The sequence below is a fragment of the Dipodomys spectabilis genome, unplaced genomic scaffold (assembly GCF_019054845.1).
Source record: "Dipodomys spectabilis isolate Male_0828 unplaced genomic scaffold, ASM1905484v1 ptg000308l, whole genome shotgun sequence".
NCBI classification, from domain to species: Eukaryota; Metazoa; Chordata; class Mammalia; order Rodentia; family Heteromyidae; genus Dipodomys; species Dipodomys spectabilis.
In genome coordinates, this window is record NW_024870985.1 from 65,037 (window position 1) to 137,125 (window position 72,089).

The 72,089-nt window shown below is 41.7% G+C and overlaps 1 protein-coding gene across 1 annotated transcript; it reads right to left on the minus strand.

Moving 5' to 3' along the window:
* Positions 1–14,664: 14,664 nt before the first annotated feature.
* Positions 14,665–40,458, minus strand: LOC122127712 (protein FAM114A2-like). Its single transcript, XM_042702132.1, has 6 exons — positions 40,380–40,458; positions 33,087–33,178; positions 25,377–25,511; positions 24,711–24,861; positions 22,893–23,018; positions 14,665–14,798 (listed from the first exon to the last, which is right to left on the minus strand). Exons 1-6 carry the CDS (start codon positions 40,456–40,458, stop codon positions 14,665–14,667), a joined length of 717 nt encoding a protein of 238 aa, XP_042558066.1.
* Between the last annotated feature and the right edge of the window lie 31,631 nt (positions 40,459–72,089).

The window sequence follows — 72,089 nt, forward strand, 5'->3', positions numbered from 1 at the left end:
TCCCTGAGCTTTTGTGCTCTACCACTTGAGCCACAGTTCTACTTCCAGAATTTCATGCTTATGAAGGCCCAGGTTTGATTCCTCAGTACCACATAAACAGAAAAAGCTGGAAGTGGTGCTTTGGTTCAAGTGGTAGGGTGCTAACCTTGAGCAAAAAATGCTCAGGGACATTGCCCAGGCCCAGAGTTCAAGCCCCAGGACTGGAAAGAAAAAAAGGAGGTAAAAATCTCACAGACTTTCCTGCCCAGGCTGGATTTGTACCATAAAACTCCTAAGTAGCTAGGATTTCAGGTATGAGTCATAGGTGCCCAGTTTAGGCATCCTACTTCAATAAAGCTTCCTCAGCCATTACTTGTGCAGAGCTCCTATCCCTTGTTGTTCAAGAACTTATTAAAGGCTTTGCCACATTCTTTACATTTGTTGTCATTACATTTCTATTATTATTACTTCCCCCCATCACTGCCTCACTCTCTGCCCTCTTCTTTTTTTCTTTCTCTCTCTTTCTCTCTCTCTCTCTCCTTCCTGGTGGGTTTTGAACTCAGGGTCAGGATGGGGTCTCATTGGTTTAGTTCTTTGTTTTCTCAAATCTGATGGCCTATCATTTGAACAACAACTTCAATTCTCTCTTTTTGATAGTTAACTGGAGATAAGAGTCTCATGGATTTTCCTATCTAGGCTGGCTTTGAACCACACTCCTAAGATCTCAGCTTCCTGTGTCACTAGGATCAGAGGTATGAGCCATTAGTACCCAGCTTCAAATAATATCATTTTTAGTTTTTTTTTCCTGAAGTCATTCATAGCTAAGAAACAATGATGCTAATTTTCATTAAGGAATTAAGCCTCTTCAAAGCCCCTTAAATTCCAATTGTTTTTGAGTTTTCATGTTTTCTCCAAAACCTATGGACTAGGCAAAGTATATATGTGTAAATACACATTACCCCATCTGCCTAGTCCAGCTTGGCTACTGCCAACTTGCTTATTCTCCCTAACATTTGGGAACACTGCTTTCTGTGGAGCTCAGATGTGCAAACCAAAGGATTCAAGCATACTCGGTAAGGATAAATCAGCCTTCATGAGGCCTCCTGTCCATGGAAGACCCATGCTGCAGGGAAGAGTTTGTTCCCAAGAAGAAGGGATGCAGATTGGAAAGAATGACCTGGTGTGCTGTAATTTGCACTGTGAATTTTATTGCTCTTTTGAAAACCACAACCACACAGATAATTGTTCATGAGGCCACTGCATTCACAGCCCATCTCCACTGATATTTTTTGCCAGTTGTGGGGCTTGAACTCAGCCTGGGAACTGCCCCTAAGCTTTTTTGCTCAAAGGTAGAATTCTGCAACTTAAACCCATCACTACTTCTGCCTTTTTCTGTTTATGTCACACTTCATGCATGCTAGGCAAGCACTCTACCACTAAGCCACATTCCCAGCCTTCACTGATCTTTTTATGCATTCCATTTTTCACATGTTGAGTAGAAACCTTGTATATCACCAGGAGCAGAGAGGGACTTATAGCCTGTAACAGACCAATGCAATCAAAATAGTTACCTAGAGGGTGAAATGTGTTTCAAACTTAAATTTTAAAAAGCCTAATTTAATTAGAGTTGGGAAAAGGATTTCCTAAAAAGATGACCTCTAAAACAACAGGCCTTGCTTCAGGGCTTATTAATGTTCAATGTCCTATGGTGTAGGGTGGGGCCATGGTTTTAAGTCACAGATTCTGCCCCAAAGGATTTCATAGATCCATAGAATAAAAGACATTCTCAGAGAATGATGAGAGACTGAATCATTAAGTGCCAGTGGTTTAGTACTAAGTGTTATAAATAAAATAAAGAAGGAATTACTCAGAAAAATGAATCTATGCACAGAAAATGGGCAAAGCAGTCTTAACTGGGTAATGAGATGAGACCTTGGGGGTGTGCCCTGCTTGGGATGTGAGATGATTGGGAGAGACAAAGGTATGCAGTCATGACTAGAACATGTATTGAAACATGTATTCTAAAATCTAACAAACCTGGTCCAACAGTGATGCCTAAGCCACCTTAGAGTGGCTTCATCAGTACATCCAAACCATGCCCAGCCACAACCATCCACTTTAGCATTGGTTCATCAACTTATGCATTTGTGGTTCCTTTGCTATGGACCAGGGATGGAGCGTGCAGACCCAGGGCAAAGTCAGCAGATCCTAGATGGCTGCTTCTGAACATACCCTGTGGTTTGTTGATAACTGGCTTACACTTACATCCAAGACAAGCTCCTTGGCTGTAAGCCGTGGAAAGATGACTGAGGCAGGAAAGTCAGAAGGAAAACAGTAAGTCTGATCATGGAAGTCAGGAATCTTCCATGTAGGCACAGTACCTAGGCCCTGGGTTCAAGCCTCATGACTGGCGCACCTAAAAAAAATAATACAATAGTTGTAGCTAGTTTCAGTGACTGTAGTATTTGACCACACCTAGTGATTAATGTGGAGACTAAGAACAAAGTTTGGGCAGTGTGCTTGCCTCTTTTTCCTCCTTTGGTGATATTCCACACTTTCCAGGCTTTAAATGATCCCGTCCCCCTGGTGATCACCAAATGCAATTTTTAACTCAAAATGCTCTTTCCCAGGCTTGGGGACTTAAAGGCCTGTCTACTAGACAGCTCCAGTTAGCCAGGCTATCTCTCAATGGTGAAGCAAAATTATTTGCCTAAAACAGAATTTGAGATTCCTTTCCCTGCTTGCTAGAACATTTCTCTTCCTACCATCTTCTCATTGTAATAGTTCTACCATCTATCTTATTATTTGCTTCAGCCAAAAGCCTACATCATCTTTGGAGCAAGTTGTAATGTCTCATTTTACAAAACCATTTCCACAAGCTGGGCACTAGTGGCTCACATGTGTAACCTTAGATACTTGGAAGGCTGAGATCTTAAGGTCACAGTTCAAAGCCAACCCCTACAGCATAGTCAGTGAAACTCTTATCTCCACTTAACCACCAAAATGGCCAAGAGTCCAGCTGTCACTCACATGTTCAGCATTATTAGAGTGAAAAAGCTAAGTGAGATTGCTAGGCTTTGAATTCAAGCCCCAGTACCAGCAAAAAGAAAAACAAAAAACACAACAAACACTACTTCATCTACTACTTTTCCTCCATTGTTGACATTCTAATCTACACTGACCTGTACTAAACGATGGCCACACAGGGCTCCTGGCTTTCACTCATCATTTATTCTCCACATTGCCACCATGGTGAACCTTGAAAAGCACATATCACATAGTGATACCTCCTGCTATTATCCACAGTGGAAAGTTCATTGATTGCCCTTGCTTATATGACCCTATGTGACCAGACTCTTCTCTGGGTCATATGCATCTGCCACCATCCCTCTTCACTCATTTCATTCCAGTGACATGCAACCTTGATGTTCCTCAAAAACACCAAGTCTCCCACCTCACAACCTTTGCTCCAAGTGTTCCTCTCTGCCCAAAATCATCTTTCCCCAACTCTTTCCTTCATGACTCCTTTACGGAACTCACACCTTAATTCATTATTCACCATTTCCAGGAAGCCTCTTTTGATCATCTTAAGGTAGCTGCACCCAAGGTTGTGGTTGAGGCAGAACTTAAATATCTCCATTTCTCCATTTTCTTTTGTTTCATAGTATTTGCCACTGTTTGGATTTGGGGGGGGGGGTCATGGGGCACGAAATATGGGCCTGAGCACTCTCCCTCAGCTCTTCAGCTCAAGGCTAGCACTCTACCACTTGAGCCACAGTGCCACTTCCCACTTTTTCTCCTGATGTGATGCTGAGGAATCGAACCCAGGGTCTCAAGCACTCTACCACTGAGCCACCTTCCATGCCTGTTTGGATTTTTTAACTGTTTCTTTGTCATTTAGTATCCTCATCTAGAACATCAGTTCTATGAAAATGAAGTTTTTATACATTTTATTTCCAGGCCATTCCTAGACATTGAAACAGAGCCTGGCTCCAAGTTTTCCTTCATTAAATAGTTGATGCAGGGCTGGGAAGGTGGCTCAGTGGTAGAGCACTTGCCTTGCATGAGTGAGGCCCTGGGTTCGATTCCTCAGCACCACATAAGCAAAAAGCAAAAAGCCGGAAGTGGCGCTGTGGCACAAGTGGTAGAGTGCTAGCCTTGAGCTGAAGAGCTGTGGGATAGTGCCCAGGCACAGAGTTCAGGCACAAGGACTGGACCATAAAATCAATCAATCAATAAATAAATAAATAGTTGATGCATCATTGCCAAAGATGGTGGATACCGATGGCATGAACTTTATGAAATCGTTGAGCATGCTGGCCTCAATTTACCTCTTTGTGTGAAGATGAAGTTAATATACTATCTCTTTCAGAATGTAATGGGAGTCATTATAATCAATGGAGAGGCTCAAGTCTTTACCAATCATTGTGACACAAATATTAGAATCTATGGGCAGGGAGCCATTTGAAAGTGGTAATCACAAACTAATGGAGAAAGAAATTTGTTTTATTTACGAACCTCCTGAGATCTGAGAAAGTGAGCAGAAATAAAATACTCCCATTTGCAATCTAAACATTCATAAACACAGTTCACACTAAATAAAAGCACACTAACATTTTAACTGACATCAATAGACATTTTGTTAAGTGTTTTGTTTTTTGAGCTCATTTATATATCTATGGTAAGAAGACTCTCTTCCATTTGAATATTTTAGTGGATATGCTTTTCAAATGAATGTCAGTGCTACCTTCTGTGATATCACCCTGGACAGAAGCCTTTTGTTGATAACATGGGGGTATCATTATAAGCTTACACTATTGTATCTGAGTAGGAAATAGCAATGCGCTGTGAAATTATAAAGGCAAACATTCATGTGTATCATACTGCTTTTTATCCTCCTCTCTCCTCTGTTATGAATCCCTGTGTAGGACACCCGACTGGTGCCACATTGGCTCCTAAGGATTTGACAGGACCAGAAAAAATAAGGGAATGGGTGGGGAAGCAGGGGGAAGATATTGAAGGGATGACACAGATCAAGATGCATTGTAGACATGAATTGCTTGGTTTTTGGTTTTGATTTTTTTGTTTTGTTTTGTTTTGGTCATGGGCCTTGAACTCTAGGCCTGGGTGCTGTCCCTCAGCTCTTCAGCTCAAGGCTAGCGCCCTCCCACTTAAGCCAAAGCACCACTCCTGGCTTTTTTCTGCTTATGTGGTGCTGAGGAATTGAACCCAGGGCCTCATGTGAGTGAGGCAAGCAGTCTTCCACTGAGCCACCTTCCCAGCCCCGAATTGCTTGTTCTGAATTCCAAAACATTCACTACATAATCTAAAGATTAAGAAAACTGAGGGCAGGGGTGGTGAGAATGGTGAAATGGGAGACGTGGTTCAAAAGACACTGCACCCAGGAGCTGCTCTGCTGCATGCCCGCATCTCTGTACAACTACCTAACTAAAACACACATAGACACAGACACAGACACACAGACACACAGACACACACACACACTCTCTCTCTCTCTAATAGTGAAAACGAGAATGAAAAACTTAAACCTGGGAAAAAGGGGTACAGTCACTTCGGGCTCCTGATCAGAGTAGAGGTTGATTTTAAGGGGTGCCCCTAAATTTCTGAACTGGGTGATTGCCCACCTTGAAAGAATGAACTTGTGTCTCTTGGGGTTTGGGTTTTTAATGCAGGACATGCAGTACACAGAATGGATCCCCCAGTTAACTAGGAACCACCTTCTGTTCCGCTGCCCTGTTCACCTGCTGCCAGCACCAATAAGCTGGGGAAGAGGAGGACCAGCTAGCCTGGAGGGGCCCAGGGCACTGACCTGGAAGCTAAGACTGTGTTTATGAGCTGGAGCCAGTGGCTCACCCCTGTAATTGCAGCTACTCAGGAGGCTGAGATCTGAGGATCTCAGTTCAAAACTAGCCGGGGCAGGAAAGTCCATGACATTAATCTTAAGCTAACCACCAGAAAACTGGAGTGGTGCTGTGGCTTACAGTGGTAGAACATGAGACTTGAGCAGAAGAGCTCCAGGACAGTGCCTAGGCCTTGACTTCAAGCCCCAGGACTGACAAGAAAAAAAATCATCTTTTATGTTTGTGGAACTCAAGTTTAAGGTCCCAGTTGATTGAGTGTGTCTGGTTTTACAGGGCTCCAGCAGGTAGAAGAATTACTATATTGTTCTTTTTTTGACAGTCCTAGGGTTTGAACCCAGGGCCTGGGCACTGTCTCTGAGCTTGTCTCTGCTCAAGGTTAGCATTCTACTACTTGAGACACAGTGCCACATCCTGCTTTTGCTGTTTACTGAGGAACCAAACCCAGGTCTTCATGTATGCCAGGCAAACACTCTACCACTAAGCCACATTGTGATCCCTGAAGAATAATTAGTATAATAATAAGTATATTTATAATATTTTTATACTTATATCATTATATTTCATTTACTATTATAGCATGTATATTTTATCTATTATATATAACATTTATATTTATTTGTATATTTACTAGATATTATATAATATATAATGTATGTATGTTATAGAATATAATATGTAACATTATATATATGTAATATTAATACATTTTATAAAAATGTTTTATATCATTGCGCTTATAGCAATATAGTAATTATATTTATAATTCTAATATTTTGTAATAATAATTATTATGCTGGAAGAAAAACTGGGGTGTCTCCAGAGGACAAGAGGGCTCTGAGAATTGAGAGGGGACCCACTGGGCTCCTGTGCTTCCTTCCCATGAGTGACCATCACTGCTTGTGTTGGTGTTTGTGTGTGTGTATATGTGCTTATGTTTGTGTCAGTGTCAGTACTGGGGCTTGAACTCAAGGCCCTGCCTATTGTGGCTGAGCTTTTGCTCAAGGCTGGTGCTCTACTATTTGAGCCATAGCCCCACTTCTATCTGTTTCCAGTGGGTATTTAGAGATAAGATCTCATGGACTTTCCTGCCAGGGCTAGTTTCAAACTACCATCCTCAGACCACACCCACCAGAGTCAGTAGGATTACAGGTGTGAGCCACCATTGCCTGGCCTGTGTGTTTTGTGCTGGTACTTGGGCTTGAACTTAGAGCCAGGGCTTTGAGTTTGTTGAGCTTGTTTTCTCAAAACCAGCACTTTGCTCCTTGAGCCATATCTCCACTTCAAGTTAAGTGTCTCAGACATTCTTGTCCAGAATAGCTTTGAACCAGGATCCTCAGACCTCAACCTCATGAGTATCTAGGAATAGAGGTATGAGCCACTGGCACCCACTTTGTATATTTCTTAAATTAAATCCTGTACTCTCTCACTCCCAACCTTCAAGAGCTTCTGTTTCAGAATAAATCCAAAGTCTCTACCATAGTCTATGGGACCTTATCTTGGCTAGTGGTTCTCAAATACATCTAGAGGGCTTCTTTGAAGCAGGCAACACTGGGCCCTAGCCCCTGACTAAACAGGTCTGGGCTGGACCTGCTAAAGTTCCTGGATGAGATCACTGCTTTTGGGCGGAGACCACACTTGTAACTCATTGCTCTGCACAAGCTGCCCACTGCCTGTCCTACAGCAAGCATATCCTCTACTCCACACACTGATTGTGATGTAGCCACACTGGTTTACTGCCTCTAAGACAGGCCAGACACCCTCAACTTTGAGCTCATGACCCTACCTGATTCTGGGGCCTGGATGAGTTGCCTTGATCTCCTAAGTCACTTTACCACATGACGCTTTTCTGAAATCATACCTCACTGTAAATTGCCAACACTCCTCCCTAGCACATCTCTCAATCTATTTTTCCATCATATAGTCAAACATATTTATACATTCTCCACCCTCCCCCACCCCCACACACTAAAGCATAGAACTTCAAAACAAAGTTTTTCGTTTCTACTTGCTACAGTGTCTAGAACCTAATAAACTCAATAGATAAATAAGAGGGAGCTGGGTACTAGTGTCACACCTGGAATGTTAGCTATTCAGGAAATTGAGATCTAGAATCACCTTTTCCATTTATTTCCCATTTTGATTAAAATTTAACCATTAAAGGAACTTTTAAAAAGAATCAAAACTTCCTTATTTTCTGCAGGTTTCCTTCACTCCCTTTCACCTAGTCTACCTCAACCTGTGTCCCCATGGGAGCTTTGGCATCCCAGAAAATCTGCAGTGCCCCAGACCCTAGTTAATTTCAGACAGAATCCGGCATTACCTTTAGTCATGTGGTGGGCAGAGCAGAAGGCATCTACCATGTGTGCTACCCAACACCTCTCATCCACACCTGTGCCACTTCCATACTCCCAGACACACGAGCACCACTGTGTCACCATCGCTTACACTGGCCTAGGCATGGGCTTCCATGGTCATCAGGACAAATGTCCTGAGAGCTATTTTACCTGCATCAGGTGACATTTCCTGATCTGGGAAATCACTGGCACTGGAGCAAACCAGGACCACGGCACTGCAGGATGCATCTCTCTGCAGCAAAACTTGGGGCCCTTCCTTCCCAGACACAATGGAGATCCTGGACAAGTCCCCTAGATGATTCCATGAATGTGTCTCACAGCCCTCATCTGTCAGAAATGAACAAAGAGGACAGAATTGTTCAAGTTATTTTCTTTCTTCATAGAAGGGTGCACTATTATCCTGTCCCCCAGAGCAAGGCAACACACCAAATGGGGGGATCCACTTGGTTTTCATCCCAACCCAGGAATGATATTGTCCCTTTTCCTGTTGCTCAGGAGTCAGGATCACATCTTTGTAAACAATCAGTTACCAGGGCAATAGGTCACAGAAGGAAGACAGAAGGCATTCTAACCATCAGTGGACCATCCCTAGCCAGGAGGCAGTGTACTTTGGGAGGCCATTGCTCAAAAACAAACATCCTCTTTACCTGCTAATGAAACTGCAACTCCACTGCACCCCATCTTTCTCATTACAACAAAAACTTAGAAGAAAAAGAAAAGAGTGTTTTGGACTTCTTGCCAGGACTGGCTTGAAACCACAATCCTCAGATTTCAACCTCCTGAGTAGTGCCAAGCTTTTCCATGAGACAATTCTCTCAAATTAACCACCAAGAAAGAAGCAAAAAGAAATAGACAAAATTCCAGACCTTGAGCTGAGACTCAACTGGAAGATCATGGACAGCACACATGCCCTGATTTCAAGCCCATGACCTGCACATCATCATCATCATCATCATCATCATCATCATCATCATCATCATCATCATCATCATCGACATCATCATTATAATGTGAATAAAAAAAGTATAAAACCCTATTAAGAATATTAAAATTGAGTGAGTCAGGCATTTTTTGGTGGCTGACATGTAATCCCAGTTAGATGCATGAAATCTCAGGATGGTGGTTAAAAGCCCACCTGGGCAGGAAATTATGAAGAGCACAAAGAGCAAATTCCAAATCTTAAAATGAGCAGAGAATTGGTGGCTTACACCTGGAGCTCAAGCTACACAAAAGACAGAACTTGAAGATCTCGGTTCCAAGGCAAACCAGGCAGAAAAGTCCATTAGGGATTTGTGAGTGTGTATCAGTCCTGGGTCTTGAAGCCAGAGCTTGAAATAGAAATATTTTTCTTAAAGGTAGCACTCTACCACTTCTTCTCTTTGGGGGATTAAATGGAGATATGTCTTACGGACTTACCTGCCTGGGCTTTCAACCTCAATCCTCAGATTTCAGGTGCTGATATAGTACCCTCAGCTTCTTATCTTCTATGAGAATTTTATCTTCCATTAACTGCCAAAAAGTAAAAGAAGCGAGAAGTTGATCTGTGTGGCTCAAGCCACAGAGACTGCTTCCTTTGAGGGAAAACAAACAACAAAAATCCTCATACACAGTGGCCCTGCCCTGCTTTCAAACCCAGGAAGTGATCAGGCCCTATGTTCAAGCCCTAGGACCACCACCACCAACAACAAAAGAATGACACAGGGACTAGGCCCAGAATTCAAGCCCTAGGAACAGCATCAAAAATAAAAGAAAAATAAATTCAGAGACTGCGGCTAGGCTCCAGAGTTCAAGCTCTAGAACCAGCACCAGGACACACACACACACACACACACACACACACACACACACACACACACACACACGAGAAATGAACAAAATAATGAGAAGATGGCAAAAAAAGAGAAAAGTCAATGAAATATTTTTAAGTAGTAGTTCATGCCTATAATCCTAGCTACTGTAGAAGCTGAAATCTTAGGATTGTGGTTCATAGTCAGCCTGGGCATGACACTTGTTTTTATGTGTGCCAGTACTGGGGCCTGAACTTGTGCTGTTTTGCACAAGACTAAAACTATACTACTTCCAAACACTTGGTGATTAATTGGAGATGAGAGTCTCAACAACTTTCCTGCCCAGGCTGACTCTGAACCACTATCCTCTGATTTTAGAGCCTGGGTAATGTCCCTGTCTTCCCATGAGAATCTATTTTTTTGGTTGGCCATGGGGCTTGAACTCGGCCTACACACTGTCCCTCAGCTCTTCAACTCAAGTCTAGTGCTCTACCTCTTGAGCCACAGTGCCACTTCTGGTTTTTTGGTGGTTTATTGGAGATAATTGTCTCACGGACTTTCCTTCCCAGGCTGGCTTTGAACTGCAATCCTCAGATCTCAGCCTCCTGAGTAGCTAGGATTACAGGCGTAAGCCCCTGGCACCCAGCTTTCTTTTTATTTTTTCTTTTTTGTGGGTCATGGCGCCCACTCTAGCTCTGGATGCTGTCCCTTAGCTCTTCAGCTCAAGGTAAGCACTTTACCACTGAGCCACCTTCCCAGCTCCCCCATGAGACACTTATCAGCTATGAATCACCAAATTTGTTTTACAAAGCCAGATGTTGAGATGCATCTCAAGATTCAGAGCCTGTCAGCCTTGCTCAGGACAGGGGAGAGACTCCTGCACAGTGACCTTGCCCTGATTTCAGGTCTAGGAACAGTCACCACTCCCTGTGTTCCAGCCCTAGGACCAGAACCAAAAAATAAATAACTCCCCCATTTTCACTGTATTTGATGTTGGTATAATTTGTGAAGGGGAAGGGGAAAAACAAATTGTTTAAATAGGGATACAGGTGGACCTATTGCAACAATGAGATGTACAAGACATTATGTCAAAAAATGAACTTTACAGCTTTTGCCTGAGGGGGGCAGGGGGATAGGAACGGGGGGGGGGGGGGGGGGAGGGGGGAGAACATTATATAAACAAAGCCATCAATGAAGCTGCGGCTCAAGCTGTCACAGTCTGCTAGTCTTGAGAAAAACAATACAAAAAATGCTTCATTCATAGTGGCCCTGCCCTGACTTCAAGCAGGAGAGTGGCCATGTCATGAGTTTAAGCCCTAGCACCAAAAATGAATGAATGAATAAATAAATAAATAAATAGAGCCAGAACTTTATCTGTGGCTCAAGCCATGGAGACTGCTAGTCTTGAGAAAGAAAGGGAAAAACCTCAGACACAGTGGCTCTGCCCTGATTTTATGACTAGCAAAAGTTAAGGCCCTATATTCAAGCCCTAGGACTAGCAATAAAGAAAAAACAAAACAAAACAAAAACAACAACAACAAAAACTTGGCAAAAACTCTGCAAAAAAGCCCAAGTCCTAAGTTCAAGCCAGAGGATCAGCACCTAAAATAAATGCAGAAAGAAAGACAAATACCTAAAGAGCCACAATTTAAACTGTGTCTTGAGGTGGGAAGCCTACTAGCCTTGAGAAAAAATTAGGAACAATGACCAGCCCTTGAGTTCAAGTACTATAACAAGCTCCAAAACAACCAATAAAACGCAAAACAAAAACCTCAGAAAGAATGGCCAGGCCTAAATAATAAGCTAGATGACATGAACTTACAAAAAAGAGAAAAGGAATAAAAAATTAAGTGAAAAGGAGGGAAAAATATTAGAGGCAATTCAAGATTTTAAAACATATGGTTCATACCTATAATCCTACCTGCTCAGAGGGCTGAAATCTGAGCATTTGTGTTTTGAATCCAGCTTGGGCAGGAAAGTCCATGAGAATTCTTTTCATTTGTGCTATTCCTGGGCTTGAACTTGGGGAGTTTTGCTCAAAGGTAGAGCTCTACTGCTTCCTACCTATTGCTGGTTAATTGGTGAAAAACATCTCATGGATTTTCATGCCTAGGATGGCTTTGAACCTTGGCTCTCAACTTTCAAGACTCTGTATCGTCATCTTGGCTTCTTGTAGTACTCTTTTCCTTTCTGTACTTTTTGTCAGTTGTGGGGTTTGAACTCAGGACCTGTGTGCTGTCCCTGAGCCTCTTGTACTCAAGGCTTGTGCTCTACCACTTGTGCTATAGCACCACTTCTGGGTTTTGAGTGGTTAATTGGACATAAGAGTCTCACAAGGGAACTGGGAAAGTGTCTCAGTGGTAAAGCGCTTGCCTTGCATGCTTGAGGCCCTGGGTTCAATTCCTCAGCACCACATAAGTAGGAAAAAAAAGCTGGAAGTGATGCTGTGGCTCAAGTGGTAGAGTGCTAGCCTTGAGCTGAAGAGCTGAAGGACAGCAACAGGCCCAGAGTTCAGGCCCAAGACCGGACCCCCCGCCCCCCCAAAAAAAGAAGCTCAGGGACAGTGACCAGGCAGAAGAGTTCAAGCCCCAAGACCGGCAAAAAGAAACAAAGAAAAAAGAAAGTGAGTAATTAAGCTGTGGCTCAAGGTATGAAACCTGTTAGCCTGGAGAAAAAAGGTAAAAAACGTAAAGAAAATTTTAAAAAGAAATTATTCCCAGTACCACACCCTCCAGTGAACTTTTCCCTACATCCTTAGTGTGCAGACAACCAGGCCAATGCCCCTGCTATATCCTATGTCTCAATGGCAAAAATTTCAATTATTTGAAAGCTGCCTTCCAAGAATTGCCACATGGGACCACATGGGGAATTATTGACCACATGCAATTATTGACCTCAAAAATATTTATTAACATGATTTCTTTTATTCTTGTGATTTTTCTATGTCCTTCTCATCATTACTTCCCTAGCACCTAGCAAATTACCTGGAATAGAAATAGAGAGACATGTCTGCTTACTGAACATCTACATGTATATTTAGAATACTAAGCTAGTTTCAATGGGGTCATCAACACTGATGATTTTTTACTATGAGCCTCATACTTTGTAAAAAACAAAACAAAACACATTTTACCCTCAAGAACTCTACATTTGCCAGTTGGCAGTCACTGATACTGTCATCCTAGTTACTAAAGGGAAGGAGGTGCTTGTGTTGTTCAAAAATATTGTTGTTATAAAGATAAGGAAAAGCTGATAAATTATTATAGACTAAAAGAGATCAAGTATGCACAACTACATATAATTCATGATCATGTATTGGTTTTTAGAGAAAAAAAATTGATAGGGACAGAATTGAGCCAATTGGCAAAACTGGAATATAGACAAAAGATTAAGCAAAAGTATGGCATTGTGATTAATTTACTGAAGCTGATAACTATACTGTGGCTATGTAATAACGGGACATTTTTGTCCTGAGATCAAGATTAAAATATGTAGGAATAGAGAACTATGAAATACACAATTTAATCTCAAATGTATGTCCACAAAGAGAACATACATGCAAGCATAACTGATTAAGCAAATGAAGGAAAATATTAACCAACTGAATTTGCATAAAAATCACAGAAATAGTTTATATTCTTTTTGTGACTTTTCCTAAATTTGACCATTTTTAAACAATACTAGATTGAATAGTGAAGAGATGCACTTGAACTGCAGAAGATGAGTTCCTGGGGATTGTTCTGAGAGGGCTTCATGGAGAATGCATGCATTGGGGGATAAGAATAAAAGATCAAGTGTTACCATATGAAAATTAGGGAAATCCAAACATTCAGACTACAACAATAAAGTACCAAGAGTAAGAAAATTCACAGATACAGAAAATAACTCAGGGCTACTGTGGGTTGAGGGATGAATGGTTTAATGGCCCAAAATTTTTGTTGAGGGTGATGGATATGTTTGGGATAAGATAAAGGTGATGGTTCTACAATACTGGAAATGTACTGAATGTCACTGAATTGTGGTTATAATAATAAATGTTATTACTATTTCCCCATAAAGAATAAAAAAATCATCCCAGTTTAGAGGCTACTGTTTGCAGGAAACTCCCTGACATTATATACTCACAGGAAACTGTACTCTTTATTTCCTACATTCAGTAGATTTTAAACATGTATTTCTTTATGTGTTTTTTTCTTTTTTTGAGGTAGAACTTTGCTAGCACAGGCCGGCCAGGAATTTGCAATTCTGCTACTTTGTTCCTTGAGGAATGTCTTTCTTCTACCCAAGACATTCCATAATAAAATTTATTTTCTAATAACAAAAACAAAAAGATCAAGTGTTACGTTCCTTACCCTAGGACTTAGGAGCTGACTTATATCAGCTCCCTCTGTCCAGAAAGCATTGTGTGCCTGGTGCTTACTGGTTTATAGAATGTCTCCTGAGCCTGGGAAAGATAGGCATAAAAGGAAAAAGCATCCCTTGTCCTGTGCATGAGCAGGCAACCGAATATATGTTGTATTAAATATTTCTCTGGATATAGAACCTCCCTACCCCTCTCTGACCTTGGATATGCATATAGCTCCCAAGTCACCAACAAAGAGCAAGGCTTTGCCCAAGGCTCTTACTTCCCTATGGTAAATGGTTACTATCTCAGTTTTTAATTCACTGAAGTGTCACAAATAAATGAATCAAAATCACCAAGAAGTAATAACCTACCCTGGCAAGTTTGTCTGGTTTGCAGGAGATGTACAACTGGGAAAACAGCTCTGTTATCCCTTCAGAAAAATTCTCATCTCCTGAAAAAAACAAAGTCTCACATGAAAAATATTCCAGCAAAACTGCTGAGGTTCACAAGAAAGGTAAGAAGGAAGAGGAGTGAAGGCAGCAGAAGTATTCATAACAATTTAATGAGCATGGAATATGAGTGCTTATACAATTTTTTTCCTTTCCTTCTGAAGGTTTTCTGATGCATTGTCATCATTATCCAGTCTTTCACTTAATGTCCAATTAAGACAAACATTTCTGACACTTTTCTTCCACCACTGGTTAAGCTGAAGCTACAGGTGCTAGGGATAATAATAATCACTCGGCATTCTGAGCTTTCTTGGCAGACTTGGTGGCCTTGCCAGCTCCAGCAGACTTCTTGTCCACAGCTTTGATGCCACACACAGCAACTATCTCCTATTACAAACAGCAAGATGATCCAGAGGAGCATAATCAGAGAAGCTCTCCACATACACAGGCTTGCTGGAACCATATGAAGCATGACAGCATCACTACACTTCAGGAATTTAGGACTAGCTTCCAGCTTCTTACCAGCTCTGTGTTCAAGCTTCTCTTTCCACTCAGTAAACTTGCAAGCAATTTAAGCTGAGTGACAATCCAGGACAGAGGCATAGGAAGCACTAGTTTGGCCTGGATGGTTCAGGAAGGTCACCCAAGCTGTGAAGCTAAATGCTTCCTTGGGTGGATCATTCTTGTTGTCACCACCAACATTGCCATGGCAAACATCTTTGGCTGACATGCTTATAGAATTTTTTTGTGCACAGTATGTCAACGGATGTTCTTAATGGGCTTATAAGAGAATTGGGTATTATCACACTTGGGCGATAAAGATAATGAAGGCTGGAAGAGGTCAAGAATTTCTACAAGATCTCCTAGCAAAGATCAGAAGTTAAACCTTGGCCTCCACTCTCAATGTTCTTTGCACCACATTACCGAAGAATGAATGGAGAGTATGAAGCAGATATTATATAAAGAAAATGGAATTCACGGCTGGGAATGTGGCTTAGTAGTAGATTTTTTACCTTGCATGCATGAAGCCCTGAGTTTGATTCCTCAGTACCACACAAACAGAAAGAGCTGGAGGTGGCACTGTGGCACAAGTGGTAGAGCATTAGACTTCAGCACAAAGAGGCTCAGGGACAGAGTCCAGGCCCTGAGTTCAAGCCCCAGGACCAGAAAAAAAGAAAAAGAATAAAAGAAAATGGAATTCAAGTTGGGACAGTAAGACTCCAGGAGAATCCAGGTTATCCAAGAAAATGGGAAGAGTTTCAGGCAGAGAAAATGAGTGCCAAGATTAGGGGGATGAAAGCATAGCAGGAAGTTTAGAATAAGCAAAGGAAAAAAAACAACAAAGTAGGATCCAGCTAAGACTGAGCCTTTATACCCTCTTAATATTTCAAAGTTTCTACCAAAGAGATGAGGAACTACTGATGATTTTTAAAACAGAGACAGGTAAGATCAAATTTAAATCAAAGGAAGATCACTTTAGTGGCTGAGTAGAGAACTGATCAGCACTAATCTAGGAATAAACAAGAAAGTAAAATTGAGTCAATAATCTATGATCCAAGTAAGAGACGGTGATGTGTAAATCAGGGGGAGAAAGGATTCTTAAATGTTGGAAGGGTGCTAAGGAAAATGTTGAAATTATCATGAAGATGGGAACACAGAATACCTTAGTAGAGAAACATGCAAACATAAGGATAAGTCAAGAGCAAACTATAATCAAGACAGACAAACAAATTGTCAGGAAATATTCCTTCTCTCTTCACACACCTAAATCCTATCCATTCACCCCCTTTGAGACCAGCCTAACGTTTTAGACTTTAGAATCTGTATATTTATTAATCACCAGTCTATAGCTTCAAAGGGCAAATTATTACTTCTTTATACCTGCCATTGTCCCCAAAAGTCCCTGGTTGGTGGGAGGGGGGAATGTATCATGGCTCATTTGTCCCTCTCAGTTGGCATTTGAGAGAATTAAAAAGACTTAGCAATCCAAGTCTAACATGGATTGTGAAGGTGATCTCATTAATACCATCCTTACCTATGTACCTCATTTAAGCAGCATTTAATTATATCCTACTATGAAAAAAAAATCTAAAACCTGGCTTGTAGGTTGTCATTCCAACTAAATCCTACTGGGTGCAAGAAATTAATCTGAAAACATAATGAGATACCTATATCACAAAGTATTGACAAAATGATCCAATGGCATGCAGAATTTTTTATTTATATTTATCTCATTCTGTTCTAAACATATTTAATATATACTTAGAATATAATTAATATTTGAATATGTACATTTAATTTACAAATGTTCAAATATACAATGTGTTATGTTTGAGTTTATTTAAATAAACTTTTTTTTGGTAAGAGTTATGAACAAAAAGGAAATGGGTCACTGTTGTGGCTCATGTCTGTAATCCTAGCTATTTGGGAGGTGAGAATGGAGAATTGTAATTTGAGGTCAGCCTTAGCAGCACACTTTGTGAGATCCCCTTCTCAGCCATAGCCTGGTACAGTAGTATCTGCTCATCCTCCTACATTAATGTGAGAGGCCAAAATTAAGAGGATCTCAGTTCCAGCCCAACCTGGGCAGAAAATTTTAGGAGATTCCATCTCAACAGAGAAGCTGAACACAGTGGCAAGTGCCTGTGATCCTAACAATGACAGGAAGACTGAAATGGGTAACTGTAGTTCAGGCATGCATCCAGGAAAGATCAGACTCTCCCTGAAAACAGTCAAGGGAAAAAAGGGCCCAAGGCATGGCTCAGTGGTAGCGTGCCTGCCTACCGACTTTGAGTGAGCTGAGCTCAAACCCCAGTACCACCATAAACAAAGGTAAACAATGGTGGAAGATCACAGCCAAATGCTTTCCACAGAATGAAATATATATTGGGCAGGAGTGTGGCTCAGTATTAGGCTAGAGGTGGAACTCTGTGGTAGAGGACTTGGCTGAGGCTCTGTGTTTGGGGACTGGCACTGCGGTAAGGAGAAGTTGCATTGAAAGTATGTAGGATGGTGCTGGTGGTTCATGGCTATAATCACAACTACTCAGGAGGATGAGACTTGGAGAATGGACCTTTTAAGCCAGCCAGGCAGAAAATTCTGTTTAGATCTATCTCCACTTAGCAAGAAAAAGACAGACTGGTATCTTGGTTCAGACTGGTAAGACATCAGCTCAGTTCAAACTGTGGTCCTGGCACCAAAAACAACAATAAATAAATAAAATAATAAAGTGTGGGCTTTGGAGGAACTTTGCAAGAAGGAAGGACTCTCCCAAAATAGGAAGACATATTCTTAGGCAAAGGGATGGTAAGGACCAAGGATGCTGATGGAAAAAGTTGACCAACACTGCCACAACACCAGGTTCCTAAATTTATCCCCCATTAGCTACTTCCATTTTTTCCGTACTTCATTGAGATATCATTAAATGCCAACATCACTGCTGAATTTTCAACAAATATCACTGAGGAGGGCTGGCACAGAGTGTGAGAGGAGCTGGGAAGGAGTCTGTTTTCGGAGTCATTTCTGGTGAACATAATAGACAAAAATCCAACTGTTTAGAAAATCCCTCCAAGTCCTCTGAATGGTATTTAAAGATCAAGAGTCCCATTCGTGGGCCAAACGAGATGCTGATTACATGAATGAATGCTGTTAATTGCACAAATAAGTTTATAAATAACACAATTGTCATATTGAGGCCTAGTTAGAAAACAATGCAACTATCTAAACACGTCACAATGGCTTTATGTGTTTCCTAAGTTAAGCCATCTAAAAAGAAGATTTTTTATCTATTATATCTTTGGAATCATGAAAATAATTAGCATCTCTTAGTTAAGACTATTATACAGTATTTATTTTTCTGGTTGTGGAGCCTGAACTCTGGGCCTGGACACTGTCCTCGGCTCTTCAGCTCAATGCTAGCATTCTACCACTTGAGCCACAGTGCCACTTCGACTTTTTCTGCTTATGTGATGCTGAGGAACTGAACGCAGGGCCTCATGCATTCAAGGCAAGCACTTTACCACTGAATCACCTTCCCAGCCCCTGAATAAAGTATTTCATTTAGTACTTATTTTAACAACCTGTGAGGAATTAGATTGGGTTACCTTATAGATGAGAAAACAGCTCAGTATCAAGGAACTTTTCAAGGTCACATGGCTTTAGTAAATGACAGATCTTCATTTTAACACAGTGGAAAACTCCAAAGCCCATCATAGTTAGCTGCCATCTCAATATTTCAGAACAACATTAAGAACTTACATTCAAAAAACTTTTTTCTTTTGTGCAAGTCATGGGGCATGAACTCAGGGCCTGGGTGTTTTCCCTGAGCTGTTTCAGCTCAAATCTAACACTCTATCACTTGAACTACAGCTCCACTTTGGGCTTTGGGTATTTAACTGGGGATCAGAGTCTCACAGACTTTGCTGGTGAGCTGGCTTTAAACCCAGATCTTGGATCTCAGCTTCCTAAGTGGCTAGGTTTACAGGTGTGAGCCATTAGAAAATATTTTCTAATCAGGAAGCAAGCTTTTACATAGACTAAGTAGTCATTTATTAGTAAAGTGTTATACAACTGTCTAGTTTGAACTCTTAGAACACACTGCTGAAAACAACAAACAAAAAAGAAAATGTCCCAGTCTGCATAAAATCTGTACTCAAGGAGTAAAGAAAGTCCCTCCCTGAGAAATGTTCAGTCTTTCTGTAGAAAACTTGAAGACTAGTTATTTTACAATAGATTAGAAATAGAAAAAAACCAAATGAGGTTAAGAGGATATTAGTGACAAGCACACTCACAGTTCAAAGAAGTAAAAGAGAAAGCCATCTTTAAATGCCCTGACATTTGGAAAATTTTAATTTGGCAGCCCTCATACTAGTCTCAGGACCTCTTAATACTTTTAAATTTTTGAGAGCCCCCAGAGAGCTAATTAAAAATGTAAGTAGACAGGCTTGGAAGGTGGCTCAGTGGTAGAGTGCTTGCTTTGCATGCATGAGGTCCTGGGTTGGATTCCTCAGCACCACATAAGTAGAAAAAGCCAGAAGTGGCACTGTGGCTTAAGTGGTAGAGTGCTAGCCTTGAGCTTGAGAGCTGAGGGACAGTGCCCAGGCCCAGAGTTTAGGCCCCACAACTGATAAAAACAATGTAAGTAGAGGTAGGAACTGGTGGCTCTCACCAGTAATCCTAGCTACAGATTTGGGAGACTGAGAGCCATAGATTGCTATTAAAAGCTAGCTGGCTTCCAATGTATAACCCCTGTTTTCACTGTATTGTATGTTGGTATAATTTGTGGAGGGGAAAGGAAAAACAAAGTGTTTAAATAGGGATACAGGTGGACCCACTGCAACAATGAGATGTACAAGACTTTATGAAAAAAGAAGTTTACAACTTTAGCGGGGGAGAGGGGTATTATGGGGGAGTAGGGGAGATGGGAAGTGGGGGGAAGGGGAAACAAAGGAGGAAGCAACAATGCTTGATAAGAAATGTACTCATTACCTTACTCATGTAATTGTAACCCTTCTGTACAGTATTTTCACAATAAAAAAAAACACAAATTAGAGGGGGAAAAAAGCTAGCTGGAGCAGGAAAGTCAGTGAGACTCTTATTTCCAATAAACTATTCAGAAAAAAAAACAAAACAAACAAAAAACAAAGTACACCTGTGACTCAAGTGGTAGAGTGCAGCTCAGGATCAATGCCTAGGTGCTGAATTCAAGCCCAGGACTGGCACAAAAATAAATTAAATAAAAAATAAGGGATACACACACACACATACACACACTAAAGAAACAGACAGATACAGACAGATATGTTACAAAGTAGAACACATCCAATGAGCAAAGCATCAGGTATTGAGTTCAAGTCCTAGTTTCACATCCCAAACAAAAGAAAAATTAGAACTGAAGTGCTTATGGTAGTTTTGCAAACTTAAGAAAAAAAAAAACAGTACTTGTTAATATACATTTATTGAAAATAACTGTAATTTCCACAAAAGGCAAAATTTCAGCAGAATAATACCATTGTTTTACATTTTTAATGAATCTCTTTATCCTTTAGCCTAATGAAAGACACATGTATTTTCTTATCTGCTTTTACATTCTGTCTGCTGGGGTATGTTGTTTTAAGTATATGAAGGAAATCTACCTCACAAAGTCACTTAGTTAGAAAAGGAAGAAGTTTTAGTAGCCTTCTCAGATTATCAGTAAAGGTAATGCTTACATATTCCTTAATACTATACTAAAACTCAACTAGTGTCATCTCTTAAAATTTAGTTGTAATGATATACATAGCAATGAGCCTGAAGCTATACCATAAGATTTTCTGATTGGATGTATTAAATTAAAATCCATTAGTCTTTTTTTTCTTTTGCCTGTGCATGATTTGCTAACATCACACATTAAATAATGGGAAAATACTCACTCTGAGTCACACAAATCTTCCAAATGCTGACCAACTGTCTTGAAATGAATGAATATAGCTGTTATTTTCAACACAGATTTCATCAGCATAGTCTGTAAACAGCACTGGGAAGCTACAAAGCTCAACAGATCAATAAATACATTCTACAAAATTGAAACTTAGTTTGAATGTATATCATGACTCATACATAGTTGCTTTTCTTGTTGTAAAGGCTCATTTCATTCACTTTTAAGAAATGTTCACCAAATAGAATTCTAGTCTCTGGGCTGGGAAGGTGGCTCAGTGGTAGAGTGCTTGCCTTGCATGCATGAAGCCCTGGGTTCGATTCCTCAGAACCACATAAGCAAAAAGAAAAAAGCCGGAAGTGGCTCTGTGACTCAATTGGTAGAGCGCTAACTTTGAGCTGAGGAGATGAGGGACAGCGCCCAGGTCCAGAGTTCAGGCCCCACGACCAGACCCCCCCCCAAAAAAAAAGAATTCTAATCTCTGTGACCACTTGTATACTTCATAGTGAAAATGGCATTCCATGGCAAAGCATGTAGTTCAATTAAACACTACAAATGGGCTAGGCACTGGTGTCTCATGCCTGTAATCCTAGCTACTCAGGAAACTAAGACCTAAAGATCATGGTTCAAAGCCAGCTCAGGCAGGAAAGTCTGTGAGACTCTTTCTCCAATAAACTACTAAAAAGAAGACAGAAGTGGTGCTGTGGTTCAAGTGGTAGTGCACTACCCATGAGCAAAAAAAGTTTAGGGTACTACCCAAGCCCTAAGTTCAAATCCTAGGACCAGCTTAAAAGAAAAATTCAAAAGTGAATTCATTCATTCCACTTTTTAAAAATATCCAATTAGCAAAGAATATGTTACAAATATATTTAATTAAATGTTAAAATAAAACAAACCTAATGATTCATTTGTCCAGAAATTATATTTTATATTAACTGCCACATTACCTAATTACTGTAAAAAATGAGCAGCTTCAACATTCATATTTCGTAAGAGATACAGCAGGCTTTAAATTGTGGAGACGGGAGGGGGGAAGAGTGTCACTCACATTTTAGGTACTCAATTCAAGATGGGATTAAGGGTCCCACAAGTCACAAGGTACAGCTGAAGTATCCAGAGATATAAGGAAATGTCAGTCAAACTGAAGACAAACTCTGAAAAGAGCAGTCTTTAACTGTAAACACTGGCAGGGGTATATGAACAATATCAGTATGAGGGATGCTAAAAGGAGTCTGACAGGAAAAAAAAAAGAAGACATAAGCAAGAGGCTGACATGTCTGAACACCTAGACAGGGGGAAAGTTGCAAAAAGGATTCTACATGAAAATTCTCACTGCAAAAATGAGAGAGATGCAGGGTACCAGTGGCTATCCTTGTCACACTGCTACTTAGGTGGCTGAGATCTGGGGATCATAGTTGGAAGCCAGCCTAGGAAGATAACTCCAAGAGAGTCCTATCTCTAATCACAAAAAAAGCTGGAAGTAGAGGTGTGGCTCAAGTCCTTGAGGGCCTAACTTTAAGCAAAAAGCTCAGGGACAGCAAACAGACCTTGAGTTCAAGCCCCAGGACCAGCATAGGTGGTGTGAGCGCGTGCACACATACACACAATTTACTGTAGTTTACTCAAGGCAAAATATAAATACACTGCATCTTCACACTCAGATTCTGAATTTTCATATTACCTTTCTTCTTTTCTTCCTCTTCCTCACAAAATTCTGCTAGGGAAAATGAGTCTTTGAGTTGTTCTAATTCAAGTATTATAGCCTCTAATTCTTCTCCACTCAGAGAATTAAGGACAGATTTCACCTGAATGAAGATAATAAAATATTGTGGAAATATGAATGAAAAAAAAATCTCACAAGGAGAAAAGACTGAAGAGCTCATGCCAACACATCAGTGTGTGTGTGTGTGTGTGTGTGTGTGTGTGTGTGTGTGTGTGTGTGTGTGTGTGCTAGTCCTAGGGCTTGAACTCAAGGCCTGGGCACTTAGATTTTGTGCTCAAGTCTAGTACTCCATTATCTGAACCACAGCACCACTTCCAGCTTTTTGGTGGTTAATTGGAGATAAAAGTCTCACAGACACTTTTACCTGAGCTGGCTTCACACCATAATCATCAGATTTCAGTCTCCTAAGTATCTAGGGTTGCAGTACCCAGTTCTAATTTTTTTTTGCCGGCCCTAGAGCTTGAACTCAGGACCTAGGAGCTATCCCTGAGGCTCTTTGTGCTCAAGGTTAGTGCTATACCACTTGGAGCTACAGCACCACTTCCAGCTTTCTGAGTGATTTATCAGAGATAACTTATCTGGCCTGGCTTTCAACTAACCTCATATCTAGCCTCCTGAGCTAGGATTAGAGCCAGAACTATTTTATTTTTTTGGTCGTGGGGCCTGAGCTCTGGGCCTGGGCACTGTCCCTCAGTCTTCACCTGTAGACTAGTGCTCTACCATTGGACCCTTAGCCCCACTTCTGGGTTTCTGCTTATGTGGTGCTGAGGAATCAAACCGAGGGCCTCATGCATGCAAGGCAAGCACTCCACCACTGAGCCACCTTTCCAGCCCCCAGAACTATTTTTTTAATAATTGTAACACAAAAGGTTAGATATTATAAGAAGGTAGATAGAATTTGTATTTCCAAAATTAATACAGGCTAGAAGAGAACTGAAAATTATCAGTGCTTAAGCATGACTTCAAAGCCCAAGCAGGAAAAGCCATTAAACTCTTATCTCCAATAAACCACTAGATCAAATACCAGAAATGGAGCTGTAGCTCAAGAGGTAAACACCTGCTTTGGGCTGAAGATGTGAGGCATAGTGCCCAAGCCCAGAGTAAAAGCCCCACAATCAACAACAACAGCAACAACAAGAAGAAGGAGAAGGAGAGGAAGGAGAGGAGGAGAGGAGGAGGAGGAGGAGGAGGAGGAGGAGGAGGAGGAGGAGGAGGAGGAGGAGGAGGAGGAGGAGGAGGAGGAGGAGGAGGAGGAGGAGGAGGAGGAGGAGGAGGAGGAGGAGGAGGAGGAGGAGGAGGAGGAGGAGGAGGAGGAGGAGGAGGAGGAAAGAAGAAAAGAAGAAGAAAAAAGAAGAAGAAGAAAAAGAAAAAGAAAAAGAAGAAAGAATGGCTTAGATTATCAGAGGAGATGAACTAACAGGAAATGATATACAAATTAGCAGCTATAACAGGCTTTTTGACAGCTAAAAACCCATGACATTGGAGAAAAACCATAAAATGAAAGACTAAGGTAAAAGAAAAAGATATGTGATATTTAGACCTCTTTGTTATTCTGTTCATTTTCTATAATTTTAAGAGAAATAACATTTGACTTACTCAATATTTCTAACAATAAAGCAGTAAGGGATATTGAAATTCTATTATAATATTTCCAGCATGCCACACCTCCTTCAGAAACACATTTCATCTTCCAAAAATACAAAGAGAAAAGGAACCATGCAACGGTTCTCCTTTGAAGACTCTTTTCAGCTGCGAGTTTGAGATTGGAATTACCTTTTATTTCACTTTCTTGCAAAAGCATCTCCAGAACTTTTAGATGTTCTTGAAGTTCATCAAAGGGTAGCCCACTATGAGATTTCTTATCTGTTTCCATGGCTACCTCATTGGAGGTCATGAGCTCTTCTTTCTCCTTTGCCTCTTGTAAAACCTAAAAAGAGATGGAAGCATAGAAGCAGCAAATAATAGCTCAAGGGTAAGTTTTAAGAGTGGAGAGAAGCAAAGCTGAGACAAGTTCCAGTATAGAGTGCTGTTCTTCATGCCTGGTATGGCAAGTCAAATTCACTAAGGATCAGGAGCTGCATGGGAAAAAAAAGAAGCTAAACAAAATTTGATGCTTGACTGCATCACCCAAGGAGCCACATGCATTTCTAAAAGTGGTTTCAACATTAACCTAATAAGCAATCTTGATAGCGCTCAGGATTTTGCAATGCACTGACAGAGGCTACTGCAGAAAGAAAAGAGCTGGCCATTTGTATAAGCATTAGAGCTCTAACTGCACATCCAGCCCATAAAAATGCCTTCATTTTATAATGCATTGAAAATTCTTTGCAAGGAAATACACTAACAAAATCTCAAGGTAACAAAGGGAAAAATTCAAATTAAAAAAGAAAAAAACACATGAACAACAGAAAACAGCAGTCAAACCAGTAAAGGTAACAGTACCTGAGACAGTGTAGAATTCCAGTTCATCAGATCCTTGGTCATTTTAAATACAGGATCCCCTTCTGCTATTACATCTATTGTCTTCTTCACAATGAATTCGAAGGCATCTAAACCCCCACTAATAATGTCCTTTCCCTAGAAAGCAACATAAATGTCATTACTACAATACTGGGAAAACACATTTGCATGTTTTGTGGGGGTTTTGTGTCAGTCCAGAGGCTTAAAAATCAGGGCCTAGGTGATGTCTATGAGCTTTTTTTCTTCAAGGATAGTACTCTACCACTTGCACAACAGCTCCACTTCCTGCTTTGTTTGCTGGTTAATTAGAGAGAACAGTCTTACAGACTTTCCTGCCTGGGCTGGCTTTGAACCACAATCCCCAGATCTCAACTTCCTGAGGAGCTAGGTTTACAAGCATGAGCCACCAGTGTCCAACCATTTATATGTTTCAATTCTTTAAGAGTGACCTACAATACTAAGCACTGGGAAGAATGTGGAACAGTAAGGGTAATACACACTGCATGTAGAAACATAGTAGGTTCTCCTCTTTGGAAAACTGCTGGCCAGTATCTACTATAGCTACATATGTACAGTGGTTCATCAGAAGACATTTCAGGGCTGGGAATGTAGCCTAGTGGTACAATGCTTGCCTAGCATGCATGAAGCCCTAAGAACAATTCCTCAGTACAACATACATAGAAAAGGCAGGAAATTGCACTGTGGCTCAAGTGGTAGAGTGATAACCTTGTGCAAAAGAAGCTCAGGGACAGTGCCTGGGCCCTGAGTTCAAGCTTCAGTACTAGCCAAAAAATAAATAAATAAATAACCAAAAATATTCAGAGCAGCAGTATTTGTAATAGCTATAACATGGAAACTATTTCAATCCTTAAAAACTGTGGAATAAATAAAATATAACATAGTGACAAAATGGAATACCATATCCAAAATGCAACATGGTCAGATGATACAAAAATGTTGTGAAAGAAGTTAGATACAAAATGTACTATAAGTATGTAAAGTATAAAAGCAAACAAAAGTAATCTAAGATAAAAGTCAGGACTATAGTTATCTTCCTAGAAGGGGCATACTATCTCTTAAAGAATCTGAACAAGTTCACATTATGAAAATGAACTGTTTTAAATTTCAGTATTAAAATTAAGAAAAAATATAAAGCATAAAGTTAAAGTATAGCCAAGTATTTAATATATGCCTATAATGCCAATACTCCAGAGACTAAGGCATAAGTATTGTAAGTCTGAGGCCAGCCTAAGCTACATTAATATCCAGTTCAAGGATGCCAGGCTACACAGTGAAAAGAATGAAAAGAGAATCCAAAGACACAGTGTACGCCTGTAATCACAGCTGCTTACAAAGTAGAGGCAGAATTGTAGTCCAAAGCCAGCACAAGTAAAAGCCAGTGATTGGATCCAAAAACAAACTAGCTATTTCTGCTTTCTAGTTGCCATGATATGATTGATTCTGCTTTGCCATGACCTTCCTGCCATTATGAACTGACATCTCTGAGAACAAAACTGCTCCCTGTAGATAGATAGATAGATAGATAGATAGATAGATAGATAGATAGATAGATAGATAGATAGATAGGCAGGCAGAAGAAAGGAATAACGATGTGGCTCAAGTGGTACTTCATATTGCCAAAATAAATAAACGAAGGTTACAATAGCCAGGCAGTGGTGTCTGGTGACTCATGCCTGTAATCCTTTTCAGCTACTCTGAAGACTGAGATCTGAAGATCACAGTTCAAAGCCTTCCAGGCAGGAAAGTCCATGAGATTCTTATTTCCAAATAACTTCTCAAAAAATTTAGGGAATAGCGCTGTGGCTCAAGTGGTAGAGTGATAGCCACCTTAAGTACAGAAAGGGTCAGGGACAACACTCAAGTCCTGAGTTCAAGCCCCACAACTGGCAAAAGAAAAAAGTATTGATCTACACATAGTAAACATTTTTCTAAACAAGAGGAAACTATAGTCAGAAACAGATCAATGGTTGGAAAATGCTCTGAACAGACAGAAAGGTGTGGCTACAGACTGGCATGAAGGAACTCCCTCAGGTAATGAAAATATTCTTATATCTCAGTGAGCCATACAAATACAGAAAATATTCTGTGTCTGTGTATCACAATATACTGTGACTATACAGTATAAACATAATTATTATTTCTCAACACGAAGTCATATTGCAAAAAAACCAGTTTTACTGTATGCAAATTATAGCTCAACTTTGTCCTAGAAGACTATGCTGATTCTTAGTAAGGGAATCAATATATATTACAAAGATGAGTATGTTTCAAAAATAATCAGTTCTCTTTTACCTTTAAAAATCATATAATAGATCAACTAGTACACCAAGTAGTTAAACTATATTATATCAAACACTCTATTATGGAGAGAACTTTTGCTTTCAAGTACTATAAATAAGCTGATATTACACTTGCCTTCCTATACTGCAACTAGAAAACCAGACAAAATATAAGAAAGAACTATTTTTCGACAATGGACAAAAAGACAAAATGAAAGACTTTGGTCCAGGAGAAAAGAGAAACAAAGTCAACCCTACAGCTGGGCTTTCTGCCTAGAGAAAAGTTCCAAACCCCAACACACAGAGGAGATCCTAAAGACAACAGAACACTCACACACAATGTAAGTCAGGGATAAAGGCTGGAGTCAGGGAAGGCTGAAGCAGCTTTCACTTGAAAATCAGAAAACTTCAGAGGATGCAGCTATATAAGTAAAATGTTTCAAGAATCTACAGATGTGCCCATGTGTCTTTATCTGAATAATATACTATTCAAACACTAGGTAACGCCACACAGTTGGAGAAGAACTAGTGTAAGTAGTAAGCAACACAATCCCCATAGCTCAAGCTGTCCTGAAGCATCTGGTTTTTAAACAACCAAGTGAACAGACTTCACTGAACACCTGAGGAATAAGAGTGAATTCAGAGGAATCAGGGCTCAGCAGTGAAGATTAACTAGTCCTTAAGATTGAAGGCTACACTAGACTCCCTATAATCAAGCCTAACAGAGAGAAGAAAGTGGTGACATTGTCCAAAAAACAAATCATTTAAATAGGGATACAGGTGGATCCATTGCAAGAATGAGATGTACAAGTCGTTATGTGGAAAAACAAACTTTGCAACTTTGGTGGGGGGGGAGGAGAATTGGGTGGGGGAGGGTGGGGGAGGATGGGAAGGGGAAACAAAGGAGGAGGCTTCAATGCTTGATAAGAAATGTACTCATTATCTTGCCCACGTAATTGTAACCCCTCTGTACAGCATTTTCACAATAAAAATTAAAAAAAAGGGTGAAGAAAAAATAAAGAAATGTACTCTTAGTTGGGTACCAGTGGCTCACACCTGTAATCCTAGCTACTCAGGAAGCTGAGATCTGAGGATTGTGGTTCAAAGCAAGCCCTGGCAGCAAAGTCTGTGAGACTCTTATCTCCAATAAACCATCAGAAAACAAGAACTGGCATTGTGGCTCAAGTAATAGAGCACTAACTAGCCTTGAGCTCAAGAGCTGAGAGGCAGTACCCAGGCCCAGAGTTCATGTCCACGATTGATAAAAAGAAATGTACTCTTTACCCAACTTATATAACTGTAACCCGTATCTTTTAGTAACAGTTAAAAAGTTTTGAAATATTAATCTGAATTGGGAAAGCAGGACTGGGCCACTGATGACTCACACCTATGGTCCTAGGTACTCAGGGCTGAGATCTAAAGATCACAATGGAAAGCCACCAGGGCAGAAGAACCTGTGAGACTTTCATCTCCATTTATTTATCCAGCAAAAATCAGAGGCAGGGTTCAAGTGCCAGCTGTGGGGGAGGGGGACAAGGTAGACTGTGAAGATGGGAGTTCAAACCCCAGTGCCAGAACATAAACATTAAAAAAGAAAGAGGCCTGACATGGTAGCTCACACCTATAATCCTAGCTACTCAGGAGGCTGAGATCTGAGGATCACCGTTCAAAGCTAGCCTGGGAAAGAAAGTCTGTGAGACACTTATCTCCAATAAACCACTCAGAAAACCGGAAGTGGCACTGTGGCTCAAGAGCTAGAGTGCTCACCTTGAGCAGAAGAGTGCAGGGACAGGGCCCACACCCAGAGATCAAGCCCCATGACAGACCAAAAAAAAAAAAGTGGGGTGGAGGAAGAAAGGAAGCAAGGAAGCAAGCAAGCTAGCTAGCTAACTAGCTGGATGCCAGTGGTTCACACCTGGAACCCTAGTTATCCAGGAGGCTGAGATCTGAGCATCACAGTTTGAGGCCAGACTAGGCAAGGTAGTCTAGTCCAGGCAGATTTATCTCTCCAATTAATCACCAAAAAAAAATAGAAGTAATTATCACAGAAGTATAGCTGTTGCTCAAGTAGTAGAGTGCTAGCCTTGAGCAAAAAGGTTCAGGGACAGCACCCAGGCCCTGATTTCAACCCCCAGGAACACCACACACACACACACACACACACACACACACACACACACACACACACACACACACACACACACACACACACACACACACACACACACACACACACACACAGAAAGCAGAAGACAACATCCTTAAAGGAAGATGACAAAATTGCAAAAAAGATGACCAAGTGATTTCATTGGTATCTTTTACCTCAAACTTCTAAAAAGATCCATCTCTAGTATAATTTCCTTCGCAGTGAAATTAATTTCTCTCCTTAGGAACTTTAGAAGATGGGAAAGGCTTTAGGATGAAAATGCCACCAATTCTATTCTGGTACACTTAATATTCAACTAAAATCTAAGTCCATAAAACTTCCACTGAGTAGTGGGAGTTCTCTACTCATGAGACATAAGTAAACACAACCTAAACTCTGCTCTCCATGCTAGTCTTCAAAGGTATAAAAAGGGTATATTCTCCCTATCTCTTTTCCTTAGATTTTCATATTCATGATCCATTAACTCTCCAAGTTTTTAAGACATTAATACTAGCCACTCTTCCCAGGGTTTTCCATGATTTTCATTCCCCTCTTAAAACATGGCTCTGAATGACAGATGTCCTTCAAGTGTTTATGAAGTCACTGCTGTTTACTATCCAAACATACTTTTAACTCCTGTTTTCTTTGCCCACTAAAAGCAACTCCTGATAAAAATTTCTGATAATGCTAACAATTTAATCTCCCAATATCTCAAAGCATCAGAGTTAGACATTAAACCATTCTAGTTGCTGGGGGCATGAGGAGAAATGAAACCTCCTGTCTCTGCAACTCCTGAATTTGAGCTTATCTGTTTGAGAATACCATACTTGCACTCACAGCATGATCTGACAACAATTACAAAATCATAAAGAAATCAACAAAGAAAACTGAAGATACCAGGACCCTACGTTCACCAAAACAACATGCAAGAGTCTATTTCTAGAGTCCTTTAGGAAGAAAAATAAACTCATTTTTTAAACACATAGTGTGTTAGTCACAGCCAAAATAGCCTCACTGATGCAAGCATCAGTAAGAACAGTGCCTCATATATGGAGTATTTTGCAGCCATGTCTGATAAGGGTATCTCTCCAGTCTACTGACCCATGCACTATGGACCCGAAGGTATGTCAATCCAGTTTGCTCTTAGGTATACACAAGTAGTGATAGTGGAACCTGTTACTCTCTGATGGTTATATACACCAAAACATGATATAACTCTGAAGATGGAGAAAAACAGATAGAATAAATCTGCTTCCAGAGGAAAAAAAGATAGAGATGAGCAAAGAGTATTAAATGAGAAACAATACGGGCTGTGAGAGATGAAGAAAACAAACCGGTCTTCAAAACTTTTCCATACTGCTTAGAAGTGCAGGTTTCCTTTTGATCAAGACAAACTTCCAAGAATAAACCTTGGCACAGACAGAAATTTTTTTAAAAGAGACCCAGAAACACAATAAATCAAAGAAAGTTTGGACACATGGGATTACATGAAATTGCAGAACTTCTGCATGGCAAAGGACATAGCAAGAGCAATAGAAAGCCCACCGATTGGGAAAAGATTTTCACTAGCCATACAACGGACAAGGGTCGCATATCTAAAATACAACTTGAACTCAAAAAAATTAAATCTCCCAACAACAAATCCTCAAAGAAACAACTGCCCAATAAATAAGTGGCTAAAGACTTAAAGAGAAACTTCTCTGAAGAGGAAAGAAGGATGGCCAATGGGCACATGAAGAAATGCTCAACCTCCCTAGCCATAAAAGAAATGCAAATCAAAACAACATTGAGATACCACCTCACCCTAGTTAGAATGGCTAGAATCCAGAACTCTTATAACAACAGATGTTGGAGGGGATGTGGACAGAAGGGAACTCTTCTGAATTGTTGGTGGGAGTATAAACTTGTTCAACCACTTTCGAATGTAGTATGGAGGTTCCTCAAAAGACTCTACATAGAGCTTCCCTATGACCCAGCAATCCCTCTTTTGGGCATTTACCCAAGCGATCACAAATAAGACCATACTAAAGCTACAAGCACAACTATGTTTACTGCAGTATTTACCATAGCTAAGATATGGAACCAACCCAGATGCCCCTCAGTAGATGAATGGATCAAGAAAATGTGGCATATATACACAATGGGATTCTATGCCTCCATCAGAAAGAATGACATTGCCCCATTTGTTATGAAATGGAGAGACTTGGACAAAATTATATGAAGTGAAGTAAGCCAGGCCCAAATAAACATAGGTCCCATGATTTCCCTTATTTGCAATAACTAGTATATGTCTAAGACAAGCAGAAACGGTAAGAAAAGTTGATGTTAGGTGAAATGATCCCCAAGATAAGGACACAAATGTTTTTTTTTTCTTTCATACAATTGTTTCTAACATATTTATAAGATGATTTCTTTGTTGCTTTGTATGTCCCTCCCCCACGGTATAACCCCTGTTTTCACTGTATTTGATGTTGGTATAATTTGTGGGGGGGAAGGAAAAAAAAAATATTTTAAATAGGGATACAGTTGGACCTATTGCAACAATGTCAAAAAACGAACTTTACAACTTTGGCAGGGTGTGTGTGGGGTGGTGATGGAAGTGGGGGGAACAGGAAATGGGAAGGGATGGGAAGGGGTAACAAAGGAGGAAGCAATAATGCTTGATAAGAAATGTACTCATTACTTTGTCCATGTAATTGTAACACCTCTGTATGGTATTTTCACAATACATATATAAAAAAAAAAAAACCCTCACCTTCATAAAAACCCAAATGCAAAAAAAAATTAGAGAGAGAAAAGGCTAGAATGTACCTCAGCTCAATGGCAAAACACTTGCCTAGCAAGTGCAACATCCTGGGTTCAATGCCCAGTATCAAAAAGAAAGGGTAGAAAAACGAACAAATAAATAACAAAAGGCAAAAAAAATAGCCCTAAATGAACAAAAATATTTTTTGGTCCTGTCAGTTTTAAATTCAGCCAACCCTGGTTGCCATATAAAGTGCTAAGTAATTCTTATATTCAGCATATATGGCAATATAATTTTATTATACAGCAGTCCTTGAAATTACTTCAGATGCAGAGTAGAGAGATATGAGCAGTTACAAGACACAGATCTCTAACTGGCAGCTGGATTCACAAGGCAACCCACCACAGCTGTAGGATGTCCCCATGTCCTTAATATCAAAAATGCACAAGCTAGCTACTGAATCCAAAGTATCCTAGGACTTAATGTTTCTGTATACTGACCTTCAGCATCTTGACTTCAGCTGAAATCTCACTGGGACTAGGGATCCCAAGGGAAGTCTCTGTCATTTCAATGATGTTTGAAGTATCTTGTCCTAGAGAAAAATTAAATTTGTTGCTCTTTATTACCCAAACTTACCAAGCTAAATTCCAAAAACGAAATATCAAAGTGTGTATGTCTAAAATCATGAATGCTATAAGACAGGTTATTTTTAACAATTGGGGTAGTTATTCCTTGAGAATATCTCCTTAGTATAACATTTTTTAAACAAAACCCTGATATATCATCACTAAAGAACAGACATTTATAGCAATTCCTAGACTTCAGTCTAATAAGAAAATGCTACCAATTCTACTAGCAGTGTCTATCATCTCATGATTACTTTTCTTCAAACAATAAACCCTTGAACAAATGTGGAAGGAGAATTATTAACTAAGTCCTTTGTAACACAAATCTGTAAAACGCACACAGACAGTAATGAAATGACTGATGATTTTACCCACTGTGGCCACTGTAACTGAGGATGAGGAGAGCAAGGACTTGCCCCGGGGGCCCCAATATTTCCATCTGGCCTGGAGTATATCTTTGGAAAGTTTCCTATTGTCCCAGTAAATGGGGGGGGGGGGGGGGAAAGACACAAGAAAGTGTGAAAAATTAGAGAGCCAGAGTATAATATACATAAGTTATCTAATTATTAGCTAAAGTATGGGAACCTAATAATATTTGCTTAATGCATTGCTTGACTGATAGACAGTTGTCTGTGTTTATTATGTAGGCACCATGCAGCAAAGGAAATTACTGCTGATGGCATTTATAGAACTGAAAAACTATTATTTATGGTTGTAAAAATAAGAAAAGAAATGTAATCCTAAATTAGCATTGAGCTTGAGTCTGTCTTTTTTTTATTGTGAAAATACTGTACAGAGGGTTTACAATTATATGGGCAAGATAATGAGTACATTTCTTATCAAGCATTGTAGCCTCCTCCTTTCTTTCCCCTTCCCATCCCTTCCCATCCTCCCCCCGCCCCCCCCACCCAGTTTTCCCTGCCCCCCCACCAAAGTTGTAAAGTTCGTTTTCGACATAATGACTTGTACATTTCATTGTTGGAATGGGTCCACCTGTATCCCTATTTAAACGATTTGTTTTTCTCATTGTACCAGGGCTTCACACATTTGGCTTGCTTGCTCATGGCTGGCACTCTACCACTTGAGCCATACCTCTAGTGGAGCACTTTGCTGGCATTTAGTTGGAGATGGAATCTGCATTCATCTGGACCTAAGCATCCTCAGTAGCTAAGATTACAGGTGTGAGCCAGGGGTACCTGGTAAACGCTAATATTTTTAAATCCCAATATTTTAATAGAGATTCTAGCTGGGCACCAGTGGCTCATGCCTGTAATCCTAGCTACTCAGGAGGCTGAGATCTGAGGATCATGGTTTAATGCCAGCCAGGGCAGGAAAGTCCATGAGACTCTTATCTCCAATAAACCATTAGTGGTACTGTGGCTCAAGTGGTAGAGTGCTCACCTTGAGCTGAAGAACACAGAGATAGTGCCCAAGCCCAGAACTCAAGCCCCACAACCCACACAAAGAAATAGAGATTCTGTGATACCTGAAAAGGGAGAACTTCTGAAGTCTCAGGGTCCCTGGAAGACCCAACATCTGTTTTTTTCAACTGGACACTACAGCTTCCATTAAGTCTCTTGATTGGCATGTTGGTCAACAGATTCAGTATTCTTCACAGACTCAGAATTCTCCACTGACTCACAGTTTCTTTCTTCAAGGATAGGACTTGCTTCAGTTATCACTGGAGTCTCAGGATCATCTTTATCAGAAAGTCCAAGGGAAAAAATGATTGAGGTCAGCTTTTTTTTAGTATAAATTATTTGTCTAAATCTTTTGACACTTTCACAGAGTCACAGGCAGGAACATTAGTAAATTAATACAGACAAGATCCCACAGATCTTCCCCCAGGTTCTCCTAGTAACAGCTTTCATAACTGAAGCATAATTCATTGTGGCAGAATCCACCAATCTTCAGATTTCAACAGATTCCAACTGAAATTCTGTCACTTAAAGAAGTATAGATGGAATTACATAGCATGTCACTTGTTAAGAATTTTTACACAGCATTTAAGTCTCTCCAGACCCACTTGTATTAAGACTTTTTTATTTTTTTTACTGTTTCTGAATAGTCCATGGTATAAATGTGCTTTGGGACTATCACAGAAATAAAATGATTCAGAAAGCTTATATACAGGTGTTTATGGGAACGAAAGCTTTCTCTGGGAAAAATGCCTACTCAGTTAAATTTTAAATGTTACTGTTAGGCTGGGCATGTACCTGAGTAGTAGAGGGCTTGCCTAGCATGCAGGAAGCCCTTTGTTTGATTACTCAGTACCACATGCACAGAAACTGGCACTGTGGGTCAAGTGGTAGAGCGCTATCCTTGAGCTAAAAAGAAGCTCACGGATAGTGCCATGGGACTGAGTTCAAGCCACAGGACTGTCCAAAAACAAGGTATTGTTCTATTCTTTTCCCAAGTAAAATATCATTTTACTTTCCTAGTGGCAATGTATGAATAATCAAGTTCCCTTGAATTCTGATCAATCTTGTGTTGTCACTATTTTGATTGAGCCATTCAGATAGGTATGTAGTGGTACCTCACTGTCCCTTTTAAGTTGCATTTCTCTAAGGGTTGGGACCAAGGCATCCTTTTATGTGCTTATTTGTTGAATATATACTCTTCAGTGAAACATTTATTTGTATCTTTTGGTCATTATCGAATCATTCTGGTTTGGTTTTTATCATTATGTACTACAGAGATTTGAGAACACTGTATTTTGGAGATTTAACTCCTCTACTGTGGTTTGCAAATATTTCATGCTAGTTTATAGTTTATCTTTTTCCTGTCTTCCTAGGGTCTTTCCCTGAGCAAGTTTTTCATTGTGAGGAGGTTCATTATCTATTTCCCCTTTTACTGACTATCCTTTAAAATCTTTAGTAATCACTTACTACTAAAACTCTTCCAGAGATTTAATCTATCCAAAAACATTTCTGTCAGAACAGTTTTTTAGGGTTTTGTTTCCTATTTGTAGTGGTGGCCCTAGTGATTAAAAGATGTCTCTAATCCTTTTGCTTTTGTTTTTTGGATAGGGTTTCCTAATTTGCCCAAGTGAGCCTCAGACCACAAATTTCTTACACTGCCTCTCAAGTACCTAAGATTACAGACATAAACTACCATGCTTGCTATCTCTGAAACACTAACTTTTTGTTTGGTATGCTCTTAAACCATAATCCTCCTATCTCCTTCTCTGGAATATCTAGGATTATAAGTATGAAACACTTTCTGGGCATTTTGCTATTATTAAAAATATTCATCATAAATAAACCAAAATTCTGTTAGTATTGGAACATTTGATGTTACAAAAGAGATAACGTCAGAATGTCCCACATCCACAAATCAGCCAAAGTCAAATGCTGGAGGGGATGTGGAGAAAGAGGAACCCTATTATACTGCTGGTGGGAATGTACACTTATACAACCACTTTAGAAAGCAGTCTGGAGGGTCCTTAGAAAGCTAAAGATTGACCTCCCTTACGGCCCAGTCATACCACTTTAGGCATCTACCCTGAACAACAGGAACCAATATACAAGGATATGTTCACCTCCATGCTTATTGCAGCTCTGTTCACAATAGCTAGGATATGGAAACAACCCAGATGCCCCACCACAGAGGAATGGATCCAAAAATTGTGGTATCTATACACAATGGAATATTATGCAGCCATTAGAAATGACAAAATAATGGCATTTGCAGGGAAATGGATGGAGCTAGAAGGAATCATGTTGAGCGAGGTAAGCCAAGAGCAAAGAGACAAACAATACATGGTCTCCCTGGTAAGTGGATGCTAAATCCAAAATGTTAGGTGATATGACAAAATTAACAGGACTTAAGAAACGAAGAACTCCCACTCATCTGGTCGAACCACTACTAAATATCCCCATGCTGCTGATCACATGTATGGTGTATATGTGTACACCGTTATATGTTATAGACTGTGATAGACAATTTGCTCCAGGAAAGTTAGAATGAACTTGTGACTTTAAATGAACATCATTATTCCACAATACTGTGAAATTTTGGAAATTATGTAATCACTTAATCACAATTTAAAAAAAAAAAAGAACCTCGGGGGAGGTAGGGAGGGAAGGGATAGTAGGGGGAAAACAATGGAGGGGGTAACAATGCTCAATAGAAAGTGTACTCATTACCTTGCTCATGTAACTGTAACCCTCTGTATAGTATCTTTACAATAAAAAAATTAAAAAAAGAGATGACAATTGGCTTATATTTTATACTTACTTATTTTTTTTTTTTTTTTTTACAGTGTGAGCAATAGATTTCAGGACCCCACACATACCAGGGAAGAGCTCCACCATTTGGCTATATCCATTGACCTCCTACTTCAACATTTTTTTTGCCAGTTCTGGGACTAGAACTCAAGGCCTGGCCACTGTCCTGGAGCTTTTTTGCTCAAAGCTAGCACTCTAACACTTGAGAGCCACAGCCCTACTTCTGGCTTTTTCTGTGTATGTGGTACTGAGGAATTGAGCAATGGGCTTCATGCATGGTAGGCAAACACTCTATTACTAAGCCACATTCCCAGCACCTCAAATCAACTTTTGAGCAGCAATTCAAATACCCAATCTAATTCCTTCCAGAAGAGCTGTTTGGGAATTAAATCAATATCATATTGGCCCTTCAACAAAGAAAAGGAGAACCAAATAGTTTGAGAGAATTAATATATTTCCTGCCCTTTCCTTCACCCTCTGCTTTTGTGCTCTCTCTCTTTTTCTTTCACCCTCATTCACCCATACACACAGGTATGTATAAACCTATTCTATAGAGAGATGGACTACATGCAGGAAAGAGCCAATATATGATATCAAATGTTTCAAATAGATTTTGTTTTTGTTTTTTTTTGTTTTTGTTTTTGTTTTTTGGTCCAGTCATGGGGCCTGAACTCTGGGCCTGGGTGTTGTCCCTCAGCTCTTCAGCTCAAGGCTAGCGCTCTACCACTTGAGCCACAGCACCACTTCCAGCTTTTTACTTTTTGCTTATGTGGTGCTGAGGAATCGAACCCAGGGCCTCAGGCATGCAAGGCAAGCGCTCTACCACTGAGCCACCTTCCCAGCCCTCAAATAGATTTTAAAAACATACTAGCAACTAATAAGGCAGAAAGACCAGCACATTACTATAATTAAGATATACACAAAAATGCTAACAGAAAGGAAAACATCCATTTTGAATCAGAAGACATAATTCATACACAAAGTACCAAACAAAAGTCTAGAGCTTGGAGTGTCAAACCTAGCCTAGAGATGTTTTTAATTTATCTATATAGTGTCTAAACTTTTAAATGAGTTCCATGTTTAAAAACCAGTCTTCATAAGCCAGGCCCAAAGAAACATAGGTCCCATAGTTTCCCTTATTTGCAATATCTAGTATATGTCTGAGTCAAGCAGAAAAGGTCAGATAAGGTGATGTTAGGGAAATGAACCCTAAGATATGTATTCAAATGCTTTTTTTCTTTCATGTGAGTGTTTATAAGATTTATAAGATTATTTCATTGTTGCTTTGTATGTCCCTCCCCCACAGTATAACCCCTGCTTTCACTGTATTTAGTGTTGGTATAATTTGTGGAGGGAAAGGGGAAAAACAAATCATTTAAATAAGGATACAGGTGGACCCATTGCAACAATGAGATGTACCAGTCATCATGTCGAAAATGAACTTTGGGGGGGGGGGCGGGGAGGATGGGGGGACAGAGGGGAGGATGGGAATGGATGGGAAGGGGAAACAAAGGAGGAGGGTACAATGCTTGATAAGAAATTTACTCATTATCGTGCCCATGTAATTGTAACCCCTCTGTACAGTACTTTCACAATAAAAAAAAAAAAGAAGAAGAAAAACAAAGGAGGAGGTAACAATGCTCGATAGGAAATGGACTCATTACCTTGTTCATGTAACTGTAACCCCTCGGTACAGTATCTTTATAATAAAAAATATATACAAAAAAAACAGTCTTCATACAAATGTGCAAGTGTCCAATTTCCCTTGAAAACTGGAAACAAAGGCTCTATACTGACTGGTTAATAACTACCTCATGCCAAATGGTCCTTTCAGGCAACTGGTCCTTTCAGGCAACGCTCCTGCACCTCAAAACTGGCACTCAAATTCAATTCACTCATTTATGTTAACTTTATTAGCCCCATAGGCATCTGCAAATGTCTGCCATGAGAGGTACATAGGATTATGATAGGTGAAAATGCCAGAGAAAGAGTTCAAAGATATAAAAACAATCCATGAGAAAGCTCAAAGGTATTTATGATACCAGTTGCCTAGAGCCATTAAAATACCAGGGAGAAAAACAATCACAAGGCATGAAACCAGAAAGCAACTTTAAGACACCTTGGAGCTAAGCTGTATGTATACGTGTGTGTGTGTGTGTGTGTGTGTGTGTGTGTGTGTGTGTGTTGTATACTATGTGTAATTCATGCACGATATGTAATACATACAAAATATATCATTGTAGAAATGTAATTCATGTAACTTCATATAAGATTAGGACATACTCTGAAAAAGGAAACAATGGTAATCTCTATTCTTTGGTCATCACCATCTAAATTTGAATTTACGTGATTTAAAGATCATCTAGAGGCACTGGGAAGGTGGATCAGTAGTAGAGTGCTTGCCTTGCATGCATGATGCTCTGGGTTTGATTCCTCAGCACCACGTAAGCAGAAAAATCCGGAAGTGGCACTGTGGCTCAATTGGTAGAGTGCTAGCCCTAAGCTGAAGAGCTGAGGGACAGTGCCCAGGCCCAGAGTTCAGGCCCCAGGACTGACCAAAAAAATCATCTAGAATGTTCTAGACTGGAAGACTATGAGTTTATATTGTTTATGCTGTTAATATTATTAGTAGAAGGAATGTAGATACTCTACTCTCAATGAATTCATCATCTCACAGCAAATGTAAATGAATAACAGGTAGGTGAAAGTGAAATTGCATTATTTAATGGTTTCCTAAGTTTTCTGGGTATTTTATGATGAATTGGAAGAGAATACACCAGTGAACTAAGAAAAAAATAAGCTGAAGGGATTCATATTTTTAAGGAACCAAAATGCATATGCTTGTGTCTCTCACACCTACCACACACCCTCAGGCCACCTTTTCCTTCCGTTTCCCTTCTCAGCAATCAAGGCTACCAGCACCTACTCTGGGACTTACCTTGCTCCTGCCGACCACAACTTGGGGAGTACCATGCACCCAGCCAGCACCACAGCCGCTGCTGACACCTCCAAAGCATGCTCCCAATAACTGGGGAATACTCCCCCCTGCGGGGTGGGTCTGGCCGCGTATACTTCTTGGTCCTGCTTCTTCTTCGATCTGATGTGGCTGGGGTCTGGTTTGTTGAGTTTGGGCACCAACCAGTGGTTTAAAGGTTGGCTGACCATAGTCATTGGAGTGATGTTGGCTTGGAAAAGGAGACTGCCTTTGTGTTTTTGAAGATCTGACCATCCGAGAGGTACTGAGTACCAAGTACCCTCCCACACTATCCCCGAGGTCAGGGGTCACCCAAGCCACTGACTTGGCAAGGCCCAAATGGGCAGAACAGGGCTGTCCAGGCCAGTAGCAAAGTGTTTGCGAGGATGCTTAGTTATATGAATGGGACAGGAAAAGGTGAGGGAGGACTAACTAGCAAATGCAAAGGCCTTAACAAATTTTAGCAATCCAAGAAAAGAAAAAGAAAAAAGCTGCAAAAAAAGGGAGGCCAAGTAAATTGGAATGTGGCTTAGTGGTAGAGTGCTTGTCTAGCATGCATGAAGCCCTGGGTTCGATTCCTCAGTGCCACATACACAGAAAAAGCCAGATGTGATGCTGTGGCTCAAGTGGTAGAGTATGTTCCTTGAGTAAATGAAGCACAGGGACAGTGCCCAGACCCTGAGTTTAAGCCCTAGGACTGGCACAAAAAAATGGGGGTGTGGGTTGCAAAAAGATAAGATGAGGTCTGGGATTTGGACACCATGTCTTGTCAGGCTTATGAGATGGGATGAAGTTTTCTTTTTATTTTCTGTGTGTGTGTGTGTTTGTGTGTGTGTGTGTGTGTGTGGTTAAATGGCGATGAATCTCAGATTTTCCTGCCCAAGCTTGTCTCGAACTATGATCCCTAAACCTTAGGCTCCTGAGTAGCTAGGATTATAGGCATTAGCAACCTGCACCCAGCTCAGGATAGTTTTAACTCTTAATATGGAACTTAATGGGAAATGGCAGTAGGTTTCTAAGCAGAAGTGTAAGATGCTTTGATTTGTGGTTTTTAGGATGACCCCCGACCCTTCCCTCATCAAAAGATGCATCTCATTATTTATCCTTCAGCAGTGTAAATGTGTGAAGTCTGGACTTGTGGAGCTAGAAAGGCATAAGGTTATAAATATAAGGAAAATGGAACTTTTCTGAGGTAAAGAGAATTGTATTTTTTTTTTTGTCAGTCATGGGGCTTGAACTCTGGGCCTGGGTGCTGTCCCTCAGCTCTTCAGCTCAAGGCGAGCACTCTACCATTTGAGATATATAGCTAGTTCCAGTTTTCTGGTGGTTTACTGGAAATAAGAGTTTCATGGACTTTCCTGCCTGGGCTGGCTTTGAACCATGATCCTGAAATCTCAGCCTCCTGAGTAGCTAGGATTATAGGCGTGAGCCACTGGCACCCGGTGAGAATTGGATTATCTAAGAATCCAAACATGTGGCTGGGTATGAAACTCAGTGGTTACATATCTTGCCTAGCATGTGCTAGACAGAAAGAGAGCACAGAGAAAAAAGAAAAAGGGAGACAGGAGAGGAGAAAAAGAGAATCCATGTTTTCTACTGCTTCAGTGTTTTCAGAAGAGCCATCATAAGAAATAAACCTTCCCCAGAAATTTTGTTTACTTTTATGTTTTTGTTTCTGTCAGGTGAGGAAATTGAACCCAGGCTGGTTATTTAGGGATAAATCTCCAATTTGTCTGCCTGGGCTGGCTTCAAATCTGGATCCTCAGATCTCAACTTCCTTAGGTAGTTAGGATCATAGGCTTGACCACTCTAGCTCTGGCCTCTTATCCTTCTGTTTCATCTAGTAGCTGCTACCTTCCTCTTACCTCATTTCTGGGGCTTGAACCCAGGGCCTGGGAATTGCTTTTGAGCTTTTTTGTTCTAGCCTAGGGCCCAGCCACTTGAACAACAGCTCCACTTCCAGCTGTGTGTGTGTGTGTGTGTGTGTGTGTGTGTGTGTGTGTGTGTGATTGAAGATAAGAGTCTCACAGGTGAAAAGCTATTTAAAGAGAACAGTAAAACAAATGTAGTTAAACCATTGTGTCAGAACAGGAGCTCAAAAGATCATACAATTTAAGCAAAGAAAGGGATTATAATGATAATCAGCATCCAAATCAGAAAACTAACACTACTGGAGCACATCAGCCCTAATTAGTGACTTAGGTGCAGGTGCCACCAAAGACTCCACCAGACTTCTAAATCCATGTCAACAAGTATGTTTGTGCACTCTTGCAGTACTCTGGTTCCTTATCATTATGTCACTTCAATCTCCTGAAGAATCATTGGGGCTAAACTGGAACTTTTAAAATTTCATGTGTGTGTATGTATATTGCACATACACCTATAATAAGACTTAAACTAAGGGCCTCCCACTCTACCTTGGATTTTGGTACTTAACCACTTGTCCCATACCTCAACTTTTAGCTTTTTACTGGTTAATTGGAGCTAAAAGTCTAACGGACTTTCCTGCTCAAGGTAGCTCAGAACCATGATCCTCAGATCTCAGCCTCCTGAGTAGCTAGGATTACAGGTGTGAGCACTAGTGCCAGGCTTCTAAACTAGAATATTAAGCTCATCTCATAGATAGTGAAAATCACCCATAAACTTTTTTTTTTTATGCTGGGTTTGAACTTTGGGCCTGGCCTCTGTCCCTGATTTTCTTTTGCTCAGGGATAGTGCTCTCCCTCAGGGGGATTTTTTTAAATGTTTTTTTCATTAGGTCTCGAAAACAAAGTCCTCCCCTTGAAGAAAAGGTGCTGGATTTGTGGACAGAGACTATGACTTTCACCTTCCTTAGATTTAACATAGTAGCAGATAAACAGAGACACTAAATAAATGCTTCTTGATACCAGTTCCATTTTATGTTGCTTATGTTAAACCTAACTCACTTTATGAATCTCAGTTTGGAAGGAAACCATCTTGCAGGGTACTTCAAGTGCAGAAAACCTTATAGGCAAATGAACAATATCAGGCTTGGTTCTCAAACAGAAGTTGAGGTTGAAGCACAGGCACTTCATCAGCTGGGCCATTTAGAGATGAGGCAGAAGATCTTGCTGGGATACCAACCTGGCCCATGTCCTTCTCAACCATAGTATCTGGTTCCCATCTGTTTCTTAAGCTAAACCTGCACAGAGATACCCTTTGAAGAAAATCTCTTTGCAATTGAACTGTAGACTTGGATTATTTGCCAATTACCATGTAAGAAACAGTGGCCTCATCCTGAAAAAAACTGGCAAGGATCACCTTAAGTAGGTGACCAAAGATACACCCAAGCAATGAGACATCAGAAACTGATATGAGGTACTGAGTTTTCTCATTCAGTCATAAAATTAGGCATAAAAAAACAAACTAACTAACTAATATCAGCCTAGCTGGGTCTACGTGGCTCACCCATGGAACCCTAGCCACTCAGGAGGCTCAGATCTGAGGATATTGCTCCAAAGCCAGCCCAGAGAGGAAAGTCTGTGACATTCTTATCTCCAGTGAACACCAGAAAACTGGAAGTGGTGTTTTAGCTCCAAGTGGTAGAGTGATAGCCTAGAACTAGCTCAAGGATAGCAACCAGGCCCTAAGTTCAAGCCCCAGGACCAACCAAAAAAAAAAAAAAACACTCACCCAAGTCATACTAGGAGGCTTCCCACAAGATTAGTAGCTGCCCTTTCCAAAAGTGTCAAGCTCATGCTAAAGAAAAGACAGTGTAAATGTCACAGACTGGAGGAGGCAGAAGAGGTCTGACAGATCAAGGGAAAGCAGGATCCTGGATGGAGCCTGAGTGGGGGTGCCAGTTCTAAGGATTCAACTCAAGGCCTGGGCACTGTCCCTTAGCTTTTTCGCTCAAGGCTGGCACTCTACCACTTGAGCCACAGCTTTACTTCAGGCTTTTTGATGGTTTGATGGAGAGAAGAGACTCACAGACTTTTGTGTCCAGGCTAGCTTTGAAACTCAGTCCTAAGATCTCAGCTTGCTGAAGAGTTAGGATTACAAGCATGACCCAACATCGCCAGCTGTATTTTCTGTTTTATCTTACAATAAAAATAAAAAGATTGTGTCTAAAATACATACTTGGGAGGGAGCAGGAGAGAGTTCTGCTTCTACTATTGACTCTAGCCGTTTTTGTCTTGTGCTACAGCTGCAGGGCAGGGCACATGGGCAGGGTGTGGTTCAGGCACAGGCTCAGCCTGCCTAAAACTCGGAAGTAAAAATGAGGTGTACCTAGTACTGGCAATAGCTAGTGGTCTGGTTTGGCCTTCTAGTGTAGAGAACAGAATGAAGTAAAATGAGGAAATAATAGTTGAGGGCACAGTATGTATATCACATTATGCCATGACAACATATTTGTTCTTAACCTGTAGGCAAAAGAGAAAAGGTACATGCTTCTTATCAAGGATTAATATCACCTCAGCAGTCACTTCTCATTCCTCTTTACAAACAAATCCTGATTTTGTCCCATCATTCATACTGTTGGTTTCTGTGTTTACATAGGATGTCTGGTGCTGCAATAGATAACTTGTGACGATGAACTTTAGCTGGGGAGAATATACCCAATATGGTCAATTCAAAAGATGGTAGGAATATAAATATAAGAAGACAGGCTGGGTGCCGGTGGCTCATGCCTGTAATCCTAACTACTCAGGAGGCTAAGATTTGAGGATCATGGTTCAAACCCAGCCCAGGCAGGAAAACCTGTGAAATTCTTATCTCCAGTAAACCAGCAGAAAACCAGAAGTGGCACTGTGGCTCAAGTGGTAGAGTGCTAGCCTTAAGCTGAGTTGCTAAGGGACATTGCCCAGGCCCAGAGTTCAAGCCCCATGACCAACAAAAAAGAAAAAAAAAAAAACAAGACAGTACTGAGCCACTGAATTAATGAATTCTACAGTTACCCTTGTGCCATGGTTATTATTATGTGAAATAATAAATCTTCCTATCACTGAAATGAGTTGGGCCTTCTATTAATTATACCAAAAAGCAGCCAAAATTATTCATGAGTCCTAAAGGAAAATAAAAGGCACCTAGAAGTAATATGAGAAGAAAAATATAGGTGAAAAATAAAAATAAAGAGTAAAATGCATTAGGTGCATAGGGCCCTAAAAAATTCTCCCAGGTCGGCAGAAACTCGCCTGGAGTTTCAGAAGCCAGCTCCAATTTACATGTAATCATCTAAGTCTATCTGCTATCAAGTTCTTAGAGGCAGTGATCTCTGGGAAGAGGAAGAAAAATGAAAGGGAAATAAAATTGAACAACTGTTTGTGGAGAAACCAGCTGTACATGATCAATTTCCTTCCATGGAATCTCTATTTATCTGAAGGGAATTTCTTCATCAGAAGAAGGTATGTGAGGAGGAGACAGGGCAGGGCAGCTTAGAGATGGACAGTGACTCATCTGGGATGGAAGCAAGAGCTAGCACGTGGCAGACACTGAGCCCAAAGCTGAGCCTGACTCTGGATCCAGAACCTTCCCAATGCACTGTCATGCCAGAACTGAAAGCCAAGCTGCAAAGCCACCAAGAGCTGCTTCTAAGCCATTCTGAACACAAGCTGCTATTTCTGCTATCAGTAATAAGGGATAGTGAAACCAGGGTGGGCCACTGTCCTCTGATCCTCCCCATATGGCCATCACCTGAGAGAAAGTACCCACATTCACCAATGCGTCTTACCAGAAACTCCAGGTATAGTCGAGCAGAGCACTTGAAAGCAAGAGCCCAAGAAGCAAAGCAAATGGCCTGCATCCAAATCCAAGAAATGTAACTCACTGAATTGTCACTGTGGCCAGGCCTGAGCTTTTCCAGCCAGTCCCTTAGACTCTAGCCTGAGGACAGTATCTATTAGGATGAGATCATATAAAACATGGATGAAGGCCCCATCTGACTGCCACTGCCATTAAGAACAGTATTGTAGGATGGGTGCCAGTGGCTCATGCCTGTAATCATAATCAGGAGGCTGAGATCTGAGGACCTCGCTTTGAAGCTAGCCTAAGCAGGAAAGTCAATGAGGCTCCTTATCTCCAATAAAGCAACAACAAAAAAAACCAGAAGTAGAGTTGTGACTCAAGTAGCAGAGTGCTAACCTTGAGCAAAAAGCTGAGGGACAACTTCTGGGGTGGGGGTAGGGGGAAGACTTACAACAAGGCCCTCTAGGGCAGGTATTCTCGCTTTTGCCCATTTCCTTCCGAGCACTGTAGACCTCCACCTTACTGACTTGCCTCTCCCTATTTTAGCACAGGATGTTCACTTGGCCAGTTTTCCAGGGCTATCTGGCTATCTTGTAGCCTCCACAGCAAAGAAGCTTTTTCTCTGGGATTTAACCAAGGTGCCAATACTGTCTGTGATTGGTTAACTGTGCACATTCCAGAATCAAGGATACCTGGGTCCATCTGGCTTGGCAATCTACTGTTGTGGCTTACAGCATATTGTTCAACACCTCTGTTTTCTTGTAATAGTTCTTACTCATGGGTCCTAACGGTCACAATAAAACAACTAATAGGGTTACTTGTGTACACACACACACCATGTACACTGCAACAGTACTACAAAGGAAACAAGGCAACTCAACAGGGAGCTTCAGGACTCAACATTTACCACATTCTAAGTATTTCTTGCTTCTTAAGTAATTATTAATATTATTCCTATTTTGGTGCCAGTACTGGAGAGTGAACTCAGAGCTGGGGCACTGAGCCCCACTCAGCTGGGGACTGACCTATCCCTTAGCTTTATCTGCTCGAGGCTAGTGCTCTACCATTTGAGCCACACCTCCAGTTCTGGCTTTTTGAGGTTAATTGGAGATAAAGACCCTCCCAGACTTTTCTTTCCAGGCTGGCTTCAAACCAGGACCCTCAGATCTCAGACTCCTGAATTGCTAGGATTACAGTTCTGAGCCACCGGCACCTGGCTGCAATCTTTTTTTTTTTTTTTTAACTTGAATGTTTTTTATATCTCTTAGATATGGAGATCAGTAACCTCGGCTGCCCTCATTTTTCTTAGCTATATTTTCTTTCTCTTAGCTCCTTCCTTAAACGATTATTTTTTATTTATTTATTTTTTATTTATTTTTTATGTTTTGTCAGTCATGGCGCTTGAACTCTGGGCTTGTGTGCTATCCCTCAGCTCTTCAGCTCAAGGCAAGTGCTCTACCTCACCACTTCTGGTTTTCTAGTGGTTTATTGGAGATAAGAGTCTCACACACTTTCCTGTCCAGGCTGGCTTTGAACCAGATCTCAGCCTCCTGAGTAGCTAGGATTACAGGCATGAGCCACTGGCGCCTGGCCCTAAAACGATTTTTGTAGGAACTTCATTCCCTATCTGGTAAGAGGAACAATAATTTCACCTACTAATAAGTAGGTTGTCACAGATAGCAGTCTGTGAGTATGAAGCCTGGCATATAATAACTGCTTACTGAAACAGGCATGTCCTACAAGGGCAGAAAGAGAGGGGGTCAATGAATGGGATCCCAGGAGTACAAGGCATCTCTTCCCTGATCACAGTAAGAGCTCCCTGAGGACAGGGATACAATCCTCAGATTTATTACCCCACATGGACAATAGGCTGATTCTATACATGACTGATGTCACAGAGATTTTAGTACTCAGGATACCTCCTCTGTGCCAAGACAGGAAGGAAGGAAGAGGACAGGGGGCCTCATAGACAGGCAGCTCTTGAAACAGCTCACCACGTGACAAAATGAAGACAAGAGTGTAATGAGGAGACCATCACATCCTCTGGAAGCTTCTCCCACCAGAGGTTAAGACTCCAAATATCAGCTCTGAATTTTACCAGTCTTGAGATTGCTCCTCATGGGCCTCAGTTTCCTCATCTGTGCAGGGTGGAAAATTATTGTCTTGATCAAATACAAGGACAAGGAAGCCCTTGTTCCACAGAAAGGGAGAGATTTTTTTTCTGAAGGTAAAAACTAAACTCCTAGCCAGCTACTAGTGTTTCACACCTGAAATCCTAGCTACTCAGGAGGCTGAGATCTGAGGATTATGGTTTTCAACCAGCTCAGAAAGAAAGGTAAGTCCTTGAGTCACATAACTCCAAATAACCACCAAAAAGACAGATGTGGAGCTGGGACTCAAGTGGTAGAACACTAGCCTTGAGGGAAAACAAACAAACAAAATCAAACAAAAAATCTCCTGGCCTTGCATGTAAGACCTAGCCCTGCATTCAAGCCATAGGACCAGCAAGAAGGATAAAAGGAGGGGGAAAAATACCTCTCCTTAAACAAGAATACAACCTAAGAGGCTTTCAGCTGAATGCAACTAAAATAAAAATGGGAGAGCCAATTGTTTCCTGAGGATGACTATTTATGAGGCCAATTTCATTTTCAAGTGATAATGAGTCCACACAGCAGCCTACATACAGCCTAGAGTCCAGAAGAGAGGGAAAGCACCCAACCCGAACTTTGTGGAAGCTCCACAGACACCTGTGGCGCTTAATCAGAGCAATAATCAGAGCGATCATCCAAATAATGATCAAGATAAAGTGTGGCAGAGGGGAGGAGAGACATGTAGGTGGAAAGGAATAGCACTTAAGTTTCTTTTTATTTCCTCAAGAAAAACTTCTGCCTGGAATAGATTAATTCCATCTACATATTAATGTGGATTACTAATTAATGACTTGAAAATGCTTTCAACACAAAATGCTAAGCAAATGCTTAAAAATAACGAGTCTCTGGATATGTCTCCAAAAGAAATATGCTAGCTTCCTTAATTTTCTCTCCCTTTTGTAACATTTAAAATGTTATGGTTTGAAGGAAATGGAAGGGAACTATGGAAATTCACTGAAAGCACAAAATCAGGAAATTGGAAAGCCTTGTCAGATAACTAACTTCCTTGGAGCCCCTATGAACACTCTCACTGAACATTCCCCAGTGCACTAAGTGCTGTTGCACACATCTGAGCTGCAGTTCATTCTTGGGATGCTTAAGCACAGATCATGTCTTGCGTGTCTTCATAGCCCTGCCACACAACACTGTACCAGGTACACAGCAAACAGCCAATAATGTGTTACATCACCAGGCCTTCTCAAAAGAGATGGGCATGCCTAGCTACTCAGGAAGCTGAGATCTGATGATAGAAGTTCAAATCCAGGGCTGGGAAGGTGGCTCAGTGGTAGAACGCTTGCCTTGCATGCCTGAGGCCTTGGATTCGATTCCTCAGCACCACATAAGCAAAAAGAAAAAAGCCGGAAGTGGCACTGTGGCTCAAGTAGTAGAGTGCTAGCCTTGAGCTGAAGAGCTGAGGGACAGCACCCAGGCCCAGAGTTCAGGCCCCACAACCGGACCCCAAAAAAACAAAACAAAAAAAAATCAAAAAACAAAAAAGAAGTTCAAATCCAGCACAAACAGAAACGTTGATGAGACCCTTATCTCTAATGAATCAGCAAAACCCCAAATTGGAGGTATAGCTTAAGTAGTACAGCACCAGCCTTGAATGAAAAAGCTAAGGGACAGCACCCAGGCACTGAGTTCAAGCTCTAGTACTGGCACAGAAAGAGACAAATGGGGGATGAGGGGGAGTAAAGTTTAAAAAAGGATGAAAAAAAGAGATTCTTGACATTGGAGAACTATGAAGGCTCATGGACTAGGTGATCAAGGTCAAATTGACCATAAAAATACATCAACTTTGTGCTAAGAATGGCATATACTTCTCTAGTTTTCTTCTCCCAAACCCATGAACTTCCATCTAAAATCGAAAACACACAAGATGAATCCCAACAGATTCTAAGGCATGTCTGACTAGGGCTCCTGAAAACCATCCAAGCTGCCCCCAAATAAGGGCAGTGTCAGAAGCTGTCACAGCCAAGAGGAGCCCCAGGTGCCATAGCAACTCAATGTGAAGAGGTTTCCTGGAAGGATTTCACAGAAGTAGAAACAAGCCTGAGAAGACCAGAGCCCAGCTAAGGTCTCACAGACAGAGCAGGAACCCCAACCTTCCCTCAAATCCTCTTGATGAAGACATTCTCACTGACAAGGCCTATGTAAATTTGTCATTGAATGCAAATCCTCCTTCTCTTGAACACAAGTCCTGTATAATTTTTCACTGAAGCACCTCATGGACCACAGAGCACCATGTAGCAAGAGTCAAAACTGAGGCCCAAAGTGGGAACCAGTGTCTTTCCAATTTCTAGTTTAGTATCTGGTGCTCTAGTGAGGTTGATGCTTCCACGGCTAGATCCAAAACTCTCCTTGCTATCCTGGACACACCAAGAACCAGTTTAGGACTCTTGAATAAATTTCTGCCAAATCCCAGCTTCTGGTCTTTGCTAGCATTGTGGCTGGTGTGGTGCAAGGACATATGTGTAGAAAGTGGTTTGGTATTTAGCTACATGTCCTTTTGCCATGGGTCACTATGCCAGGGCTACATAGAAAGTCCATCCCTGGCAGGGTAAAGATCCAGACATAAACAAACAGCTTCTAAGGGGCTGGGAAGGTGGCTCAGTGGTAGAGTGCTTGCCTCACATGTATGAGGCCCTGGGTTCAATTCCTCAGCACCACATAAACAGAAAAAGCTAGAAGCGGCTCAAGTGGTAGAGTGCTGGCCTTGAGCTGATGAGCTAAGGGACAGCGCCCAGGCCCAGAGTTCAAGCACCAAGACCAGAAAAAAATAAAAACAAGCAACAACAACAACAACAAAATACAGCTAACTAGGGTGTGTGGAAAAGGCAAAGTTCTGCCAGGCTGGCGAGATGGCTACACTTCCCCTGTGCGGGCCCCATCTGAGGGATCTCATTTTCCAGCTCCTTGTAGGGCACATTTTCTAAATATGAACCTGTTTCATTTATGAGAATCAAATTGCTCCAATTGCAAGATCATAAATACTCAAAAGCGACTGCTAATAGCAGTGGCAGTTTGCAAAATGCCAAATTGGATCAAGAAGTGGATGTCATAAATTACATTCCTTGCTCTCCAATAATCACAGAGGTATTGAGCAGGGTTTTGGGGTTTTTTTAATTTTTTGTTTTCTGGTGGTTTTCTTTTTCTTTCTTTTTTTTAATTGATGAGATCTTCTTTCAAGTAGGTTCACAAGGACTCCCTGAGATTGCAGCTAGAACCTTGAAAATTACTTAACAGAAGCCTACAATTACAAGCCTACAAACAAGTCAAAAATATGCTTAATTAGCCAGGCGCCAGTAGCTCATACCTGTAATCCTAGTTACTTAGGAGGCTGAGATCTGAGAATCATGGTTCAAAGCCAGCCCAGGCAGGAAATTCTGTGAGAATCTTATCTCCAATAAACCATGAGAAAACCGGAAGTGGTGCTGTGGCTCAAGCCTTAGAGTGCTCGTCTTCAACGGAAGAGCTGAGGGATAGTGCCCAGGCCCAGAGTTCAAGCCCTACGACCACCACCATCACCACCACTACCAAATATATATATAGATAGATAGATAGATAGATATAGATATATGTATATGTGTATGTATATGTATATGTATATGTATATGTGTATGTATATGTATATGTGTATGTATATGTATATGTATATGTTTATATGTATATATGCTTAATGGCCAGATGCTAGTGGTTCATACCTGTAATCCTAGCTACTCAGGAGACTAAGATCTGAGAATTACAGTTCATAGCCAACCCAGGCAGGAAAATCTATGAGACTCTTATGTCTAACTAGAAAGAAATGTAGAAAGTGGAGGTGCAGCTTTAATGGTAGAGCACCAGCCCTGCATGAAAAAAGGTAAGTTTACCATTCTTGTACACATGAAAACATTCAGGTCCCAGGCCACTCAGCTATAGAAGGACAAACTGGGAGATGTGAATACAAGCTAACTTTAGCACTCAGGGCTTGGCTCTCACCCTACTACACTAAAGAAAGATGGAGGACCTCAATAAAACCATCCCTATGGCCATGTATTGTGGCACTCAGGAAGCAGAGGCAAGAAAAATACTAGGAGTATGAAGCAAACATTGGCTAGATAGATGGATCCTGTCTTAGAAAAACAGGAGAAGCCTAAGGACTATGGGAACCTGTCATTATTAGCTCAATGAACAAAAGGATAAACTTTTAGAAAATAGCCAAGATCCCTATATGAAACTGTGGACACAGAGGCCTCGCTTTGCCATAAACTGTCTTTCTGGCCTTCATTCCTTTATCATTTAAATGACCCAAATACCACCTTCTGGTTGTTGAGACAACTTTGGTGAGATCACTTACGTGAAAAGTTCTTTGAAAACCTCAAAATGCTGTATAAATTGTGTTATTAATGAGAATCCCTAAAAATTGTCTGAGTCAAGTTGCTAAAATTCATTCTCTCAAGTCCCCTTTACAGGGGCAGAAAAGAGGTGAAAAGAGATGAAAATAACTTGCCTAAAGTTCCAACACTGAGAAGGAATGTTATATACACGGCAGGAAGTCTGGAGTGCCATTTGCTCTTCCTGCTTTCCAGTCCATCCTGTTCACCACTGTATACACATGCAAATACACACACACCTCTTCAGCAAACAAAGGTGCTGGGCAAGTAATTGCTAGGTCTCAGAAGGAGGACACTAGCACTTCTAGGCTCACTACAACACTACTGTGACCTTTGACCCAGAGGAGAACTTCCAGCACTAGGGACACAACTCCTCCCTTACAGATAACATTGGGGAAAGCAGAGGGTCAGCAGACCAGTACTGCCAACAGTCTAAGGAAATAACTCCAAGTTCCTCGTACTTGCAGAATCCTACACACTAGACCATTTCCCTCAGTCCCCATCTCCTCTATTTTCTGACATTCAGTAACATTGTGGAAGGATAAGTTACAGAATCCTAGAATCAGGGCTCATAGGAACTCATATCCTAAAGACTGCCTACTCTAACTCCTCCCATCTGGCACTCCAACTTCCTCCAGTTTCAACTTTGAATTTTTCCAAGGATGGGAGCTCAGTACTTCCAGGACCAGCTGACACTCCCCCAAACATACCCAGATGGCATGATACAGCAAGCACATAATGTAGCAGGGATGAGGCACATGGACCTTCCTCAGGACTACTACAGAGTAGAGGGGCCCAGTGCAAAGTGACAACACAGCACCATTTGTTCAAATATTAATACTTTCCAGATAGCAACAGGAGAAGGTTAAACTAAGAGTAAGTCTTTTCATGTGTCATCTCTAGAAATTGAATTCAGGGCCTGGGCACTGCCCTGGAGCTTTTTTTGCTCTAGACTAGCACCCTACCATTGAACCATAGCACCACTTCCAGCATTTTGTTGTTGTTGTTGTTGTTGCTGCTGTTGTTGGTTGTGAGGCTTGAACTCTGGGCCTGGGCACTGTCCCTCAGCCCTTCAGCTCAAGGCAAGCACTCTACCATTTGAGCTACAGCACCACTTCTGGTTTTCCAGTGGCTTACTGGAGATAGGAGTCTCATGGCCTCTCCTGTCTGGGCTGGCTTTAAACGGCCATCCTCAGATCTCAGCCTCCTGAGTTGCTAGGATTACAGGCATGAGTGACTAGCACCCAGCCTAATTATAAGCCTTGCTTCTGATGTTCAAGTCAGTGGGCATGAATTCATCTATTGGCTAATATTAGTAGTCATTTCCTTAGTTGAGGTAATAATATCTATTTCTGGGGCATAAATGAGTTAGCTCTGTAGGAATCTTAGAATTCAGAGTAAACTCCATTTTTGTGCCTCAAAATAAGTACTACAAGTTGCATTTTAAGATGTACTCTGAGGGGATGGGAAGGTGGCTCAGTGGTAGAATGCTTGCCTTACATGCGTAAGACCCTGGGTTTGATTCCTCAGCACCACATAAGAGAAAAAGCCGGAAGTGTAGGCACTGTGGCTCAAACGGTGGAGCACTAGCCTTGAGATGAAGAGCTGAGGGATATGGTTATGGGAGGGCAGGGATTAAAGGGGAAAAACAATGGAGGAGGCAACAATGCTTGATAAGAAATGTACTTATTACCTTGCTCATGTAATTGTAAGCCCTCTGTATAGTATTTTCACAATTAAAAAAAAAACTTATAAAAAAGGGGCAGAGGGATAGAGCCTAGGCCCAGAGATCAGGACCCATGACCAAAAAACAAAATTGTGCACTGAAATGCATGCTAAAAGTTACACACTTAGGTAGAGAGAAAGTTTGAGGAGTAATCTGAATATCACCTCATTTCAAAGATGCACTCTGCTCTTCAGCTGCTGGCTCCTGACACCTCTGCAGACCATGAAGGCACCAGGCAAGAAGAATCACAGCCATCACTGAGGCTGGAGCCAGTTTTGTGGGATCCAATGTTGAGGTGCTGGAGGGCAGGGAGAGGCTCCTTAAAAATATGAAATTAAGGCACTCTCAGAATACATCAGTAAGTGATGACATGTCAGCCCATCTGGACTCTCCCATTGCAAGATCATAAAAATGCCTGTGGCCCCTGCACCACCAAAGAGGAAGATCCCAGATGGCCAATTGTTAAGAGATTCTCAAAGTGGAAGGGAAGGGGCTCAGACCTATGTTGAATCTGACACTGGCCACCACCCAAGCTCAGAATGTCAAAAGTCATGGATTAGACTGAACTGGAAAAGAAAGTAGTGCTAGACCAGTACTGGTGGCTCACACCTGTCATCCAAGCTACTCAGGATGCTGAAGGCTGACAATCATGGTTTAAAGGCAGTCTGTTCAGAAAAGTCCATGAGCCTCTTATCTCCAATGAACCAGAAAAAAAAAGCTGGAAGTGGAGGTATGGCTCAAGTGGGAGAACATCAGCCTTGAGAAAAAAGCTGTGTTGACAAGTGATGCCTGGAGTTCCAGTCTCAACACCAGAAGGGGGAAAAAAGGAAGGAAAGAAAGGGGAAGGGGAAAGGGGGAAAGGGAATGAGGGAAGAGGAGGGAAGGAAGGAAGGAAGGAAGGAAGGAAGGAAGGAAGGAAGGAAGGAAGGAAGGAAGGAAGGAAGGAGTAGGAAGGAGGGAAGGAGGGAGGGAGGGAAGGAGGGAAGGAGGGAGGGAGGGGGGAGGAATCCAGGACACCGGAACTGTCTTGGATATGGAAGGGGCTAGTGTGGATATGAGACATGAGTTTGAGTTCCAGCATCTCTTGAACAGGCATCTCGTTCTTCCCCATAGAACCTTCCTGCTTCACAGCTGACGGCCTACCTGGCACCCTGCCCCCTCTGGGCTTGTTTCCACAGAGCAGCTGCAGCTGCCACCCTGGCAGAACACAGAATCGTGTCACCTCCTGCTTCACTACCTCTGCAGGGAAAATCCAAAGTCTTTACCTTCTGTTTGAAGGCCCTGCACCTTATCAAGTGCTACCTTCACTGCTCAAACCCTAGGAGCTGGCCAGCAGGGCCAGATAGGCCAAGCCTGGATCGGAGGAGCTACTCTGCTTGCAACCTCTTTCTCACCAATGCCACAAGCACTACTGCTCCTCCAGATATTTGCTTATACTTGCTTTCTCCAGCTCTGAAGACAGAAATCAAACCCAACTCAGCTTAGCACTTGCTAGCTAGGAGCTTCCATTGTATTCTCCCCAATGTGTCCTGGGGGTATTTCCATCAGGTCTTGCCATTCTGCTTCACTGTAACAGCCCAGCCTTGCTGCCTAGCCCTGAGGGCAGAGATTGGGGAACACCCTGACACCTTGATTGTCCTTTTCAGAAACACGGCAGGCACTTGACCAGTCACAAATTGATGAGTGACTGCTACACAATGCCAGATGTAAACAAGGGCTGGGGTACAAAGACTGACTGGGGTGGAATTCTGAAAAAGCCAAATCTCTGGGAAGTAGAAGTGTGGCTCCAGTAGGAGACCACCAGTAATGTGCAAAAAGCTAAGTGGGAAGCCCTGAGTTCAAGCCCCAGTACCAGTACCAACCAATCAATGAGAAAAGAACTACAATGTGCTCTCAGTGCCACTGGTGACCTGTAGGATAACCCACCACCAGGGCTTTGGTGCCACACACTGTCTCTAAGAAGCCAGCAGAGATAGCAGACACCATCTCCTTTTTGCTGGGCTTCCTGTAACACAGACTCTTGCAGGAACAGCCTAAATTCATTTCTTATTTGAAAGATTAAAAATTAGAGCTACATTTTACAATTGCTAACTGGTGGTTTTGCTTCTGTAAACTTGCTTGCGCTAGCACTGACCCTTCCCCTCGCTGGAGATAAATAAAAAGCTTCGGAGTCTAGGTGTCGGCCCTGGGACAAGCTCTTTAGTCTTAAATAAAGAGCTAACAAATAAATTCCCCAAATGGCCAAATGGGACCCAAAATAAGGAACAAAGAGTATGTTCCTCCGCATTCCTGTGCAGAAATTCCCGGTTTAGGGGGCTCAAGATAAGGGCCATCTGGTGGGCTCTGCAGACTAGGCCAAATTGTTAATCAATCACAAACTTGTAACACTGTAAATCTCCTAACCCTTATTTCCCAGAGTGACTACCTCCGTCTGCACTAATTGTCTTATTGCAAAGAGTGTTATAAACTTCCCCGGGTAGTAAAAAAATAATTGCTAAAGTACATAGTGACCTTTTAAACGGGCCAATCCCAGGGACACCTGGTGTTATATGCTAATCCTGGGTCTTTGTCTTTAAAAGTGCCTGTAACCGCTGGATGGGGCTTCCTGTCTGCCCTGGACAGAGAGCCCGTTTGCGCAAACGCCAAATAAACTCCTCTTGCTTATTGCATCTCCAGGCCTGGAGTCTGAGTTTTCTGGGGCACCCTCCTGTTGACGAAAGTATCCCAGAAGTCTGGGGTCTTTCATTATTCATTTCCTTGGAACACCACTGCTGCTAAACTAGGACAAATCCTAGAACAGGCCACCCACCTGCCCACCCACCTGAAAAGCAAAATGGATTTAACACCAGGAGATCTCATCTGAGAGCATCCAATTATCAAAGACGAAAAAAGTTAAAAAAAAAAAAAAAAAGAAAGCCCAGGACAGAAAGGATAAATCTGGAGTCAAGATATGCTCCTTCTCACCAGGCCCAAAGAAACATAGGTCCCATGGTTTCCCTTACTTGCAATAACTAGTGTATGCCAGGGACAAGCAGAAAAGGTCAAAAGCTATGAACTATGACCAGATAAGATGATGTTAAGGGAAATGAACCCTAAGATAGGGACACAAGTGGTTTTTTCTTTCTTGCTAATGTATTTATAATGTACCATGTGATTTTTTTTTGTTTCCTTGTATGCTTCTCCCCCAAGGTATAACCCCTGTTTTCACTGTATTTGATGTCGATGCCCTGCATCTTGTATATACACTTTTCTAATTTGGGGAGGGAAAGGAAAAAAACAAAATGCTTAAAGAGGGATATAGGTTGACCCATTGTAACAATGGGATGTACAAAGACACTATGTTGAAAAATGAACTTTACAATTTAGGCGGGGGTGGGGGCATGGAGGGTGTGGAGTGTAGTTGTGGAGGTGGGAAGGAAGGGATGGTAGGGGACAAACAAAGGAGGAGGCAGCAATGCTTGATAAGAAATGTTCTTATTACCTTACTCATGTAACTATAACCCCTCTGTACAGTATTTTTAAAATAAAAATATATTAAAAAATAAAGATGTGCTCTTTCTCATCAATAATGCTCCTTTCATTTAGGTGTTTTCATATCTATTACTTCAACTATTCTTATAAAATTTTCCTGAAAATACTCCAAATGATAGAACTCAGAGATAATTGTCCTCATTTTACTGATAAGGGCAGTGAGGCTCAGAAAGGCTAGATAAGTGGGATGGGGCATGGTTCAAGTAATAGAGCAACAGAATAGTAAGCAGCGGGCTCTAATTTCAAATGCTAGTACCACCAAAAAAGGAGACAGAGAGGAAGGAAGGTATGGAGGGAAGGGAAGGGAAAGAGGGAAGGAGGGAAGGAGAAAATAAGGGAAGGAGGGAAGGAGGGAAGGGGTCAGGGGTGACATGAAAGGAGGGTAATGAATGATTCCCCCACTCTAACTACTCTACAATTATTCTCCATTCTGCATTCTAAAGAAGTTTGAAAGAATGGTTGGATAGTACCTACTAGGGTTTCAACTGTGAAGGGCCTGTACTTGCTAGGCTGGTACTCTACCAAAGATTGTTACTCTATCACTTGAACCATACTTCCAATACTGCTTTTTCCTGTTTTTTTTTTCAAGATAGGAGTCTATTCACATCTTTTTGTAAAAATTAATACCGGTACTGGGGCTTGGACTTAGGGCCTTGTGCTCTCACTTGGCATTTTTCCTCAAGTCTGCTGTTCTACCACTTGCACCACACCTCCCCTTCTGGCTTTTTAATAGTTAATTAGAGAGAAAAGTCTCACAGATTTTTCGGCCTGGGCTGCTTTCACACTGTGATCCTCAGATCTCATCCTCCACATTAGTTAAGATTATAGGCATGAGCTACCAGTGTCCAACTTTTATCTATTCTTCTACCAAGGACTCCTTGAGATTTATCTACAAGGTAAGAAAGCTTTCTTCCTAGGAATATTCTGTCTTCATCTTCTCAGAGCCTGTCACCACCTCCCCCACAGCCCAGGGGAACCTTGTCCCAGACTCCCTATGTTAGTGAAATGAGCTCCCTTCCCATAGTTTAGTACACTCCTTCCCCTCTCCACAGCTTAGCATGCTCCCTTCCTAGGCAACAGTAGGCCCATTTAAAAAGGCAGTAAATAATCAGCCTCCACCCACCTTTACAAACTTGAGATGGCACTTCTCTGGGGCAGCTACCACCGTATAAGGCAACAAGAGCCCCTTAGTGTGACCTTCAGGTCTGGGCAGATGCAGGGCCTCTTACCTACTATTTGGACAGCAGCCTAGTCTGCCATGATGAAGCCCCTGGCCCTCGCATCCACACCAGGTCTCCACCTCCTAGCCACTTGTATCACCTCTTAAACCTCCGAGGTTATACAGGTCACCTCAGACAATACCTAGTGATTCTTCTCACTTCTCCCCTGTGAGAAGGGGTCTTGCCAGCCCCTCTCCCAGCAATAAACCTCCCTTTGTTCTCTGTACATTGCTATCTGTGTGGTTCTCTGGCAAAGGGCAAATACTGTTATTTTTACCTAAAAATCATTTACCATCCTTCTAAATTAACTATACTCCCCCACTCCATGGTGCAGAGCGCAGGTTAAGTATTTTTTGTTTTTAAATCTCACTTCAAAGTCGACTTCCGGACCAAGATGGCGACGGGGCAGTAGGGAAACGCCACAGCTCTCTCCAACCAAAAAGAGAGTTCGAGTTCCAACCTTTAATCTCCCCAAGAGACCGACAACAACAAAAAGACGAACACTCAGAGAAAAACCAGAGGTGGAAAATAACAAAAAAAGAAAGAGAGGAAAAGAAGAATTTCAGAACAGAGAAGAGCGAAGACCCCTCCCCCAACCTTTACTGGCCGCGCGGCAGTGCGCCAAGCCGCCGGCCAGCCAGCCCGGCGGGGGCTGCCGGAGCCACAGAGACACAGGGGGCTGCTTGCAGATCACCAGGTACCGGATTGCAGAACAGCGGATCGCCAGGAACAGAGAAACCTACCAGCCTTGAGTCTCCACGAGGATCCCACCCCCACCCCTCACTCTCCACCGGAGCGGAGAGGCTCCATCCCGCCAAAGCCGCCCGGCACCAGCAGCACGACAAAGGGACCTGTCCGCAGACCACCCGCCCAATCGCGATAGCAACGACCCGGAGGGGGGCCGCCCAACCCAGCCCGCAACCACCCCAACTGAACTCGGACTGCAACAACAACTGACGGACTGCAACAACAACTGACGACCTACAGGGTGAGTACCCATCAGGGGACAGGGAATCCATCAAGGGAGACCAGAGCTGGAGGGAATCCCCAGACCCTGACCTAGACTCCCTACTCCAACACCCGGACCACAGGACCCACTAAAACTGGGAACTGTTCGAGAGCTCCACCAGCCGGTGGAGCACACTCTGCTGGCCAGGCCAGAGCAAGAGCGCCCCTGGGTCAAGACTATCAACAGTAGAAGAAATTTGAACTGTGTCCTCCAGGCTGCATAACCTAGGTGGTATACACATTAGCACAGGCCTAACGAGCGCGCTCCAGGCTGGGGCTGGAACCAGGCCAGGGGACCGGCGCCTGAACAAAGCAAAAAGGGTCAGAAGTGGGGCTGTGGCTCAAATGGTAGGGTGCCAGCCCTGAGCTGAAGAGCTGAGGGACAGCACCCAAACCTAGAGTTCAAGCCCACAACCAGCCCAAAACAAACAAACAAAAACACATCAGGAGCCCATAGCAGACTCCAGTATTTGGGAGAGTGCATCCAGAGCATCTGATCTTCCCAAGAGCACCCGCAGGAGCAAACACAAGCAGTCTAGGCTGCTCAACCCTTCCAAAGGCGGGAATTGCTACAGCAGAGAGCTGAGAATCCTAAGTAAGTCAGAATAGCAGCTGGAAATAGGCTCCCAACAGAATCCAGATCAGGCACAGACTCTCTCTACCAATACAGAATCAGCAACCAAGCAAAGACAGACACACCAAAACAAGATTGAAGAGCAGTCTCCTGAACCCCCATGCGAAAATCACAGAGAAAAATCACAAGGTTTACCACTACCCAGGACAGCAAGCTCACCTCAAAAGCCAGCAGCCACGCAGGGGAGAGCCCCAGTGGGAGCAAAGCAGGAATGGAAGACAAAAACTACATCCAAGGGTTGCTGGAGGCAATGACTCAAGAAATAAAGCGAGAAATGGATCAGAAATTGAAAGAGCACAAGGATGAACTATCAAAAGATATACAGGATATCAAACAAAAGTTGGATGCAAAAATAGAAGCTGCACAAACCTCAGTAAGAAGTGAGATAAACGCCAAATTAGAGGTAATGCATACTGATCTCACCTCATTGAGAGGTGAGATCAGTACTCTGAGAACCAACATTGAATCCATAAAGGGATCCATTTCCACCATGCAAACCACAATAGAAGCCACGGTCAACAGAGTGAATGAAATGGAAGGTAGAGTGTCAGATACAGAAGACAGAATACACCAACTGGACCAAAAAGTGACAGATATGGAAAAATCACTCAAATTAAACCAAAGGGAAATTCAAGAGCAAGCAGATAATGCTAAAAAATTTAACCTTCGCATAATCGGAGTGGACGAAGGTGAGGAATTCCAGAGCAAGGGAATGCAACACCTATTTAACAAGATAGTCAATGAAAATTTTCCCCACCTCAAAAACGACCATCTTAACTACATCACAAAAGCTTATCGAACACCCAACAAGCAAGATCCCAGGAGAAACACTTCTAGGCACATAATAGTAAAAATGATGGATCTGAATAATAAGGAAACAATCCTGCATGCAGCAAAAATGAAGAAGGAGCTATACTACAATGGGAAAAAAATTAGAATCACTGCAGATCTCTCCACACAAACAATGAATGCAAGAAAAGCCTGGGAAAGCACCATACGAGCCCTGAGAGCCAATAACTGCCAACCCAGACTGATATACCCGGCAAAGCTAGCATTCACATTCGATGGAGAACTGAAAACTTTTAATAGCAAAGAAAAACTAAATGAATACATAAACATTAAGCCAGCATTACAAAGAATTCTAAGAGGGGGGACACAACCTAAAGAAAGCAACCAGGAACTGGGACCTGCCCCAAACAGGCATTACTCAAAGTCTAACTGAGCAAGCACAGGAGGAAAGGAAAGAAGAAAAACTTAGGAAAACGGAATGGCAGGGACAACAATGCATCTCTCTATACTTTCTCTTAATATAAATGGGCTGAATTCACCAATTAAAAGAAAACGAACTGAGGACTGGATCAGAAAACAAGACCCATCCATCTGTTGCCTTCAGGAGACCCACCTCTCAGCCAAACATACAAACAAACTCAGAGTGAAGGGGTGGAAAAGGATCTACCAATCAAATTCCCCCAATAAGAAAGCAGGTGTAGCTATCCTGATATCTGACAAAATAAACTTTTCATTAAAATCAGTACAGAAAGACAAGGACGGACACTACATATTAATAAAGGGAACAATCCAAGAGGAGGATATAACCATCATCAACTTATATGCCCCAAATATTGGTGCACCCAGATATGTCAAACAAATGCTCTCAAACTTACAGAATAAAATAGATCCCAATACGATAATACTAGGAGACTTTAACACGCCACTCTCACCAAAGGACAGGTCTACCAACCAGAGGATTGGCAAAGAAGCTACCGAATTAAGTGAGGCCATACTTCAAGCGGAATTAACTGACATCTACCGAGTATTTCACCCTAAAACAACACAGTACACATTCTTCTCAGCAGCTCATGGAACTTTCTCCAAAATAGACCATATCATAGTTCATGCAAGGAACTTAAGCAAATACAAAGGGATCGACATAATCCCCTGTATCCTATCTGACCACAGTGGAATCAAGCTAGCTCTCAATAACAAAGCATACCGCAGAAATTTCTCTAATACATGGAAATTGAACAGCACACTCCTTAACAAGGCCTGGGTAACAGAAGAGATCAGAGAAGAAATAAAGCATTTCCTACAACTCAATGAAAATGAAAACACCTCACAAAGAAACTTGTGGGACACAGCAAAAGCAGTCCTGAGGGGCAAATTTATTGCCCTCAGTGCCCACATCAAGAGAATGGAGACAGACCAAGTAAATAATCTCATGTTGCAACTAAAACAGCTAGAAAAACAAGAAAAAATGGGACCTAAAGCTACTAGACGAAGCCAGATAACCAAATTGAGAGCAGAGATTAACCAATTAGAAAATCAGAAAACCATAACCAAAATAAACCAAACAAAAAGCTGGTTCTTTGAAAAAATAAACAAAATTGATGGCCCGTTGGCAAGATTAATTAAAAAAAGAAGAGAGGAAACCCATATTAATAGGATTAGGGATGCCACGGGAAACATCACAACACGTACCCAAGATATCCAAACAATTCTAACAGACTACTTTCAAAAGCTATACTCTCTAAAGGAAGAAAATCTGGCGGAAATGGATGCATTTTTAGAGAAATACAAGTTACCCAAACTGAGCAAAGAAGAAGTTAACCAATTAAATAAGCCAATATCCTATAATGAGATACAGGAAGCTATCAAAAGTCTTCCAACAAAAAAAAGCCCAGGACCAGATGGATTCACTGCAGAATTCTATAAGACCTTTAAAGAAGAACTAATACCCATACTCCTCAAGCTCTTCAGAGAAACAGAGAAGGAGGGAGCTATCCCAAACTCATTCTACGAAGCCAATATCACACTCATCCCCAAACCAGGCAAAGACCCAACCAAAAAGGAGAATTACAGGCCAATCTCCTTGATGAACACAGATGCAAAGATCCTTAACAAGATTCTAGCTAACAGAATCCAGAAACACATAAAAAAAATAATACACTATGATCAGGTAGGCTTCATCCCAGAGACACAGGGATGGTTTAACATACGTAAGTCAATAAATGTAATCCAGCATATCAACAGAGCCAAGGTCAAGAATCACATGATTATCGCCACAGATGCAGAAAAGGCCTTTGATAAAATTCAACATTCATTCATGCTAAAAGCTCTGGAGAAAATAGGAATAGAAGGAACATTTCTAAAAACAATAAAAGCCATTTATGACAGACCAATAGCCAATATTATACTTAATGGGGAAAAGCTACAACCAATCCTCCTAAAAACAGGAACAAGGCAAGGATGTCCACTGTCTCCACTCCTCTTCAACATAGTCCTAGAATCCTTAGCCAGGGCAATAAGGCAAGAAAAAGACATTAAAGGGATCCGCATAGGGAAAGAAGAAGTTAAACTATCCCTTTTTGCAGACGACATGATACTATACCTCCACGATCCCAAAAACTCCATCCCCAAACTTTTAGAAATCATAAGTCACTTCGGCAAAATAGCAGGATACAAAATAAACCCACAAAAATCAGTTGCCTTCCTATACACTGATAACGCACAGGAAGAGAGGGAAATAAAGGGAGCAACCCCATTCACAATAACCTCCCAAAAAATAAAATATTTAGGAATTAACCTAACCAAAGATGTAAAAGAACTATTTAATGAGAACTATAAAAAGTTAAAGAAAGAAATTGCAGAAGACACTAGGAAATGGAAAGACCTACCATGCTCCTGGATAGGCCGACTTAATATAGTAAAGATGGTGATACTTCCAAAACTAATATACAAATTCAATGCAATTCCTATTAAAATCCCAATGACGTACATCACTGAAATACAGAAAACAGTCCAAAAATTTATATGGAACAACAAAAGACCTAGAATAGCCAAAACAATTCTAGGGGATAAAGACAATATGGGAGGGCTATCCATGCCGAACTTCAAACTCTACTACAGAGCTATAATCACAAAGACAGCATGGTACTGGCACAAAAACAGACCCGAAGACCAATGGAACAGAATAGAAGATCCAGATATAAATCCACAGGCCTACAGCCAGCTGATATTCGACAAAGGAGCCAAAGACATACAATGGAAGAAACACAGCCTCTTCAACCGCTGGTGCTGGGAAAACTGGGCGGCCACATGCAGAAAACTAAAAGTGGACCCCAGCCTATCACCATGCACCAACATCAACTCAAAATGGATTAAAGACCTTAACATTAAACCTGAATCTCTGAAACTACTGCAGGACAGAGTAGGAGAGACACTTGAACTAATAGGCACAGGAAGGAACTTCCTGAACAGAGTCCCAGGGTCACAACAAGTTGGAGAGAGACTCGACAAATGGGACTACCTTAAAATAAAAAGCTTCTGCACAGCTAAATCTATCGCAACTAAGCTAGAAAGACAACCAACTAATTGGGAAAAAATATTTACCAGCAATATATCAGACAAGGGGTTAACATCCTGTATATACAGGGAACTCAAGAAACTAATCCCTCCCAAACCTAACAAACCAATTACTAAATGGGCAAGGGAACTAAAGAGGGACTTCTCAAATGAAGAAATAAAAATGGCAAAGAAACACATGAGGAAATGTTCATCATCCCTGGTGGTGAAGGAAATGCAAATAAAGACAACCCTGAGATACCACCTTACCCCAGTCAGAATGTCCCACATCCACAAATCAGCCAACGACAAATGCTGGAGGGGATGTGGAGAAAGAGGAACCCTATTACACTGCTGGTGGGAATGTACACTTATACAACCACTCTGGAAAGCAGTCTGGAGGGTCCTTAGAAAGCTAAAGATTGACCTCCCTTACGACCCAGTCATACCACTTCTAGGCATCTACCCTGAACAACAGGAACCAATATACAAGGACACGTGCACCTCCATGTTTATTGCAGCACTGTTTGCAATAACTAGGATATGGAAACAACCTAGGTGCCCCACCACAGATGAGTGGATCCAAAAATTGTGGTATCTATACACAATGGAATATTATGCAGCCATTAGAAATGACAAAATAATGGCATTTGCAGGGAAATGGATGGAGCTAGAAGGAATCATGTTGAGCGAGGTAAGCCAAGAACGAAGAGACAAACGGTACATGGTCTCCCTCATAAGTGGATGCTAAATCCAAAAGGTTAGGTGATACGACAAAACTAACAGGACTTAAGAAACAAAGAACTCCCGCTCATCTGGTTGAACCACTACTAAATATCCTCATGCTGCTGATCACAAATATGGTATATAACATGTGAACACTGTTATATATTACAGACTGTGGTAGACAATTTGCTCCAGGGAAGTTAGAATGAACTTGTGACTTTGAAATTATGTAATCAGTTAATCACAATCAAAAAAAAAAAAAAAAAGAACCTCGGGGAAGGGAGGGAGGGAGGGGATGGTAGGGGGAAAACAATGGAGGGGGTAACAATGTTCAAGAGGAAGTGTACTCATAACCTCACTCATGTAACTGTAACCCTCTGTATAGTAGCTTTACAATAAAAAAAAAAAAAAAGCAGTAAAAAAAAAAAATAAATAAATAAATAAATAAATCTCACTTCATTGTGGATTGATCATCTCCAACAACAAAATAGGATGAGTGTATCTTTGTCTCCAGTTGGTTGATCTCAGCAGACTTAAACTTTTGGAAGGAAAAAAGGTTTCTCTGCGTCCTATGTGCTTTTCAGAGACCACCTTACTCTGAAGTACCAGTCTGGTTAGTTTCTTAACAGTATTCTTAATTTTTGGGTGCCAGTGGTTCATACCTGAAATCCTAGCTACTCAGGAGGCTGAGATCTGAGGAGGCTGAGTGCTAGCCTTGAGCTGAAGAGCAGAGGGACAGCGCTCAGGCCCAGAGTTCAACGCCCATGACCTACCAAAAAAAACCAAAAAACGAAAAAAAAAAGAAACAACCTGAGAAGTCTCTGAGACCTTACCCCCAATTAACCACCAAAAGCCAGAAATGAGATGGGGCTCAAATGGTAGAGCATCAACCTTAAACACAACAACTAAGGGAAAATGTTCTGGCTCTGTGGTCACACCCCAGTACTGGCACAAAACAACAACAAAAAACCCGCAGTTCTAGTAACCACTGTCATATTTATTAATTTGCTTGTTTACCACCTAGATGTCTCTTCTATAAGAATGTAAGGCATGTATCTTGATGGTTACATAGCTGATACAACAATAAATGTACTGAATGAATGGATGAATGACTAGATTCATCAAACAACCAATGAATCAATCTTATTTGCATTTGACCACTGTCTAAAGCCCACAATACTCATTTGCAATAACCAAATTAGGTACAATAGTCAAATAACCTCATGAAGTAGGATAGATAATAGCTTTCTATTTTTCTTCAGCATAAAAATAAAACAAATGCACAGAAATGGAGGGACAAAGGATGAACAAAAAGCAGTGGTAAGTCTGGCACCAGTGGTTCACACCTGTAATCCTAGCTAGTCAGAAGGCTGAGATCTGAGGATCACGGTTCAAAGCCAGCTGGGCCAGGAAAGTCCATGAGGCCCTTATCTCCAATAAACCACTAGAAAATGAGAAGTGGTGCTGTGGCTCAAGTGGCAGAGTGTTTGCCTTGAGCTGAAGAGCATAGGGACAGCGCCCAGGTCCAGAGTTCAAGCCCCACAACTGACAAAAAATAAATAAAAGAAAAGAGGGGAACTGCAAATATATGAAGGCAGGAGCCAGCTCCTCCCTAGAGCCTCCCTATGCTACCATCCATTCTGATTTTCACTTTCTCAGAACTCTCTAAGAAGTCTGTCTCCCTTCTCATCATCAGTTATAGAGCAGAGCATAACTTTTCTGGCAGATGTAAACTTCTAGAGTGTAGATCAGGGGCTGCACCTTGGATCCCTTGTACCATTCATGATGTCAAGCACACCAGGCTCTCAAATGGCCTCCAATTCTGTCACACTCCTCCCCTGAAGAGCTGGAGTCTGGTGCTCTTTCTGCACAGAGGCAGCATTTCAGGTATATTTTTAACTAAGAGAAGAGAGTGTCAAGTATCATGGACATGTTCAGACTACATTTAGGTCAAAGAAGGAATGGAGCTGTCATCTTGATCTCTTCCTCCTTCCTGAATCACTTGCTCTAGGGAAATCAAGCTACAACACAATATTGTAAGCAGAACACCCAGCTCCATTTGAGACCCCAGAAGGATGAAGAGCTACACATCATGACTATAATTTCACATGACCCAGACCACTTCATACAGCAAAGTGCAAATCCCTGACCCACAGAAACCATGAGGTGTCTGTACTATAAGTCACCAGATTCTAGAATTTGTTAGGAAAGGTGAGGAGAGCAGTGGAAGGGAAAGAAGGGGAGGGGAGTTAAAGGGGAAGGAAAGGGAGGAAAGTCCTCTAGCAAAGGCTAAATCACAGAGCCCTGACATACTCTGCTCTAGACAACTCTGCTGGAAACTTAGTTCCACCTCTTGCTCTTCCTTTTCCAGCCCCAAAGCCCCCTGCAACCACACAGCCCTCCTGGAACTATGCCCTTCCTGCCCTTTTACCTTTGCTTTTTCCTGGGGGAGTGAGGCGAGGGGAGGGTCCTTTTGCTTTTAACATCTCTTTTCCCTTTTATTTTTTCTATTCAATTCATTTTAAATTTTGTATTTTTCACAGCCTTCATATATATTGGCAGTGACCATTCCCCACATTCACTTGATCATTTCCCTCCACACCCACCCCATCTATCTACATTTAAATTTTTGAACCATATGGACCAATTCTAAGTTTGTGTGGGGGCTGGGAATATGGCTTAGTGTTAGAGTGCTTGCCTAGCACACATGAAGCCATGGGTTCAATTCCCCAGTACCACATAAGCAGAAAAATAAGAAGTTTGTGTGTATATGTGTGTGAGTGTGTATGAAACTGACAAAGACACTGACAGAGAGAGAGACAGAGGGGGAGAACAAGCATTCCATGTAGTAAGAGGCAGGTGATTTTCATGTGGTCAATGTGGCTGAGAACAGAGGTGGGGAAGACAGGACAGGAGGGGACCAGGCATAGTTTCTTACAGGAGAGCCAGGGACATTATTCACATTTCCAGAGATCACTATGACTGCTGAGTAGAGAAAGTCACAAAAATATCACAGGTCAACCACACCTTTGCCTTGATTCCAAAATCTAAAACATTAATAACTTTTTAAATAACTCATTTAGCACAAAGCCTGACCTAAAAAGACACGTGTATTAATAGTCTTTATTTACCCAATTCGTGTATTGTCTGAATACATTTTGGCCATGGGGGAAGGGAGGTGTCTGATCACAGGGAACCAAGGCTATTCCACAATAGACTGTATGCACTGTGTCAACATTCCTAATTAAAAAAAAAATTGTGGGAACGTTGCAGACTGAATGCTTGGGTCCCTGCTGCCAAATTCACCAATGTGCCAGCATTTGGGGTGATTAGGTCATGAGAAGGGAGCCCCAAGAATGGGAATAGTGTCCTCATAAGAAGAAACAGGAGCTCTCCCCTGAACACTGTCTTCACCCATGAGGACAAAACAAGAAAGCAATTAGCTGTAAACTAGCACCTTGACCATGACCTTAACCCCACCAGCCTTGAGCTTAGACTTTCAGCTTCCCCAATATGAAAAGTAAAAGATTCTGTAAATCCTCTGTTCTAGTTCTGTTCTCTCAGCTCATACTGACAAAGACCACTGATTATCAATATTTTACTTCTCACCTGCAAAACAACCTTCATTGCCCACTATGCAGAATGCAATACAGCCATTCCAAGTGTTTCCCTTCCAGCTACCACAGTGGTGATAAACAGAGGTTGTGAGACCCTTCAGGAGGAGGGTGGTGGCCAGGCATGGCCTCTCCAGGTCCAGTTCCTGGCAGAACACCTGCTCTATCTAGCTGTGCACAGGATGGAGATCAACATCATCCAGCACCAACATCTCACATCACCAATTTCCTTCCCTATGCCCTAGCAGGGCTTCCTGTAAGTTCTCTGCCACAGGGTAAATAGCATGGCTTTGCCCTCTCCAAATCCCACTAGACCTCTTTCTTGAGAACACTGCCACGGCCCTGAGCAGAAGGTGTTTAGAACCAGTTCCTCAGCCCTGGGATATTGTATTCCCTAGCCACTCAGGTATTGGCTGTTCCTACAGCTGATATTCATATGTCCTTTTTTTTTAAATTTTGGTGCCAGTCCTAGGGTCTGAACTGAGGACCTGGGACCTGTCCCTGAGCTTCTGTGGCTCAAGGCTAACACTCTACCATTTTAGCCATAGCTCCATTTCTGCTGCCCAGTCTGACTTCCAATTGCCATCTTCAAATCTCAGCCTGCGGAGTAGTTAGGATTACAGGCTTGAACAACTAGCTCATTAGCAAATCTTTCATTAGTCTATTCTCTTGTTTTATAGTTAAAAAAATCCTCTATGTTAACCTGGCTGAACCCTAACTCTGAATTCTAAAGTGTGTCCACTACAGAGGGTCTAGGTTAAGAGAACCCACACTATGCATAACAATGGCATCTCTATCACACTTACTAGGCACCAGGCACTATTCCAAGTGGTGTGTGTGTGTGTGTGTGTGTGTGTGTGTGTGTGTGTGTGTGTGTGTGTATGTGTGTGTGTGTAAACTCATTGAATCCTAAATCCTATTCCCTGAAGTACTAAGTATTTAATTATGTCCATTTTATTGGGGAGGGTCAGTGCTAATCAGCCAGGACAGAAAAATCTGTGAGATTCTTTTCTTTTTGTCAGTTGTGGTGCTTGAACTCTGTGCTCTACCGCTTGAGCCACGGCACTACTTCTGGTTTTCTAGTAGTTTATTGGAGAAAAGAGTCTCACGGACTTTCCTCGGGCTGGCTATGAACCGAGATTCTCAGATCTCAGCCTCCTGAATAGCTAGGATTATAGGAGTAGTCTCTGAGATTCTCATCTTTAATTAACTACCAAAAGAGCCAGAAGTGGAGCTGTGACTCAAGTGGTAGAGCACTAGCCTTGAGCAAAAGAGGTTAGGGACAACGTCCAAACCCAAAGCTCAAGTCCCAGGAGAGGAACACCCCCCCCCCCCAACAACAAAAAAAAATTGAAGAAATGACAAAAGAAAGAGATTAAGAAATGTATTCAGGCTGGGCACTGATAGCTCACACCTGTTAATCTTAGCTACTCAGGAGGTTGAGATATGAGGATCATACTTTAAAGCTAGCTTGGGCAGGAAAGTCCATGCTAGATTATTTGACTTTCCCAGAAAACCTCACAGACATCCAGGTACAGAGAATAATGAAAAGTTTATTGCCAGGAAAGGGGTCACCAAGAACCCTTCTCACAGGGGAGAAGTGAGAAGCAGCACCAGCTATTGTCTGAGGTGACCTATATAACCTAGGAGGTTTAGGGGTGGCTAGAAGGGGCTAGGAGGCAGAGACCCTGGTGTGGACATGTGGGCCAGGGGCTTCATCATGGAAGACTAGGATTTATGGCTACTGTCCAAATAGTAGATAAGGGGTCTTTCAACTGCCCAGACCTGAAGGTCACTCTAAGAGGCTCTTGTTGCTTATATGGTGGTAGCTGTCCAAGAGAAGGCCATCCCAGGGTAGAGGGTGCTGGAGGCTGATTATTTACTGCCTTTACCAAGTGGGCATGGTGTTGCCTAGGAAGGGAGCATACTAAGCTGTGGAGAAGGGAAGGAGTGTATTAAGCTACGGGTAGGGAGTTCATTTTGCTAACTGTCCATGAGACTCTTACTGTGGCTCAAGTGATAAAGCTTTATCCTGGACCAGAAAAGCTTAGGGAGAGCACCTACATTCTGAGTTCAAGTCCAGGACCAGCACCAAATAAATAAATTAATAAAATATCTAAACTCCTATAACTAAGAGTGATGCCTGGATCAAACCCAGACAAAATGGAGTTTTTGAAAGGTTGGTATTAAGGCAAAATGAGAATGAGGCAAGGAGACAGGTGGTAGTAAGGGAGGTGGTCTGAAAGGTACAATATAGCCTTTACTGGGCTCTTAAGGTCATGTTTGAAATTATCTGTCTAGCAGCAGTCTAGTAGGTCCTCAAGGTCATAGACTGTGTCCCTCTCTCTAGGAATGTCAGGTACTTAGCAGAGTGCCAGCCTGGGACACATTCAGTATACAGTAAAAAAAAAAAAAAACGGATGGTAGACTTACATGTAAATGAAGCAGAACCATAGACTCAGACAGCAGCCCTCCATCAGGCTGAGACTTCACAGCAAAGCCTGGACATAGAGTGCACACATCCTTCCCAGGATCGTCCTGGGCTTCTCCCTGACTCACCTGGCCCAGGTATAAATGCCTGACAGAGGTGAACAAAACAATTACCTGGCCCTCTGTCAACACTTGAGACAGCAAAGCTGGCT

Bases quoted from the DNA above. Each gene is read 5' to 3' on its own strand.
- LOC122127712 (XM_042702132.1), bottom strand. From the start codon at position 40,458: ATGCTTTGGAGGTGTCAGCAGCGGCTGTGGTGCTGGCTGGGTGCATGG. The intron at 25,512-33,086 runs GTCAGTATACAG...GTTGCTTTCTAG, and splicing joins CTGAAGTCAAGATGCTGAAG to GGAAAGGACATTATTAGTGG. The intron at 14,799-22,892 runs GTAATATGAAAA...TGTTTTTTTCAG, and splicing joins AGAGGAAGAAAAGAAGAAAG to GAGATGAGAATTTTTCTGAA.